Source organism: Alosa pseudoharengus, unplaced genomic scaffold (genome assembly GCF_046254945.1).
Source record: "Alosa pseudoharengus isolate Yale_2024_CS ecotype anadromous, Long Island Sound unplaced genomic scaffold, YU_APseudo_1.1 YU_APseudo_1.1_scf_18, whole genome shotgun sequence".
NCBI lineage: Eukaryota > Metazoa > Chordata > Actinopteri > Clupeiformes > Clupeidae > Alosa > Alosa pseudoharengus.
Window position 1 is genome coordinate 19,145,350 of NW_027468650.1, and position 53,127 is coordinate 19,198,476.

The 53,127-nt window shown below is 42.6% G+C and overlaps 3 protein-coding genes across 5 annotated transcripts; 2 read left to right on the plus strand and 1 right to left on the minus strand.

The window, feature by feature from the left end:
- Positions 1-13,929: 13,929 nt before the first annotated feature.
- On the plus strand, positions 13,930-22,803 carry kbtbd2 (kelch repeat and BTB (POZ) domain containing 2). 2 transcript variants are annotated; one of them, XM_076290428.1, is made up of 4 exons: positions 13,930-14,031; positions 16,747-17,473; positions 18,885-19,050; positions 19,648-22,803. In XM_076290428.1, the coding sequence occupies exons 2-4, from the start codon at positions 17,301-17,303 to the stop codon at positions 21,208-21,210; spliced, it is 1,902 nt and encodes a 633-aa protein (XP_076146543.1). In that variant the 5' UTR covers positions 13,930-14,031; positions 16,747-17,300; the 3' UTR covers positions 21,211-22,803. The 2 variants fall into 2 exon arrangements, with proteins under 2 accessions (XP_076146543.1, XP_076146544.1); XM_076290429.1 differs by lacking the exon at positions 13,930-14,031 and adding an exon at positions 14,240-14,604.
- Positions 22,804-23,382: 579 nt separating this feature from the next.
- avl9 (AVL9 homolog (S. cerevisiase)) lies at positions 23,383-49,911 on the minus strand. Of its 2 annotated transcripts, none has more exons than XM_076290426.1 (16): positions 49,710-49,911; positions 47,177-47,297; positions 45,046-45,131; positions 44,868-44,939; positions 43,520-43,609; positions 43,269-43,335; positions 42,358-42,398; positions 42,146-42,184; positions 41,865-41,934; positions 41,165-41,667; positions 40,727-40,861; positions 40,118-40,337; positions 37,397-37,514; positions 28,215-28,268; positions 25,629-25,717; positions 23,383-25,400 (listed from the first exon to the last, which is right to left on the minus strand). In XM_076290426.1, the coding sequence occupies exons 1-16, from the start codon at positions 49,791-49,793 to the stop codon at positions 25,276-25,278; spliced, it is 1,914 nt and encodes a 637-aa protein (XP_076146541.1). In that variant the 5' UTR covers positions 49,794-49,911; the 3' UTR covers positions 23,383-25,275. The 2 variants fall into 2 exon arrangements, with proteins under 2 accessions (XP_076146541.1, XP_076146542.1); XM_076290427.1 differs by lacking the exon at positions 49,710-49,911 and adding an exon at positions 47,583-49,685.
- Positions 49,912-50,193: 282 nt separating this feature from the next.
- On the plus strand, positions 50,194-52,219 carry lsm5 (LSM5 homolog, U6 small nuclear RNA and mRNA degradation associated). The gene is made up of 5 exons (XM_076291282.1): positions 50,194-50,500; positions 51,250-51,345; positions 51,489-51,516; positions 51,614-51,686; positions 51,942-52,219. The coding sequence occupies exons 1-5, from the start codon at positions 50,455-50,457 to the stop codon at positions 51,972-51,974; spliced, it is 276 nt and encodes a 91-aa protein (XP_076147397.1). The 5' UTR covers positions 50,194-50,454; the 3' UTR covers positions 51,975-52,219.
- Positions 52,220-53,127: the final 908 nt, after the last annotated feature.

The following is a 53,127-nucleotide window of genomic DNA, read 5'->3' on the forward strand; positions in this document are numbered from 1 at the left end:
AACAAAAAAAAAGATTAGACCTACTTCAACAGTATATTAGCCTACACAATTATATAGGCCTACTCACTGAACCACCTTGCTTATTGCCTTTGCACTTTGCTTATTATGTCAGAGGATTCATATGATTTAAACTGGCATATCTTAGTGTTGCAGAACTGTTTGGATTTACATACAAGTTGGTTCAATATTGCAAACAACTCATCTATATTATATTTTACCAGGTCTGCTCGCGGACCACTTGGGATAGCTTGCAGACCACCAGTGGTCCCCAGACCACACTTTGAGAAACACTGCTCTAGACCATAGTCTCAATCTGATAAACAGACAATGAATCAATTAAGTCCTAAGCAATTTATGTGTGAATCTCAAACCTAACAAGAACCTCTCAGCAAGGCAATGTTTTTCCCCTAATTTGTCCTCCAGTGTCTATAGAGCCACTGCTGCTGCTGTATGCAGGTTATATGAGGAGTCAATATATTGTGGGTACATGGTCCCTGAGGCAATGAGGGGGTTTAACTGCCCTGCTGAGATTTCACCAGTATATCATCAGTGAAAGCAGCTAAAGCATATTAGCTATATATGTGTATTTTCACACCAGCTTTACGATGCCAGCATCCAGACTCACTGCACCACTCTCTCTCTCACTTTAATCTTTTCTTTCTCTCTTCTCTTCTCTCTCTCTCTCTCTCATACACACACACATACGCTGTCTGTTTCTAGCTCTATCTCTCTCAAACTGCACACCAATTCAATTGAAAGTCGTTTCTGAGATCCGCTAATCCCAGATAGAGCTGCAAGGTCTGTGGAAATCACTGAGGCTGAGAGGCAGCCAGAGGACAGATTTAAAAAAGTCAGGGACTATCTGGGTAGCAACAGAGAAAGAGTGTACTCATTTTTTTTTTCTTGGATATGAACCATCTTTATTTAATTAAACTAAATCACCAATTCAAACAAATATTATGCAAGGAAACAGAAATGCAGTAGACCCTGCAAGGCATACTGCCACTGCTGATAACTCTCCACAGTGAGGCCCCTCCAGCATCACATCCCTGTTTACTTCTAAAAGGTGCCTCACTAAATAGTTTCCATAATGAAGGCAGCCTTCGCCACTCCTCCACCTTTCCTGCATTTTCCCACTGCACTCTTCTCTCAAAAACAGGCCACTAGATGTTGAGTGCAGAATGAATGTGTTTGTTACAAGTTTGGGTAGGCCTAATGGATAAACATACTGCATACTCTCCTCAAGGTATCAACATGCAGAAGTCATACATTGATCCATTAAGTAGATAGCAAAGGTAATGGCCATAATAAAAAAAGGTAATTATTCATAAAAGGCAATTATTGGTTTAATTAGCTTTTGGCAACACATGCAGTTTGTACAATGTGTATAAAATGTGAAAGAGTTTTTTAAAGAATCTGGCCTCTTTTGTAGTAGTGGAAAAGTCTCCTGATCCAAACACACATGCAGACTCAATATCGCCCTTGTAAGATGAGGGGAGGAGAGGCCATGTACATGTGGTAGCAATCATGGTTTCCAGGCCTGTTCTTTGTAAGGTTTGTTTACTGAGTTTACATGAACAGTATGTGTGTGTGTGTGTGTGTGTGTGTGTGTGTGTGTGTGTGTGTGTGTGTGTGTGTGTGTGTGTGTGTGTGTGTGTGTGTGCGTGCGTGCATGTGTGTGCGTGCGTGCGTGCATGTTTGTGCGTGTGTGTGCGTGTGTGTGTCTGTGGGGGGAGTTGGCAAAGATCCAGTTTCAGACCACAACACTGTTACACTAATTTAGCTAGAGAGCTGAAAATGTATCTTTTGGAGGGGGTGTGTATGACCACTTGTTTACTGAGTTTACATGAACAGTATGTGTGTGTGTGTGTGTGTGTGTGTGTGTGTGTGTGTGTGTGTGTGTGTGTGTGTGTGTGTGAGTGTGTGTGTGTGTGTGCGTGCGTGCGTGCATGTGTGTGCGTGCGTGCGTGCATGTGTGTGCGTGTGTGTGCGTGTGTGGGTCTGTGGGGGGAGCTGGCAAAGATCTAGTTTCAGACCACAACACTGTTACACTAATTTAGCTAGAGAGCTGAAAATGTATCTTTTGGAGGGGGTGTGTATGACCACTTGTTATGTAATATTGAAAATTTGAAAGAGCAAAAGTCGATTAGTCCCCATTCATTTTTCTCCTGTCTTCTTTAGTCCTCCACTTGTTTTTGTCCATGTCTTTATTTTAGATTTATTCTACTTCTCTGAGACAGAGTTACATTCCACATCTGGAACCAGAAACCTGAGCCCTACAGTACTGCAGCAGTATTTACATTCATTCACCACATTCCTTCCAAATTGCCTGCCCTTGATTTTGATGAAACTGCTGTCACATTCATGTTTCACAAGAGATGTCCTTTTATTTGAAAGAGAAACACACATACCAAATTACAAGCATTTTAATGTCCCTGGACATTCAGGCAGCAAGTTTATTTTTTTCTACAGCTGCAAAGACATAAAACAGTTGTCACAATGTGAAAGCTTCTTATGAAATAATACATTGGTTAGTAATGTATAAAGAGATTAATCAAATGAGGTGATATGATAATTTAAGGATAAGGTTGCTGTTATTGTGACCTTTCTGACACTGCTGTTGCCTTTCTGGCACTGTTTGGATTTGCTTTTCAAGGATGTAGAGATATAGCTATACTCATCTGACCCTGTGACATCCTTGGCATTTGAAAGAGGGACTCGTAGTTTCATCTTCTGTCTCTCTTTTGAATCCTGACCTTCTCAGGCAGCAAGCAGAATTTGTTCAAAAATGATTTCACTAGAAGGTAGAGACATCCTTGTGGTTTTGAGCATAAGAATGAAAAATCAACCATCTATGGTGGCCTCTCTTAAAGATAGAAATTCAATCAATAACAAGGAAAAGTCAGTGTATGTTGGCCTCACTTAGAGAAGGATATCGAGGACATACAGTTCATGTTGAAAGTTACCAAGGCAGGAACCAGTTGAAATGTTCTCCTTGCTGCCCAAAAATGCACAAACCAACTTGTTTTTTTAATACGACATCAGTTCCAGATGCTTTAATAGTGTGGCCATTTGTACAATAGTGAAGAGATGATGTCAGCAGACAAGCAGCCTGCAGGGCAGTGTTGTGGGGAGATGACAGCAGGGGATTGTACTGATTGGGGAATATTATCCCTCAGGCGATGGAGGGAGGTCAGAAAATTTGCTGCCAACTGGACGGTGTTTGCATCCTCTTCCAAACTGATAGAGCTTGTCCTGCTGATATCTCAGTGGTGAAATGCTTCCTTTGCTCAATATGGAAACTCTTTCTTTTCCCAGTCTCCTGAAAAGAGTTCAGGCATGTTAAAAACATTGAATGAAACTGCTCACATGGTTAAACTAGTCCTGCTAAGAGTTCAGATGGCAGATTGAGATGTATATAATACATATTTGAAAATAATAGCTAACATGCAGAGTAATGTGAAGTGCTGTTTTGATGTAAGGTTTACTCTCATTTTCTTTCCATGGACAGAAATTGACTCCATTTTCCATTTCTCCACACAGTCTGAGAGGAGATGCAGGTGTGCATATGCATGAGACTCACTGAAGAGCTTCTCTCGCAGGCCACATCCTGTGTTGTTTTGTAAAAGCGGGGGAATTCCAAGACATTGTCTGGGCATGATTTAATCACAGGCTAACCCAAACATAGATGTGTTCCCTCCTTAATCTCATCCTAGTGTATTCTGCAGAGCAATCTTCATCTAGATTTTTACATTGATTTACATAAACACTGCTTAGAATAATTCATTCAAATCTGTGTTTGCAGTAAAAACTTTGGAACACATGATCAGTTAAATACAACTGATTTAAATTCTAAAGTAATTTAGCACATCATTAGTATGTAAAGCATAAATTGGTCAATAAATAGGGGAAAATCAGGATCCCACCTTTCATATGCTTTTGAAAATGCGTGTCCTTGAGTGTATTTCCTATCATCTGCCCTTTGCATGAGCATTGTTATTTACTTATACATTGTTGTTTTGCAATGAGCAATATCATGTACTGTACAGAGCCCTACCAGTGGACATTCATAACAGTCTGCGTCTTAACATTCACAATGTTGATTTGAAACATTTATGTTTTCATGCTTAGTTTTTCCAGGGCTCCTTCCTCCTCCCAGTCATGGACACGGTGTGATGATTTGTCCCCGCTATTTGATGCAGTGTTTGACATGTGCATGGCTCTCTCTTTGGATATGCAGTTGACAGCTTGACAGAGGTGCAGGAGATTTCTAAAGCGTGTGAAGAGATGCTCTTAACCTCCTGTGGATCGCTTCACTCCACCACCCACACATCAGCAGCATCCCACTCATATACAAGTGCATATACTCAGACTCGGCAAAACATAGCATGCCTGTGAGACAAATACGCACCGAAGTAGAAATGCACAAGGCCATAAGCCCAAAAGAACCCAGCAGATACTTATTTTTCTGAAACTTTCCACAACTAATACAAGCTGTTGTCTTTCTCTCTCCCTCTCAGGACCCGTCTGAATGAAGCCCTGCGGGTCACAGCAGTGCATCCAGCAAACGAGAGTTGACAAATCTACAAACAGGAATCATGATAGTCACAAGGAGCAGTCATCCCCTCCTTCAGTAAAAGACAAACAACTCAGAGGGGAAATCATAAGAGCTGGCTGATCAGTCGGCTATCCTACAGCTGTCTTCACCCTGCTCTTCCATCTCCCAATGCTCGTTTTCAAAGCATTGTTATCATTCAGAAATACATTGCTCTTCATTACCCCAGAATAACACAAGAGTACAGAGAAGGAGAGAATATGCCATCTTAGGCCTGAGTGGAAACTCTTCTGTGGTTCAGAGGGTGCAAAAAACTGAACTGAAGGCAATATGTAGCTGACAATGTAGTTTCACTTCATTCGTCCTTGTCTGGTCATTTCAATTCAAACTGTACAAACACAGCATACCAATGTATATCCAAAACAAAATATTGTACTTATTACCAAGGACATGATGTCTAAAAAGGATTGGAGTCATTGCTTCTCAGCAGTGAATATCCATTACCAACACTGAAGGATGAAGGATAGGCATGGCATTCACCATAATTAGAGGTCTTATCATACAACTGTATGCCAGGACAACTATGTAAAGATACGTGAAATAAAAAAAGCTTCAAATCCCTTGTTGGTATACACATTTATTAAACTACTGACAGTTTGAAGATTAGGGTTTGAGGGGATGTGGGAACACACGCCAGTTCACCCACGGTTTAACAAGAGGAGCGTTTTTGTGCATATTTGGCAAAACAGTACAGATCCAATGGATTTTTTTTATAGACATAAACAAGTGCACCAGGAAAATGTACACAGCAATATAAATGATATAATACTGACCGCTGTAGCTACAGTTCCACCTGCTGTTTAAAACTGGTAATGGATGCCACCAGCCAGTACTATGGTCCACTCCAAACCATCCAAGATCACACCAATAAAGGACCAGTCCACCTTATCAGTACTAAATGACCTTCATCTCCAGTAAGGTCAAATGATCTAAAGAACATTGCAGCCACAAAAGAAGCAAAGACCATAATTTGTATATAAAAGTGCTTAATTTATTCATTGTAAAATGTGAGTGAAATTGTCGTGAATAATAAGATTCTTTTCAAAGAGATTAAATTAAATATGAACACTTGTGATTAAAATGTGCCTTCACTCCATTTGATGTGGTATAGTGTTGATCAACATCGTGTGAATTTTCTGTGACCACCTAGAGAGAACAAAGTCAAACTGATTAAACGGATACATTATTTTAGATTCATCCCTCTCCTCCATGTTCAAATTACTAACTCATTACAATTCACTAGAAAATTAAACAAACAAACAAAAAAGGACCATACCTTGTGACTGTGAATGTGTTTTTTTCTGATTGTTAAAACCCTTGGAGGATTCTGGGTCAAAGACCAAAGGTCTTCTCCATGTTCTCTCTATGGGATGGAAAAAAAGGGTCAACACCATTTATCCCGTCTTAAGACCAATTACAAAATAGAAACTGCAGTTTTCCATACCAGGCTGACATTTCTGCATTACTCCTCTCTGCTCTGCAACCCTGTGTCGCTCTGCACTGGACATCACAGGGTCCACCACGCCTCGCCGCCACGCAGATTCTTTTTGTTGATTAGGTCCACTGCCCTCCCTCGATCCAGAGAAAAGGTGGGTGCATTTGGGCATGTCACATGAGCAGTTCTGTTCCCGGAGTTTGGGTCGCTGAGCCACAGGGCACGTCTCAGAGTGGCGGCTGATGTGCTGGGCCTTCCTAGCCTCGGAGGACCTCTTGGACCCTGCGAGAGGACGCAGACTATTCTCAGAGGCCTCTCCCTCAGTCGTGTCATCTTCCTCATTAAGGCGTCCAGAGACATCGGCGCCAGATCCTTTGGTTGAGAACTTTGACCTACCAGGCAAACACTTGCAAGTTGCAAAGCCTGGGGATTTGACAGTGTCTCGCTGGGGGTGAGGATGCTTCTGGCGCTTCATACTGGGCGTGGGACTTGGGGTGGCTGCTCCACGTTTGGTGAGAGATCGGTTACAGACACACTGACCCTGGTGAGGGGGAGATAGCAAGCAATCTCCATGGGACGACATGGCTTGGCACTCGTGGTCAGACGCGTCACTGGCCGCTCCAGTCTTCCCTTTGTGCCTGCTGCAGTCCTCTCTGCGTCTGGAGGGAGGACCTGAGGAGCTCTGGGATACGTGCTGCCAAACTTTGAGGTCCTGACTAGGCTCGTCTGGGGAGACATTCCCATGAAGGCCAAGCTGCTGCCGATCATTGGGTTGCATCTTGTGGTAGAGGTACACATTCCCGAAGTCTGCCAGCCAACTAGCAGATGGGAGATAGGGTGGTAGGGACTCCAAGGAAGTCATGGAGTCATGTGGATCAGGTTCAGCTTCAGCCATGGTCTGCTGCCTCTCTTGCAGGGAATCGACAGCTGCTAGGGTCGGACTAATGGGGTCTTCCATCAGAGGGCTCAGGGGCTCCTTCTGAGGAGTCATCAGGCCGTTCTGGATCAGCCACTCGCTGTTGGGCACATAAGGCATCAAGGATTCGACAGACCACACAGACGTCTCCAGGTGCTGCATTTCCCCAAACTGCAGATCAAATGGCAGGTGCAGAATCTTGAACTGGGAGTTCTTGCTGCTGGGGAAGAGGTCGTAGTCATCCTTGTTGAGCTCGGCTTTGTTGAGCTCATTTTTTGACGCCATTTTGAAGTCTCCACAGGCCACCACAGAGGAGCCCATATCAGCGGTGATCGTTTTTGTTTGATCAGTCAAGGCGGTGTTCACAGCATCTGTATTTGGAACATTTGGCTTTTCTGCAGACCCTTCCGCTGGAGGCAATGACTCCGTAGATGGCGAGGCTCCAGTCAGGAGAATGTCTGGGCAGGGTGGTAGACAGGGCTCCTCAGAGGAAGCTGCCTCACATGAAGCAGGGCCCCTCATCTCGACGCCTTTCTTGAGCTCTTCAGGATTTTTGGTTGTTCCACCCTCTGATAAGCATGGTGCCCCAGTATTACGGTGTAGCAACCCACCATTCAGGTCAGACACCAGTTTTGTGGTCTCTTCACAGTGGGCGATCTTTAAGTCTGCTACAGTCCCATTGCACTTGATCTGCACCTCCTCAGCCTGGAACAGAACATGGTCTTGGATAACCGTGGTTCTTGGAGTTGCAGAGCCAACAAAGGTGCTGCTGGTTGGTGGCTGTGACATGGCCATGACCACAGGCTCCGTGCGCTCAGGGGTCCTCTCCTCAGTAGATATAGCAGAGGAAGTAGAGGTCGAGGTTGAGGTCGAGGTGGAGCCAGTGTAGCACGTGTCCCTGCCGGACTCACAATTAGTTGGGCCATTAGGGCCACCATTAGAGGTGCTTCGGATCGGGCTCTGGCCAAGAGTCGGGTCTGTTTGGACTTCTGAGCTAATCATCACCCGTGGGTTGGTGGTGTGTTGATAGCGGAAGCGCCGGGCCTGGTAGGCCACTGTTGGTGCCATATGAGGGTTCATCATACGTCTGTAGTCCACCAGGTGTAACTGGGAGTGAGGCATGATGTAGCCTGGGGCGTCAACATATGGAGAAGGAGGAAAAGGGGGGAACCCCATGGGGGGATAACCTGCATGTGCACAAATTATATGACATGCTTCACATGCTTAAAAGTTCATTCAGGACAGTTTGGCAATACTTATAAACTGAATACATTTAAAGTACCTACCCATCCCAGGAAACCCACAGTAGGGGTTGTAGGGTATTGGCCATTGGTAAGGCATATAAGGCTGTGCCGGCTGCACATAGAAAAAAGGCCGCGTGCGCTGGTGTGGATCCTCAGGATGAGGTCCTCCATACGGCCCAGGGGCAGGGTGCCGAGGTGCTTGAGCAGGCTGAGCTGTCGCTGCCATGTCTCTGTAGGGAGAGAAGCACAGCATAGTTTAAATATGACTGCCCAACATCAAATTCAGAACACAATAGGAATACCACACAAAACGACAAAAAGAGCATGAGGAAATGTGAAAGTGTAGCTAATAAGGTCACAAACATTTGACATTAAGTTTCATGATACTGAAAGACATTACAGACCACGTGCCCTTTTTTAAAGGCAACAAATTAGTGAAGCAATACCATGTTAGAAGAAACCAAACCTACTTGCAATGCAAATATCAGCAGTTACAGAGACAAACGACAGTGCTGCTGTATTCCTCTGGTTTTAAACATTTGGGAAATGTGTTTGAAGAAGCTGACTGGCTACCAAAACTATGGAAATTAGGACCCTGGCAAATCACACCAATCTGGAGGCGGGCAGGACTCAGCCTCTCTGACAGCCAATTAGTGGCCAATTGGTTAACACAAATGGATGCTGTGGTCATTTGCCAATTTCGCTATTTCTCATCTCTGACAAACAACCCTGTGTATTTATCTAAACTATTTGGTTCAGTTATTAGTAGCTGGAGCCAGAGTTGCTAATAAGCACAAATAAATTATGATAAAATACAAATGAATAATGATTTTATAATACACTCAGCATAAATATTGAATAATAAATAAACTCCCATTGACAACAGTCCTGCACATTAAACATATATTCATCTCTGTCTGCTCCTCGTGTGACATCATGTTCATCACTAATATGGAGCATCTTCTGAAATGTATAAATGTCACACATATCATTTTGTAACTACTTCTGCAATATAGATTTAGCATTTCAGCATAAACCCACACATTATTGACACCTACAGATGTGTTCAAATCAATCATTTATTTCATTGCATTCTGAGTCGTGGTCCTGGAGAGCCCCCTACTTTGCATACATTATTATTGTATTTCATCCTACAGCAAGCACACCTGATTGATATCAGTGTCACCACAATGACCTTGATGACCTATATCAGGTGTGTTCAGCAGATCAAGAATGCTAATCAGTTTAGCTAGGTAGGCGTGGCAGGAACAGGATTGAGAATGACTATTTAACCAACTACCTTTGGCGCATGTTGTCACTGTCATTTTTTAAATGTAGTTGCCTGGATTTTGCACTTACAAGATAGGGGATTCTACACACTTTGGAAACCCCAGTATGTTTAGAGAAAATTCATCAACCTTTGTTACTTAGCCATTAAAGATCTTAAATAATTGAATGGCGCAATTCAAGAACAAAGGATAAATACCACAAGTGATAAATGTAATGGCAGTCACACATACACAATCATGTTTGTTATAGCTAAAATGGCCTCATCACTCAGGGACAGAGGGTTTGATTCATGTCTTCTTTAGGATGTAAAGAATAGTATAGTAAACCGTATAATAGCAAACATTATTTTGAAATTACGCATAATTAACATACAAAGGGGGAGCAGTGTTCAACAAAAAACATTGGATTCAAATCTGTGAGAATTGCAAATATTTTAATGCCATCTTCACTGCAAAGCATTACAGCCAGGGAAACTAAATGTTCAAAGAGCAAGATGATAACAAAACATTTTATTCATAAGTGCCATAATAACCTTACACCAAAATGAAAGTATTGTAACTAGCATAGTGCAAATTATTTTACAAAATTTGTGAGATGAATATCAAACTCAAAGATTATGGTATTCTGTGCATTTTTCAGTGACTACTGTGACCCTCTCTGTAAATTCATCCATTACCGCAAAACCCTTTGTGAATTTATGTGGACATCATGTTCTTCCATTTTGTGCTCCCTAAAAGGATGAGAGAGAATAGAGTTAGTCACATTTTACTGGCTTCTCACATATTAAAATCAAGTTCTCTCTACAGTGTATTTTACCAATTCCGACGTGAAACTAAGGCAGCTCTATTTCCTCTCCCTCATCTTCCTCCTCTTCTTTGTCGTTCTCTGGGTTTTGGTTTTTTGAGTTCTGACACAGTTGTGGCTTAGCCACAGATCTCCTCTGGACCCTCCTTGCTGAAATTAATTGAATTATTCATAAGATTGAGTGAAAAAAAAAAAAAAAATTCCTAGAGGAATGATTTCAGTCGATACCTTTGTTCCTCAGTCAGTTGTAGCCTAACTGAAGTAATTACATGAACAAAGGAGGCTGCCGGCTGGGTTTGTAAAAGGTCTGACTCAAAGCTAAATGAGAGGGTACAACATAGACCAGGAGTTACACATGGGCCCTGAGGCAATGCAACTTCAAGGAATCACTTCATCCACAGATGGAGTGCTGAAGGAGAGCAAAAATGGGGAAGGTTTCCCCACACAGAGGATTAAGCCTAGTTCTAGACTAAAAGATTTTTCATTGTGTTAGGCTAGATTTATATACTGGAACCTGGCCAATTCACCTAAAGTAGCCCACATTCATTTCAATCCTATAGCCATGCTGCCACAGTTGGGTTCTTAGAATAACATTGACAAAAGAATTTTGTAGATCATACTTTATGAAAATGGAAAATCAAAGAAACAAATCTATAATCATATCAGCACTTTAGTAACCAATTCGGGGGGAAAAACAAAGTAAAAACTGTACCTTGTTTCTGTGGCAAAGGTTGAACTTTTGGGGGTTTAACTGAACCCTTTCCACCTCCAATCTCTCGACAGTCCTGGTGCCGACCCTCACCTTCTCTCCACTGTTTCTCTGAGGGAGAGGCCAGAAACAAAGTATACAGAACTTTCTGACTACACTTCTCTCAAACTATTTCAATGTTTGAAAGTGAGAATATACGCCACTGATGCAAAGATCGAAGACTACCTACTACCATTTCATATGACAGAATAATTCAAACATGAGAGCTTAAAAAAAAGGTGGCATTCACTTAATAATTATGAAATAATAATAAATTCACAATAATGACAAGTCATTGATAAAATGGTTACCCCTGCATGGTCTATGTTGCTCCTCTCTTGGCTCATGTCTATAGCTCCTCTCCGTCATAGCAGCCAATTCTTCACAGCACTTGTGCTTTGGATAGTCCCAAGCCTTACATTCTGACTGTCCTTGGTGATCAGTTTTCTCTCTGCAGTACAACCTCCTAGAACTAGGTTTTGTTCGGTGTTGGATACATTTGGACTTTAAGGTTCGACAGGTGGGGGCCTTCTTTCTAATATTCCTTGAACAGGACTTTATACTTTCTACTTTATCAGCTTCACATAAGGCACCTTCATCGGAGTCACCCTGGTCATCGCAGCAATAAGCTCCAGAGATGTGCGCTTCTGCTGTGACCATCCTCTTGGGCACCCGAAGGCCACACGAGGCACATGTATACTTCCTGAGGCGCATGGTGGCGCACTCAGTCAGCGCTGGCTTTTGCACTTCCATGGCAGTCAATTCAGGCAGTCTTCCCCCAGTGTACACGTGACCTGGAAACAGATCCATGTCGTCAAGGTCAGTGGAAAACATCTCATCCCTCGAGGACAGCTCGTCCAGAGAGGGGCTAAGGACACTCAAGCGCTCATGGGCCAGCTGTGGGGGACAATAGCTATAATAGAAGGGATTGCCAAGGGAGAGTGGAGGGACAGCAGAGGGAGCCTTGACAGGAAGGTTCTTCTGAATGACTCCAGCAGAAAGCACCCTGCCAAAAGGCAGATGGACAATTCGGTATGGCAGGTCAAGGTCATCACCATCATCCATGTCAGACTCCTTGGTTGCCGTTCTTGCTTCACTCTGAGGGACTACCCTGTTGATCTCCTCTGTGCCTTGCGTCATGCCATCTTCAGGCCCTTGACTGGAGTCAATGTGGGAATGAAACCCTTCAAATGAGGAGTTCTTGGTTTCTCCACAGCAAACAGGATGATCTTGTGGATGGTCAGATGTCAAGACTTGCTTTTCAGTATGACAAAAATGAAAATGTACATCATTGTCATTCTCTTCCTCATCCTCCTCCTCCTCCTCAAGCTCATGTTTCTCACGAACAGATGAAGTGTCCAGAGGTGGCTCACCATCTGAATCCATTGACCAGCCCTCCCGCTGTCTCTGACTGGTATTTGATTCGCACGCAGATGTGGTCGCATTGCTGAACAAAGCCCCAGCAGATGCTGGGGGAATCTGGGTGCGTATTGGCTCTTGCTTATTACCCTCTTCTGGCTCCTCTTTTTTCAACTCATCTCTCGATGAACAGACTCCAGATGTCGGAGAGATGACGCCTGAGTCTAGCTCTCGTTCAGAGGAGGTCTCGCTTGCACGGAGTTTATCCAGGCACTCAATCAGTTTGTTCAAAGCATCACTGGGGTCTGTCTGGGCACCAGAGCAGGTGGTCTCCCTCGACACATTGCTATGGTGGTGGTGGCGACGAACAGTGTCATATGCTGCAGGGTTGAAGTGAGGGTCATACATTCTTCTGTAGTCAAGGAGATGCACTGGAGCATGAGGCATGACATATCCTGGATACTGCATATAAGAGTAGGGAGAGAAGCATGTACGTCCGAAAGGTAAACCTGGTGAAAGCAATAGCAACATTAGTGCCAAATTTAAATGCAAAATGAGTACATTAACATTAGAGTTGACATGCCACTGGTCTTTTTTGCAGTAGGCTAACAATGTTAAGCTTCAGTAGTGATAACCAAACCTGATCCGGGGAAGTTGTAGTGGTTGTATGGGTTGTTTGTATGCCACTGGTACGAGTTATAAGGTTGAGAGGGTGGCTGTACATAGCAAAATGGTCGTGGATGACTGACAGGCCGTTGCTGCGACTGACCGCTTGCCACTGATTGTGAAGATTGATTCGCCTCTGCAAGAAGAAATTATTTTGTAACAATTTACATAAACCTAACCTGCCTATTCAGATTCCCACCGTGAAACACATTCGAAATGTGTCCACTGTGCTTTAAGGGCTAGAAACTGATTTACACTTGGATTTCACTTGCAGACACACGAAATAATATCTGATGTTTTACATTTACTTGAATCATAACCAATTGTGCAAAGCATTACCGTCCATGTTTTAATTTAGCCGCAAGAAGACACTGGAGTCTTCCAAGTTAGGATAAAGCGGAAAGGAATTGCGAGTTTTTTATATATATATAATTAATTAATTAAAACATACATAAATATTATTATTTTGCCACCTTGTCGTGGTTAGTACAAGGACCTCTGTTAGCTAAATAATTCTCGCAGTTTCACAGCAATTAGTGCCTTTTATAACATACACCTGTTTCCTGATTGTTCCCTGATTGATATGTCAGTCTTTAAGCGAATTTCTAATAGCACGAACGTACAAAAACGATATAGTGTTAATATGATCTCCACAGAAATAAGACGAACACGCATGTTTATAAATATTTAATTTCAGTTGTAGGCCTAAATAAAATGACAGAAGTATTTTCCAGCAGAGGGCAGACAATCCTTGCTGATGTGCTACAAATCTTGGGCGCATGCCCAGTATCCTCGTTTAGCCCCTGTTGTCTTGTAAGGCGCTTGCGCGGTTAATAGAGGCTTCCTGCTAGTCGCCTCTCGCCGTAATTGTGTAAATTCGGCTTCCGGAGCTCATACTTTGTTTAACGGCTGGAAGAAAGCAGATAACCTACATTTATGGAAACATCTCTTACAGTAAGAAAAATGCCTTTTCAGATCATCAAAGAAGCAGGGTAGCGTTACGCTAGGTTTATGGCCATGGTAGCTTGAATCACTTGCAAACCATCAATGTAACGGTTTCCACCTAGCTTGGGTGCATATCAAGGTAGCTATCGATCTCCAGCGGTATCGTCGTAAGTGTAGACAGCTGGCTAGTAACAGCGTAATGCTAATGCATAATCTTATCCCACTCCATGCAAGTTAACGTTAGCTTTTGAGTTAGCACGACTGCTAACAGACGGTTACGTTGTGATCAATATAACAAATAGGTAAAATGTAACTATAAGCAGGTTGTCTGAATTGAATTAGCTTATTATTTGATGTAACATTAACGTTAGCTGGCTAGGTGTATGCGTGGGTGTATTAAGTCTTGACTGCCCGAGAAGGGGGACCCGGAAGGGAAGAGCAGCAGCCGCATCTGCTGATCATTCTCTGTAGCACTAGCTCCTATTGAAATATAACTGGACACTTGTTTTGGTGGAAATACAGTGGCCGACACCCGGCAAAACCCATCAAAGAATTTGGATATCTAAAGATTACTCGCGAAAGGTAACGATGTAGTTAATATATTTAATTATACATTGCTAGCCAGCTGGCTAAGGCCTTTCCGATAATCCATGTTTGGGGGAAGGGGTGTGGGTACTGGATGTTTTTGGTGGTGGGTGAAAATGGGGCAGTGACCAGCTAACGTTAAGTGTTAGCTAGCTAGCTACTTAGCAGATGAAGCGCACACACTGACGTTAGATGGCTAGCTAGAAGGCTAACTAGCGGTATGGGGACGAGCGTTTTTTAGGAAACCTGACGTATACTTAGCTAGCTTGATTCTCGGTCATGTTAATCTTGGGTACATTGTGTTCTTTTAAACACAATGTGCACAAAAGTAGCTAGATATGTATTAAATGTGTGGTAGTATTAACTAACATTGGATTCCTGGACAAGGTGGCATCCTTGGCAATGTTTGCTAACTAGGTAACGTTAATGCTAACGTTACCTCATTTTGATTTCAGCTAGCTATGATATGCTGGTCATTTTAGTTACTCAGCTAATGCAATCCAGCTGTCTGAATAGCCTACATCAGTTGGGTACATATTAAGACACTCTGAATAGTCCACACCCTGCTATAATAATAACGTAAAATAATCTCACGTTAGACTGATAACGTTAGGTCGGTCGGTAGAGAGAGAGAAATGGAGTCGTCTCGTCGGTAACATAATGCATCATACTCGCCTGATCCTCAAATGTGTCTGATCATAAACATAGCAACTATGGATATTCAGATATGTCGCGACTGACTTTGTAACCTTTATTCTTTATAATGGTAATTACCTATCACTTTCATTGTGAGAAATCCTTTGACATTTCATCAGTCGTGATTCAAGTTTATTTAGCCATCGTAGTCAGCTAACGTTAACGGTCTACCCGCTTTCTTGGGTTGATATTGCTGATACTAGTCGCAAATATGATATGATGTTAATCACCTAGCGGGAAACAATGCTGTATCCAACAATTGCCCTACCGTACAATGCAGTGACCATTGGTGATTCATTGCATAGTAATAATTCAGTTTTGCTACTTGTAGTATTTGGCGCATGGTGTATGCGGATAGACGCATAGACTCGTGGCGGTCGTTAGTTAACGTTCTAACCGGAAGCCTGCGAATGATGCCTGCTGGCTTTCAGTAAAGCTGTGGTCAAGCGAGGTGTTTGTAGCCTAGTTTGTTTTAGCTACAAAACCCATCAGTAAGTGCCCCCCCCCCCCCCCCCATCCGTTCTCTTATTGTCTTTATTATATACTTGAATATGTAGCAATATAAACATTAAATGTTTGAATACTGAAATGAAAACCTTGGAATGAAGGGCATATGGCCTATTTCATATTACTGTGTCTCATTTAGTATAACTGAAGAAAACGGTAGTTTTGCAGTGATCAAACAGTTGGCTGCACCACTGTCTTGTAGTATCCAACCAAGTGAAGAGGGTTGGGCTGGGATGCCAGTATTGGGTTCAGAAAAATTGACAGTGGCTAGACCATATGCCAAAAATACCCATCATGGTGGGTTGCAAAATGGGCAAAGGAGGATGCATCCCTTTTTGCACTCTTTCAAACTTGGTTGATTAATAACATGACGTAGACTAGTAGCGTTTTCCTAATGGTCTGCGTTAGTGCGCCTTGTTCTATTACACACCCACAGTTATGCTGGCTAGCTGGCAGGGTGGACCGGCTGAAGGCTCAGCCAGCAAGATACAGTGATGTAGGGGCTGCGAGGCTAGCAGATGACCTGCCAACAGCCGAGGACTGTTGACTGTGCATTTTTCTTATGCGGAAGGGATCCTGGATATGTGCTGAGTTGACAGTGAGAAAGAGATAGGAACAGAAAGGCAGCCTGAGGGCAGTGGGAAAGGAGGAGGGTGGCAGTGCTATATGTCTACGCAAACATCGTGTCAGGTTAATGTTGAGAATTGGTGTTTTTTTTTTTTTTAAATGAGTTTCATGCTGTGTGATATTAAATGTGTCCAGTAGAATTGAAATAAATACCATGCCACTTTTCAGACATTAATCATAAATTGCCTTGATCTATTTACATAGAAGCAGAAAAACAGTTATATTCAGGAGACTGTTGCATGTTTGTATGATGCCCAGTCGTGTCCAGTTTTCTGATTGTCATCTGTGCTTGTCCTTTGTCCTACACAGGATCCTGAATGTGGAGACGCACTGATGTAGCGGCATCCCTTTGCTTCCTCTCTACCTCCAGGTCCTTTGCCCCCCCCTCACCTTCAAGGCAGACAGCAGGCCAGCCAGTCCAGACGGTTCGTCCTGACTGAGGGAATTACTGCATCGATTAGCACTGACCTAACCTCTCTGCTCTCTGGCCAAACTGCGTCGGAGCTGACACGGCAACTGAAGAGGACTTTTTTTTCTGTTCTCTCTCTGTTCTTTTTTTTTTCTGGAGAGAGAACAGAACTCTGTGGTCTGCTGTACACCTTCACTTTCTGTATTCCTGTAGAATTTCTAGTGGACACTTGATATCCTGCATAGTTTTTCTTTTTTACCTACTGGATCTGGATCAACTGAGGCTGTGCTGGGGATCACCATAGAGTTGGAGTGTTTTCTTCCCCCCACCCCCCAAACGTGATTCCGATTTCCCAATTTTTAAAATCTTTTTGTTTCCTGTTGGGCTTGGGGTCCGGTTAGGTCCGGCACACGCTAGACTCCTGAAGCTGGGGCGCGACTCATGGGACGCAAGCATGTCGGATCTGGGAGAGCGCCGGCCGGTAAACACAGACTACGCTGTCTCCGTGCTGGAGCAGCTCAAGTTCTTCTACGAGCACAAGCTCCTCACTGACATCACACTACTGGTGGAGGACAATGAGTTCCCCTGCCACAAAATGGTGCTGGCCACCTGTAGTTCCTACTTCAGGTAAGATTCTGTTGTAGAACTGTTTTGTTTGTGTATGTTGGTGCATTTAGTGCATGTTGTCTGTCTATGATGCGTTATTCAGAATAATCTGTTGTTTCTGAGATGCATGATCATCCATCTTCTGATTTACCTTCTTTAATTTGAGCAGACCTAATGAAAAATAGTGACCATAGTGCAGTTGACCTTACTTTTGACACTTACAAGTCAGTTTTGTCAATGCGTCAGTTTGCAATAGGTCATCTTGGTGCGATACCATTTTGCCTACACATGATCTAACAAGGGATATCATTCCTCTTGTAGCTGGTGTCCGTAACAGCTGCTGATTAGTGAACTCCTTTTCCTTTCAATCTCCAGACACACACAAAATTTAATCAAGCAGGCTTTTTATGACCTGTGTCAGTTTTACATGCTCATAGGTGCAGGCCCGGCCTTACTTGCCCCACACTTTCCCAGCTCAGCCTTGACACATTTACTGCTTGCATGCTGCTTGCTTGCTGCTCGTTCCCACTCCCACTCCTACCAGCACCACTTCCCATCGCTTCTTTCCTGCTGTTGCTCTCAACTCTTATCCTCTCTTTCCTCTCCTTCTTCTGTCATTCCACCTCCTCCCCGTTTCCTTTCATCGCCTCTTTTTGTCTCAACCCATGGGCCATCGGTGCCAATACCCTGCCCTGTTTGTGTGTGATTGGTGTAGTTAGTTGATTACTTTCAATTCCAAGACTTGAATAGAATTTTGAGACTATATACAATTAAAGTAACACCAAAGAGTTTTTTGTACCTTAAAATAATGTTTTCAAAATTGGAATGAGACATAAGAAACTGCAAATTTGACTTGCATGATGTCGCAATAAATCGTATTTTTATAAAATCATGCAACATATTCTACCTTGTCTGTGGACATCTTTATTTGCAAAGCCGGTGCTGGATAAACAAATAGTGTGTGTGCGACAGAGGAAAAGTTCTTTGGTGTTGCTTTAACAATTAATGTAACAATATACATTTCTCGGAATGGGCTACAGCGAATTTAAAAATGGTCCTCTTTTTAACTACAGATGTAGAATTTTTTTAATAATACAATTTTTATGATCAACTGGACTGATGTCGTGTCAGGCCCCCTGATGTTAGTCATGTTGGGGTACTTGAAGTTACTGTGGTATTGTGATATCACTGCATTATCTATCTACGCAGTTTTCCTATTGGCACAAATGTGAATGATTGAAATCACTACAGTAGGTTTCTATGTAATATAGCTAGTAATGTGATGCTTTTCCTCTAAACAGGATACATGTATTTTATGTAGTCCTATGTGAGCTGAGTATTGACATTTTAAACATTAATGTTTATATGCATGTGTACTTTCTTCCTATGGTAATTGGTTTTGATTTTGGATTTGATTTTTTTCCCTCTTCAGAGCCATGTTCATGAGTGGCCTGAGTGAAAGCAAACAGACTCATGTTCACCTGCGCAATGTGGACCCTGGCACACTGCAGACGATCATCACCTACGCTTACACGGGCAACCTGGCCGTCAATGACAGCACGGTGGAGCCGCTCTACGAGACGGCGTGCTTCCTCCAGGTTAGTAGCCACCTCCAGCGGATCACGCTCTCCACATCTCCAACAGAACCCCACAGTAATCATTTCCCCCCCCCTAGGTCAGCACTGGCAAAGTCAAAGCTTGCAATCCCTACACATACTATTGGACACCAGCTGCATGTGCCATGTGCAGTGATATTGACCTGGCCCAACAGGTTATTGCATGTCAAAGATTCTCAGATAAAGACACCGACTAACTGATTTAATAGGAATGATAATGGCCCTAATCCACCTCATGGGGTTTATGGGGAAGCATATCTTTAGACACTAGTTAGGATTCGGCTTCTCCTGGTTTTCCAGAGAGAATATTTGTGAGTGTGTTAAGGCACATCCAAATGGTTATTGTGTGTGCCTATATTTCAAAGGTCATTTCAGTAGAAAGAAAAGTCTAGCTGGAGATTTCTCTCAACCAAACCTCTACTCGCACTCAGCTGACCTTGAGACGTCCCGACACATTGATGTGAATGCCAGGGGCTCCCATGTGAATCAATGTGATGCATCAATTTCTAACAGTGCTCAGCAAACCTGATGTGTTTTTTTTTTTTTTTTTTTTTTGTCCTTCTCTCTGCGGTCTCTCAGGTGGAGGACGTTCTGCTGCAGTGTCGTGACTATCTGGTCAAGAAGATCAATGCCGATAACTGTGTGCGCATGCTGAGCATCGGCGACCTGTTCAGCTGCAGCGAGCTGAAGCAGAGCGCCAAGCGCATGGTGGAGCACAAGTTCCCCGTGGTCTATCGGCAGGAGGCCTTCCTGCAGCTGTCGCACGAGCTGCTGCTGGACGTGCTGAGCAGCGACAACCTCAACGTGGAGAAGGAGGAGACGGTGCGGGAGGCCGCCATGCTGTGGCTGGAATACAACATGGAGACGCGCTCGCAGCACCTGTCGTCCGTGCTCAGTCAGATCCGCATCGACGCGCTGTCCGAGGTGACGCAGCGCGCCTGGTTCCAGGGCCTGCCGCCCAACGACAAGTCGGTGGTGGTCCAGGGCCTCTACAAGTCCATGCCCAAGTTTTTCAAGCCCCGCCTGGGCATGACCAAGGAGGAGATGCTGATCTTCATGGAGGCCGAGCATCCGAACAGCAGCGAGGTGATGGTGGGCTCCCAGTATGCCGTGGTGTGCTACAGCCCACAGGCCGAGAAGGTGTACAAGCTGCGCAGTCCGCCAGGCGACCTGCAGAAAGTGGGCACACTGGTCACCACGGACAACGACGTCTACATCGCCGGGGGTCAGGTGCCGCTGAAAAGCCCGCTGGCAGCGGCGGGGAGTGGCCACGGCAAGGCGGGCAAACTGCAGGCCGCCTACCGCGCCACCGACAGCTTCTTCTGGTTCGACGCGCAGCAGAACGCCTGGGTGGTCAAGACGCCCATGCTGTGCGCGCGGACGCGGCCCGCCCTGGTCTACTGCGAGGGCCACATCTACGCCATCGGCGGCGACAGCGTGGGCGGCGAGCTGAACCGGCGCACGGTGGAGCGCTACGACCGCGAGCGCGACGAGTGGACCATGGTGAGCCCGCTGCCGTGCGCCTGGAGCTGGAGCGCGGCAGTGGCGGCTCGCGAGCGCATCTACGTCATGAGCCACGACCTCACCTACTGCTACTTCCCGCGCGCCGACGCCTGGGCCGAGATGGCCTCGCGCCGCACCAGCCGCTGCTTCGCCTCGGCCGCCGCCCTGGGCGACCAGATCTTCTACGTGGGCGGCCTGCACGTGGTGAGCAACTCGGGCACGCGGCCGCAGGCTAGCACGCTAGACGGCTCGGCCGTCACCGTGGAGGTGTACGACGTCGGCAAGAACGAGTGGCACGCGGCGGCTAGCATCCCGGCGCGGCGCTACTCGGACCCGTGCGTGCGCGCCGTGGTGCTCTTCAACCAGCTGTGCATCTTCATGCGCGAGACGCACCTCAACGACCGCGCCAAGTACGCACTCTACCAGTACGACGGCGAGAGGGACTGCTGGTGCCTGCGGCAGCCGGTGTCGGAACGCGTGCTCTGGGACCTGGGCAAGGACTTCCGTTGCGCCGTGGGCAAGCTCTACCCGTCCTGCCTGGAGGAGTCGCCGTGGAAGCCTCCGACGTACCTGTTCTCGAATGATGGTGCGGAGGAGATCGAGATCGACGGGGAGATCGTCTCGCTGCCGCACGTATAGCTCCATCTTACACCTCCCCTGATCAATGTGCTTCCCAACAGACACCAAACCCAAGTCTCTCCTCAACCGTGATCGATGCGTTGGACTGTGCCTCAGGTTGAGGAGTGAGTGGATGGACAGAAAAACAGGCGAATGCATAAATGGATTTTGGGGAGGCGCTTGGAACAAAACAAGTGCGAAAGGGAGGCTCCGTTTCATCCGATAACCAGGGTGCATTTTCCGTCTTAGCTGTGCTCTATAAGGAAACTTCTTTGGTGACATGCATACCAAAATGGGGTCTTGCCCCCTGAATCAGCCCCAAGTATGCAGCCCTCCCACCCCACACCCCTGGACCCACCAGCTCAACCCAGCCCAACTGAGCACCTCAAAGCTCTGGTAAACCTTCTCCAGTATCACACCACTTAAACCTGTTTCATCATCCAAACTATGCCTCGAGTCAACAAAGAGAAAAAGAAAACAAAACTTGTAATCCCTTAAAGTACTAGTCGTCTCAAAGATAGAAAATGAAACATTTTTTTTTTTCTATGTCAATTGCTACTTCAAGTATTATTACATGTCTGATACTCTCTTTTCATGATGTGATAATCTAAAGACAATGATGACGATTATGATAATGACAATGATGCACTTAGTGGCAAACCTCCTTTGAATGACCCTTATGGCAACTGTACCAAAACCTCTCCTCCCTCTCTTCTCTCTCTCCTACTCCACTGAGCTGCAGATGATTTGCTCCTATGCTAACCATGTGCAAGAACAGGGTGCGTGTGTCTGTGTGTGTGTGTGTGTGCGCGTGCGTGGTGCATGGTAAGGGGGATGTAGTATGCCTGGGGTGGGGTGTTGAAAGGTGGCTGCTGGTCCAGTCACCCTACTGTCTTTCCCACTCCCAGCCCACACTCTTCACACCTTGCTGTCCGTAGTCTCTTCCCTTTGCTTTCTCGTCTTCTCTCCGGTTTGTTCCCCCAAAAACGTATTGCTGGAATTCTATGTATTTTTTTTTATTTTTTTTTTCACTTTTTTTCCTCTCTGGGGGAAAAAGTGCGGGTCTCTTCCACACAAACATGCACCTCTCTGCTCTTCTCAGTTGAACAGCCAAAAATACATTTGGGCTCATGCATTTTTATTTCCAAGCTGCTGAAATATATATATATAAATATTAAAAATATATATATTTTTCATATGTTACAAAAAAGAAAAACTGTTTTAGTGTGGGGAAAGTAACCAGGTCTATTTTGTATTAGTGTCTTTTTTTATTATTTAATATCTGATATTACTGTAGTGTGATTGTGTATAGACATCCATTTCCCTGTTTTTTTTTCTTTTTTTTTTTTTTTCTGAGTGAAAATATTGAGGAATCTTGCTGCTGATTGGGTCATGAAGAGGGAATGCCCAAAAGCTGTTGCTACGGAGATCGTCCCAGCAACCACTAACAGTAGCGGGAGAGGTCAGGGGAGGAGAGGAGCTTCCTCTTATCTTTATAGAACAGGAGCACAGGTGCTTCATGTCAAACCTTACTAGCATGTTCAGCTGCATCATGTTCCTTTGGCACTGTATTTTGAATGAACATTAATTTATTAAAAAACATGCATAAATATGGTCCTGTTCATGCCTTCTTTTGTGAGTGTGGTTGTGATTTCATGGATATTTGACATCTTCAGTAGTAATATTTTGATAAATGATAAATCTCACCATCACATAATCAGGCAGCTATGCCGATTATACTTAATGGCTGGTACAAATTGAAGGGCCAAAGGCACTGCCATTGAAAGCCATGTGCCTGGTAAACACGCAGTGTTTTTGCTATTCAGTGAGTGCAGCAATACAAACAGCCGCTCAATAAAGCCAGCCAGCCACCCCCCTCCTGCCCATTAATCTCAAAGTCATGGGTAAGGTCACTTGGTTCATCTGGTCTGATGATGGTGGCACGGCATTGTTGTTGAGTGGCACGTGGGCGAGATGTTTTTGTCTGGTCATGCCTCTGTGTCCCACCAGCCCCCCTCTGCCCGGCTTTTGTTAGGAAGACCTATATCTGAATAGAGACAAGCAGGCCTAGCACCAGGCTAGATTCAAGGAGGAGCTGTGGCAAAAGATGGAGTGAAGAGGGTTGTTTTCTTCAGATTTATTTTTAAATGTAAAACTGTATGTCCCTGTATACTGAAAAATAAGGGCGTGTCACCAGATGAATAGATTTATTCATGTTTATTACATCAATATTATTGTCTTAATTCTAAGTTTTCTCTTGACTTTAAAAGCATTTATCAGGAAAATAGGTTGATAATTATACAGCTCTCGTTGGAAAAGGAATACATTCATATTTTATACATACACACGTAAATACTTTTATCAGATAAAACAGCTAATGCAGCTTTGTGTGCAATAGTGATATTGGGGAAAACATGATAAAAAGGAGAGCATTGGATGTCCTCAATTAAATTAATAGAAAATACATAAACCTAAGACATCCTCAATTTCAGTTAATTTAGGTCTATTCAGCATTCTCACCAAAACAATTTACAGTTTAAATGGGTGTATTGCAAAACACCCATGCAAATAAAAAGCAAATATAATAATAGGTCAACGCATTACATAGTCTGCACTCTCAGTCTAAGACGTCCATTGTTTTACATTTAGTCCTTCATTAAAGTATAAGATTTCGTACAGTCTCAAAAATACAGTAGGCAATGGAGGACATGGGGAAGGGTTGACCCTCAGGCACATGCTAATGCATACATTTGAATGTTATCCAATCTACCTCTGATGCCAAAGGTCAAACCTGAACATCAACAGAGTAGAAAACCTCCGATAGGACAGTCTATATCAGGGCAGACTGCAAGTAATACCTATAATACAGTAGACTGAGATCTCATCAAATTGATGTGACAGCTCAAAGACTGGCAGCATTATCATGAAGAGGTCCAGGTAAATAACCCTTAAACTAGAATGAAATCAACCACTTCACTGCTGAGAGGATCCATAAACGCTGTGGATGTCCTGTGATCATCCCCTTTTAGAGGGATATTGGGCTACCCAGAGATAAATGTAACTGCAACAGTTAATAATGGGCCATGGGTCATTTAGTCCGATGCCATACTAGACGGTCTTGATGATATCACCCAGTTTGACATCTCTCCCAATGGCCTCTTTTTGGACAGCAACCTCGTAAAAGCTACTATATACGGTCAATGCCATAAGAGGCCGTTCTATAGTGATATAAGACCCCAGCTAGCAGCTATAGCAGGATCTATTACATGGGAAAGGGAATCTCTTAGTTGAAACTCACATAACCACCAAATCTTCAGCAGCAGAAAAAATCCTGTTCGGTTCATAAGATACTAAAATAAAGCCAGCTATTCTGGCCTACAGCAGTGTTCACGTGGATGTTTCACTCCCTGCAGCGACAGCTTTGACACACAAGCATCCACCACACTCTTAACACACACAAACAAACACACACACATACACATACAAACATATACATGTATACACACACAGAGATACATAAACAAACATACTGTACTCCCAGAACACCTGGACTTGGATCCTTCATGATCACCCTCCAATCGAGTCCATTCAGATTATGTTCAGGAAATATTAATGGATAAGGGATTAAAAGATAATAACGGAATTCTCAGGGCCAAGGGTTAGTGTCTGCAGTGTTTGATCAAAAGAAACAACTAAGACACTGGGAAGGTTGGTGTAAGATGCTTGGCCAGTTCTGGTCAGTGGTAATGAATGAAGATAAGAGATCTAAATGTACGCTAGTGTGGAGATGGCATTTTGCTGTCTTGACCGTGAAGTCCATGGTTGACAGTGCCTGATGTATCAAGTTCATCCTGAAGCTGAAGTTCAAGTGAGCCATGGATAGCATGGAGGCAAACGATGGTTGGAATACCAAGAATCCAATCGTGGTAGAACATCAGTGCTACCTGAACCATGAACCAACGTTAAGTTATCTTAAACAATCCAAGGATATGTGGCAGGAGGAGTGATCAGTGTCCCTGGATTGCCTCTGTATCTGGTTTGCTTACATGCTGAAGGTTTATCATAGTTCATGAGGAGGTGTGGGTGTCACTCATCGGGTACATGGGTCTCAGGACAGGTTGGGGAGGTCACAGCAGCTGGCTGGGCCAAGGTGGAGAACCATGATGACATGGCTGACTTTGCACTGGTCAGGGCATCCCCTACAGACTGACCTGAGGGAGAGGATAAAATAATCAGCTGTATCCTCATAAAATGACTCAAAATAGTTGGAAAACTGTTGATAATAGAAGAATTTAAACATACAGTTTAAACATACACTCAAAATGTGCACAGTTACTAATCAATGAAATAATGCATCCAATCAATCTCCAGCAAGGAGGGATGTTGGCATCACAATACGACATAAAAATGGGAATGCTTCTCATTTCCCTTCCACTCACCTACAGCCTTCCCCGTTTGAACCACACTCCGGCTGGTGGTCATCACAGCATTGCCAATCTTTTTCCCGCGCTCACTATTTTGCACAGAGCTGGAATAGCACAGAGGACAGAAAATAAACAACCATTGCCAAGTGTCCAAAAATACATCCACTCTCACACACAGTTGCATATCTAAATGCTCTCTTCCTGGTATTAAGTTCCCTTGTCATTAATTGCAGTTTGAAATATTAGGTAACTACATGGGCACTTGAAGAGTACAGACCTCTGCAAGGCCAAATACTATAAGGCCTATACAGCAGCTTTAGTGAAAGTAAAACTAAATTCACAGATCTGACCAGTGATTTGGACCTGGTCCAAAAACTTAATGGCTTCTTAATTAGTTCATCTTAGGTTTAATTAAAATCAGGCCAGTTGTTTCTGCCAAATCCAGCCTACAGACAAACCACACTAAAACTATAATCTCATTGACCAAGGTAATACAATTGTTCACAGGCCAGGTCTCAGGTAGCTAAGTATTGCACATATTTTCTATTTATTTTTAAAACAAATTTGTATACCGGTAATAAAATTGAGAGATCATATAATTTAGACATATAATCACCTAATGTATAAGTAGCCAACATCAGACCAAAGAGTGAATGTGTAAACTATCACATGACAAAACAAACTTGTGATTGATTTTAAGAAATAAAAAAATCCTCATTCAATTTATTCATTATATTATGGATTTCCCTGAATGCTCCAAATAAACAGCTCACAATACAATTTTAAAAAAGAGTTTTTTATCCAAACAAAATGTTGTCCCTGTTTCCTAGGGACCCACAAGAGCCCAATTGCTACAGCACACCACTGCGCCACCACTACTGATGTCCTGACTACAGGTAGAGCTCCCAGTCTCTCATTTTAACAGTCTTTTGAATACCAAGACTAGAAAAGCCCTGGTCTCTAGGTCTGGTCTCTAGCAGTGGCTGAGGAGCCATGCCTATGAAATGTGATCTGAGGGCCCTTTGTAACAGAATTACCCTTCTCTGTTTTGACACTCAATACCAGCATTGTTGGCCTCATATTCAATGCTACACACTTTCCACTGAGGGCAACCCAGTGCTGCTGACTGTGGCCATTAAAATTCAAAGAAAGCCCGACTGCCCTTTTCCTGTCTTTTTTTCTTTTTTCCTTTCCACTTGCCTTGTGAAGGGATAGAGGAAGTGACTAGGAGTGAGTGCAGGCCAACACAAAGGATGCAAAAACACACCACCCGCACAAAAAAAAACACTCGTTTTCTCATTCACTCGTTTTCTCACTGTCAGTCATCAACCTGCTCAAGATTGAATTTACTGATGAAGGAGGGGACAAAGGACGAGGCAAAACAAAGTGTGCTTCACAGGAAATGTGACTTCTTGTGCTAGTTCAAATACAGAATAGTATATTTGATCTATTTGAGCACTAGATAGCGTAACCATGTCTGTTTATTTGTTTACCAAGGCATTACGACAACGTTCACAGGGTGCCTGACACCCTACCCTGAACAGGAAGTGAGAGGCCAATATATCAACAGCAAGTGGCCCTGCTGGGGTTCTCACCATAAAGCTATCAATAGATGAGGGCGGATGAAGACACCCTTACATGAACACCCATTAGCACACACACACACACACACACACACACACACACACACACACACACACACACGCACGCACACACACGCACACACGCACACACACGCACACACGCACACACACACACACACACACACACACACACACACGCACACACACGCACACACGCACAAGGGGCGCAAATATGCCCTGTGTAATCCTAGAGGCTTTCATTTTAAGGATGGGGCACAGGGAGAAACCCTATACTAGCCCAGATCACCTTCCCACTCTGAACTTCCTGGAACCAAACCAAGCACACACACACACACAAAAATGCACAAACAGGGACACCGATATGCTAGATTGTTTTTTGACTGAGCTCTTTAGTATTTATCTAACTATGAACATAAGGAGGCTTAGGTTTATTCCTTCTCCATCATGACAAGCAGCACCTCAGCACTCCATACAGGCCAGGAAAGGACGAAATGAAGAGCTGCTGTGCTACCTAATGTGTGTGAATAGCCGGCAGACATTTTAGATGGACTATGCTGACACAGAAGGAGGCACACAGCAGGTTACAGTGTTAGAATCCTTTGAGAGCATTTTAGAAAGATGGATGAGAGACGATGACATGTTTCATAATTGCATCAAATCAAGAGAGTTTTTCAGAACACTGCCAAGTTAACTCCTGTGCCTGATGGCAAGACAGATATTTTCTACTTCCTCTGACTACCACAGGGTGGCAGCATGTTGTTGGCTTTCCTCTTCCAACAGACAAATTAATATGGTGCCTCTGGCAACGTTTCTTAACGTATCACATGAACTCATCAAAGTGCTCGTTTGAAGGATCTAGATTTCCTATTTCCTTGTAACATGGTGTTCATTTCACATCTGCTCTCCAACGAATAGCCAACAAGTACACAGACATCTGCGAGATCAGAATGTGTCAGATAGCTAAAGGTACAAGCCATAGAAAAGCAGCAGTACTCACTGTGAGAGACGCAGCTTCATGTCCGCCACACCGTACTGACCAAGGAAAGGATGGCTGTGGCGAGGGGACACAAATACAGACAGTGGTAAGGACACCGTAAGGCTAAACAGGCACAAAAAACAGATGATTCTTTTTGCACAACATTGGTCTCTGGCTGGGGTACAACTTGTTAGGGCCCGAGCACCGAAGGGCGCAAGGCCCTATTGTTTTTGTAAGGATTATTATTATTAGGGCCCGAGCACCGAAGGGCGCAAGGCCCTATTGTTTTTGTAAGGATTATTATTATTAGGGCCCGAGCACCCGAAGGGCGCAAGGCCCTATTGTTTTTGTAAGGATTATTATTAGGGCCCGAGCACCCGAAGGGCGCAAGGCCCTATTGTTTTTGTAAGGATTATTATTATTATTATTATTGTTATTTCACTTTTTTGCTTTCCTGTTTTTGAGGTGGTTAACATGGTCGAAACCTCTTGAAATTTGGCACACACGTCAGGTGTCATGCATCGCAGTTAGGTACAAGAGCTTGACCCCGGGCGTGGCCCAGGGACTCGCTAGCGCCTCCTTAGGTGACTGATCTCGTGGTTGGCAAATATTTTGAGGTGGTTAACATAGTCGAAAACGCATGAAATTTAGCACACACATCAAGTGGTACAGTGAATAGACAGGGATAAAAGCTTGGCACCGGGCGTTGCCCAGGAACTCCATAGCGCCCCCTTACGTCACAGTGACTTGTGGTTGGCATATAGTTTTAGATACACACACCAAATTTGGTGGGTGTATGTAACTCCCAAAAACAAACAACTTTTGTATTAACATGCCATTAGCCACGCCCACAGGAAGTGAGGTAATTGAGATTTTGTGCGTTGTGGACATGATCAATTTTAACGTACTCCTCCTAGACGGTTGATCCGATTCATGTCAAAGTTGGTATACATGATGCCGAGATGTTCCTGATTACAAATTGTGAAGTTTTTTTTTGATATGTTGTAATTTGACGAAATGGCGAAATTATTAATTTTAATACCCTTCCACATAAACAATAAATGTGTCATAATTCATCATGCATGGCTTGAAATGTTTTAAATTTCACAGGTCATTGAAGACCATGTTAATGATAATATTCACATGCCCATAATGCATGTTTGGCATAGGGCCACCAACTGGCAACAGAAAGAATGACAATTATACTGATGTCACATGATCAATTTGAACATACTCCTCCTAGACGGTTTGTCAGATTCATTTGAAATTTGGCAAACATTATGCCAAGATGTCGCTGATGTTAAATTGTGAATGGATTTTGGAATGTTGTAATATATTTGATATGATTTTAATATCTCACCACATAAACAGGAAATGTGTCATAAATCACAGTGCATTGAATGAATGGTCTGAAACTTCTCAGGTTAATAGATATCATGATTATGATGATATCCAGACACCCAATGGGCCTGCCTGGCATAGCGCCACCACCTGGCCAAGCAGGAAATGTGCCAGAAATGGACAATGCCTTAAGTGATTGATCTGAAACTTTATAAAATATTGGATATCATTATTGTGATGATATTCACGTGCGTAATTCACAGGCCTAGCATAGCGCCACCTTCTGGCCAAGCAGGAAATGTGCCAGAAATGCTCTATGCTTTGAATAAATGGTCTGAAACTTTTCAGGTTAATAGATATTATGATTATGATGATATCCAGACACCCAATGGGCCTGCCTGGCATAGCGCCACCACCTGGTCAAGCAGGAAATGTGCCAGAAATGGACAATGCCTTAAGTGATTGATCTGAAAGTGTACAAACATTTTGGATATCATTATTGTGATGATATTCACATGTGTAATTTCAATGCCTAACACAGCGCCACCATCTGGCCAACCAAAAAGTGTATCAGAAATGTTCTTTGCTTAAAATGAATGGTCTGAAATTTCTCAGGTTAATGTATATTATGATTATGATGACACCCAATAGACCTGCCTGGCATTACGCCCCCACCTGGCCAAACGAGTAAATGTGGCAGAAAATAAAATACAAAAACAAATAGCACACAAATCAAATATGTACATTTCACAAACGCACCACGTCGGTGCTTTGTTGGATTCTGACATGTCACGGGTTGCGGCCCGCAGGTGCTCGGGCCCGCCATTGCCGCTTGCGGCTATATTTATTATTATTATTGTTATTCCACTTTTTTGCTTTCCTGTTTTTGAGGTGGTTAACATGGTCGAAACCTATTGAAATTTGGCACACACGTCAGGTATCATGCATCGCAGTTAGGTACAAGAGCTTGACCCCGGGCGTGGCCCAGGGACTCGCTAGCGCCCCCTTAGGTGACTGATCCCGTGGTTGGCAAATATTTTGAGGTGGTTAACATAGTCGAAAACGCATGAAATTTAGCACACACATCAAGTGGTACAGTGAATAGACAGGGATAAAAGCTTGGCACCGGGCGTTGCCCAGGAACTCCATAGCGCCCCCTTACGTCACAGTGACTTGTGGTTGGCATATAGTTTTAGATACACACACCAAATTTGGTGGGTGTATGTAACTCCCAAAAACAAACAACTTTTGTATTAACATGCCATTAGCCACGCCCACAGGAAGTGAGGTAATTGAGATTTTGTGCGTTGTGGACATGATTCATTTTAACGTACTCCTCCTAGACAGTTGATCCGATTCATGTCAAAGTTGGTATACATGACGCCGAGATGTTCCTGATTCTAAATTGTGAAGCCTTTTTTTGATATGTTGTAATTTGACGAAATGGCGAAATTGTTAATTTTAATACCGTTCCACACAAACAATAAATGTGTCATAATTCACCATGCATGGCTTGAAATGTTTTAAATTTCACAGGTCATTAAAGACCATGTTAATGATAATATTCACATGCCCATAATGCATGTTTGGCATAGCGCCACCAACTGGCAACAGAAAGAATGGCAATTATGCTGATTTCACATGATCAATTTGAACATACTCCTCCTAGACGGTTTGTCAGATTCATTTGAAATTTGGCAAACATTATGCCAAGATGTCGCTGATGTTAAATTGTGAATGGATTTTTGAATGTTGTAATATATTTGATATGATTTTAATATCTCACCACATAAACAGGAAATGTGTCATAAATCACAGTGCATTGAATGAATGGTCTGAAACTTCTCAGGTTAATAGATATCATGATTATGATGATATCCAGACACCCAATGGGCCTGCCTGGCATAGCGCCACCACCTGGCCAAGCAGGAAATGTGCCAGAAATGGAAAATGCCTTAAGTGATTGATCTGAAACTTTATTAAATATTGGATATCATTACTGTGAGAATATTCACATGCGTAATTCACAGGCCTAGCATAGCGCCACCATCTGGCCAAGCAGGAAATGTGCCAGAAATGCTCTATGCTTTGAATAAATGGTCTGAAACTTCTCAGTGATAATATTCACATGCCCATAATGCATGTTTGGCATAGCGCCACCAACTGGCAACAGAAAGAATGGCAATTATGCTGATTTCACATGATCAATTTGAACATACTCCTCCTAGACGGTTTGTCAGATTCATTTGAAATTTGGCAAACATTATGCCAAGATGTTGCTGATGTTAAATTGTGAATGGATTTTTGAATGTTGTAATATATTTGATATGATTTTAATATCTCACCACATAAACAGGAAATGTGTCATAAATCACAGTGCATTGAATGAATGGTCTGAAACTTCTCAGGTTAATAGATATCATGATTATGATGATATCCAGACACCCAATGGGCCTGCCTGGCATAGCGCCACCACCTGGCCAAGCAGGAAATGTGCCAGAAATGGAAAATGCCTTAAGTGATTGATCTGAAACTTTATTAAATATTGGATATCATTACTGTGAGAATATTCACATGCGTAATTCACAGGCCTAGCATAGCGCCACCATCTGGCCAAGCAGGAAATGTGCCAGAAATGCTCTATGCTTTGAATAAATGGTCTGAAACTTCTCAGTGATAATATTCACATGCCCATAATGCATGTTTGGCATAGCGCCACCAACTGGCAACAGAAAGAATGGCAATTATGCTGATTTCACATGATCAATTTGAACATACTCCTCCTAGACGGTTTGTCAGATTCATTTGAAATTTGGCAAACATTATGCCAAGATGTTGCTGATGTTAAATTGTGAATGGATTTTTGAATGTTGTAATATATTTGATATGATTTTAATATCTCACCACATAAACAGGAAATGTGTCATAAATCACAGTGCATTGAATGAATGGTCTGAAACTTCTCAGGTTAATAGATATCATGATTATGATGATATCCAGACACCCAATGGGCCTGCCTGGCATAGCGCCACCACCTGGCCAAGCAGGAAATGTGCCAGAAATGGAAAATGCCTTAAGTGATTGATCTGAAACTTTATTAAATATTGGATATCATTACTGTGAGAATATTCACATGCGTAATTCACAGGCCTAGCATAGCGCCACCATCTGGCCAAGCAGGAAATGTGCCAGAAATGCTCTATGCTTTGAATAAATGGTCTGAAACTTCTCAGGTTAATAGATATTATGATTATGATGATATCCAGACACCCAATGGGCCTGCCTGGCATAGCGCCACCACCTGGTCAAGCAGGAAATCTGCCAGAAATGGACAATGCCGTAAGTGATTGGTCTGAAAGTTTACAAACATTTTGGATATCATTATTGTGATGATATTCACATGGGTAATTTCAATGCCTAACATAGCGCCACCATCTGGCCAACCAACAAGTGTATCAGAAATGTCCTTTGCTTAAAATGAATGGTCTGAAATTTCTCAGGTTAATATATATTATGATGACACCCAATGGGCCTGCCTGTCATAGCGCCACCACCTGGCCAAGCAAGTACTTGTGGCAGAAAATAAAATACAAAAACAAGTAGCACACGCATCAAATATTTACATTTCACAAATGCACCATGTCGGTGCTTTGTTGGATTCCGACATGTAACGGGTTGCGGCCCGCAGGTGCTCGGGCCCGCCATTGCCGCTTGCGGCTATATTTATTATTATATTAACTTTGTCTCAGAGCGTTTTCCTTATTTGAGGTGGTTAACATGGTCGAAAACTCTTGAAATTTGGCACACATATCAGGTGTCACGCAAAGCAGTTAGGTACAAGAGCTTGGCCCTGGGCGTGGCCCAGGGACTCAGTAGCGCCCCCTTAGGTGATTGAGGCAGTGGTTGGCACATACTTTCAGCTAGACGCATCAAATTCGGTAGGTATGTGTATCTCCCGAAGATGAACAACTTTCGTATGTACAATGCATTAGCCACGCCCAACAGGAAGTGAGGTATTTGGCATTTTGTGTGGACTAAAATGTGATGAATTGTGATGCCAGAAGACGTTCTTCCCATCGGTGAAAACGCATGAAATTTGGCACACACGTCAAGAGGTACCATGAATACACAGGGGAAAAGCCTTGGCACTGGGCTTGGCCCAGGAACTCCATAGCGCCCCCTTATGTCACTGTGACTTGTGGTTGGCATATAGTTTTAGATACACACACCAAATTTGGTGGGTGTGTGTAACTCCCAAAAACAATCAACTTTTCTATTAACATGCCATTAGCCACGCCCACAGGAAGTGAGGTAATTGGGATTTTGTGCATTGTGGACATGATCAATTTTAACGTATTCCTCCTAGACGATTGATCCGAATCATGTGAAAGTTGGTATACATGATGCCAATATGCTTCTGATTCTAAATTGTGAAGCTTTTTTTGATATGTTGTAATTTGACGAAATGGCGAAACTATGAATTTTAATACCCTTCCACGTTAACAATAAAGGTGTCTTAATTCACCATGCATGGCTTGAAATGTTTTAAATTTCACAGGTCTTTGAATACCATGGTAGTGATGATATTCACATGCCCATAATGTATATTTGGCATAGCGCCACCACCTGGCAACAGAAAGAATGGCAATTACATTGATGTTACATGATCGATCAATTTTAACATACTCCTCCTAGACGGTTTGTCGGATTCATGTGAAATTTGGCTAACATTATGCCAAGATGTTGCTGATGTTAAATTGCGAAGGGATTTTTTATATGTTGTAATATGTCATGATTTTAATATCTCACCACATAAAGAGGAAATGTGTCATAAATCACAGTTCATTGAATGAATGGTCTGAAACTTCTGAGGTTAATAGATATCATGTTTATGATGATATTCAGACACCCAATGGACCTGCCTGGCATAGCGCCACCACCTGGCCAAGCAGGAAATGTGCCAGAAATGGACAATGCCTTAAGTGATTGATCTGAAACTTTATAAAATATTGGATATCATTATTGTGATGATATTCACACATACTGTATAATTCACATGCCTAGCATAGCGCCACCATCTGGTCTAACAGGAAATATGCCAGAAATGCTCTATGCTTTGAATGAATGATCTGAAACTTCTCAGGTTAATAGAAATTATAATTATGATGATATCCAGAGACCCTATGGGCCTGCCTGGCATAGCGCCACCACCTGGCCAAGCAGGAAAATGTGCCAGAAATTGGTAATGCCTATATTGGTTTATCTGAAACTTTGCAAAATATTGGATATCATTATTGTGATGATATTCACGTGTAATTCAAATGCCTAATATAGCGCCACCATCTGGCCAAAAAGTGTATCAGAAATGTTCTTTGCTTAAAATTAATAATCTGAAATTTCTCAGGTTAACTTATATTATGATGACACACAATGGGCCTGCCTTGCATTGCGCCCCCACCTGGCCAAGCAAGTAAATGTGCCAGAAAATAACATGCAAAAACAAATAGCACACACATCAAATATGTACATTTTACAAATGCACCACGTCGGTGTTTTGTTGGATTCTGAAATGTCACGGGTTGCGGCCCGCAGGTGCTCGGGCCCGCCATTGCCGCTTGCGGCTATATTTAGGGCCCGAGCACCGAAGGGCGCAAGGCCCTATTGTTTTTGTAAGGATTATTATTATTATTATTATTGTTATTCCACTTTTTTGCTTTCCTGTTTTTGAGGTGGTTAACATGGTCGAAAACTCTTGAAATTTGGCACACACGTCAGGTGTCATGCATCGCAGTTAGGTACAAGAGCTTGACCCCGGGCGTGGCCCAGGGACTCGCTAGCGCCCCCTTAGGTGACTGATCCCGTGGTTGGCAAATATTTTGAGGTGGTTAACATAATCGAAAACGCATTAAAATTTAGCACACACATCAAGTGGTACAGTGAATAGACAGGGATAAAAGCTTGGCACCGGGCGTTGCCCAGGAACTCCATAGCGCCCCCTTACGTCACAGTGACTTGTGGTTGGCATATAGTTTTAGATACACACACCAAATTTGGTGGGTGTATGTAACTCCCAAAAACAAACAACTTTTGTATTAACATGCCATTAGCCACGCCCACAGGAAGTGAGGTAATTGAGATTTTGTGCGTTGTGGACATGATCAATTTTAACGTACTCCTCCTAGACGGTTGATCCGATTCATGTCAAAGTTGGTATACATGACGCCGAGATGTTCCTGATTATAAATTGTGAAGCTTTTTTTTGATATGTTGTAATTTGCCGAAATGGCGAAATTATTAATTTTAATACCCTTCCACATAAACAATAAATGTGTCATAATTCACCATGCATGGCTTGAAATGTTTTAAATTTCACAGGTCATTGAAGACCATGTTAATGATAATATTCACATGCCCATAATGCATGTTTGGCATAGCGCCACCAACTGGCAACAGAAAGAATGACAATTATACTGATGTCACATGATCCATTTGAACATACTCCTCCTAGACGGTTTGTCAGATTCATTTGAAATTTGGCAAACGTTATGCCAAGATGTCGCTGATGTTAAATTGTGAATGGATTTTTGAATGTTGTAATATATTTGATATGATTTTAATATCTCACCACATAAACAGGAAATGTGTCATAAATCACAGTGCATTGAATGAATGGTCTGAAACTTCTCAGGTTAAAAGATATCATGATTATGATGATATCCAGACACCCAATGGGCCTGCCTGACATAGCGCCACCACCTGACCAAGCAGGAAATGTGCCAGAAATGGACAATGCCTTAAGTGATTGATCTGAAACTTTATAAAATATCAGATATCATTATTGTGATGATATTCACATTCGTAATTCACAGGCCTAGCATAGCGCCACCATCTGGCCAAGCAGGAAATGTGCCAGAAATGCTCTATGCTTTGAATAAATGGTCTGAAACTTCTCATGTTAATAGATATTATAATTATGATGATATCCAGACACCCAATGGGCCTGCCTGGCATAGCGCCACCACCTGGTCAAGCAGGAAATGTGCCAGAAAATGGACAATGCCTTAAGTGATTGATCTGAAAGTTTACAAAAAATGTGGATATCATTATTGTGATGCTATTCACATGTGTAATTTCCATGCCTAACATAGCGCCATCATCTGGCCAACCAAAAAGTGTATCAGAAATGTTCTTTGCTTAAAATGAATGGTCTGAAATTTCTCAGGTTAATATATATTATGATTATGATGACACCCAATGGGCCTGCCTTGTATTGCGCCCCCACCTGGCCAGGCAATTACATGTGGCAGAAAATAAAATGCAAAAACAAATAGCACACGCATCAAATATGTACATTTCACAAACGCACCACGTCGGTGCTTTGTTGGATTCCGACATGTCACAGGTTGCGGCCCGCAGGTGCTCGGGCCCGCCATTGCCGCTTGCGGCTATATTTTTGTTATTGTTATTTGTATTACTACCCTGGGAATCCAGAGTTCTCGCAGGAGCACAATATCAATTTGCTCAGCAAGAGACTCTGGCAATGAGTAATGATGCATGTTACTTTTGCCCCTTGCATCGCGGGGAACCAATCACATCTGTGTATCTGATATCGGCAGGCCAGAGGCAAGCTAAACAGATGACAATTGTAGTGTTATCCAATTGCGTCGAAGTCCAGAATCAGTCAGTAAACATTGGTCATATAGTGTTATCCAATTGTGTGCAGTGAGATTTTCAAATGCATGCTTGGTGACGCCCCTCGAGTTGGGCCATTACAATATTCGTGGCCAGACCCTTAATCTTTCGGATTTGGGTCTGGAATCTAAGGGCTATGTCATTACCACCACCCATTCCCAATATCTTACCCAGGTGTAATCTCAGTCATGGCTGGGTGCTTGTTGCTGTACCACACTCTGAAGTTGTGTGTGATCCTCCAGGCTGAGACGAATGGAGCTCCATAATCAGCCAACAGCTTCTCATTATCTGGATGGAGCAGAGGGCCAAGCTTCATTACACACATGAATTAATTAAGATGAACTAATATCAGTGAAACATGCATCTCAATGGCATTGGCAAAAACAGCGAACGGCTAGGTCAGTGTGAGCCATGACAGTACATCTGTGTGTGTGTTTGTGTGTTTGTGTGTGTGTTTGTTTACACGTTATCATTATTCTGAAGTGTGGGGAAGAAGAGTGAATAGGTGTGTTGAAGACTATTTTTGTCGTCCCTCTACTTTATTGATGTTCATAAATTTGGGCAGGATTCTCCCATTTGCCCTTAAGTCTTTTGTATGTGCACCTCCAGTTATGTAACTTCAAAGTGAAGGCAGCCCAATGGAAGAGGAATGATTTAGAATGGATGGATGAAGGGCTGAACAGACAGACAGACAGACAGAGATACAGACAGACAGACAGACAGAGATACAGACAGACAGACAGACAGATAGTCTCAACGAGGACTCTGACTTTTCACCTTTCTTATAACTAGTAACTTCTTTAACTACAATTCCTCAAGATTGTGTTTCCCTTCTGAGAGTTCTAAAACAATGTCCAAGGAATTTAGCATAAATTGTGGCTGTTGCTCGTGAATGTAAATGTTCTATTTGTGGCTGTTGCTTGTCCATTAAGTAAGTCATGTTGATCTAAATTATTCATTAATTAGGAACTTGAGAATGTGCAACTGATGTGTTGTATTGTCCCTTTCTTCTACAGAGACAAGTTACATAACATCATTTCATACAGGTGTGTGAATGTGTTATAATATACACAAATATACTGCAGCAACTGTAGCAAAAATGTGTGTTTAAATGTATGATGTGTAGCATTAGGCTAGTGTAGCATAGAATTTGTGCACCTTTAATGAAGAATTAGAGAAGTTCTAACTTGGCTTTGTGGTGCTTCTTCCTTTTGGTATTTTGGCCCAAGTGTGACTGATGTTTCATTGAGACCTCAAGAAATTATTTAAAATTGTGGCAAAAGAGGTACAGTATGTGATCTCCAACTAAAATGTTATTTATAGACTGTGAAAAAGACAGAAAGTGGACAAACCTTCTGTGACGTCACCCATAGATTTTCTGAAAAGCAGATTTGAAGCTCAACATGTGTTGGCTTGGAATTTCCTGACTAGGACCAACTCTCAGCCAATTCATATTCCATTCATAATTTTATGGCTTTATATAATTTAAAATAAATTATGAAAAAGTGGAACGAAGCTGTAAACATATTTATTACTGCAGTAAAATTTTACATTTTTACCAAAGAGGTCTATGGGTATTGGGGACTGACTCCCTTCTGAAGCCAGCCTCGGGTGGCCATTTGAGGAACTGCAGGTTTTGGCACTTCCGTGTTGGATTCATATTTCAACATTGGAGGTTTCCGCTTGCATACAGTACATACAACTTGAGGCTTTACACTGACACTTAGTGGTATGGTTGCCAAACACATTAAGAAAGAAAGACAGGACACAACAATGTCAACCATGTGCTGAAACTAAACTAACCAGCTCCAAGGACCAACAGAATTGAACACAATTTGGAAGAAAACTGAAAGAGAATGTGGATGATTACTGTAGCTTGCAAGTTGTTTGCCCAGGAATCTGCACAAAATTAGTGGATGATGGGTGGATGCAGAAGTAACATTCTGTTCCATCTTAACAAATAAATTGGAGTTTAATATGCTATCTTGAATTTCCCCTGGGGATCAATAAAGTATCTATCTATCTATCTACCTATTTTCCTTGTATGCCCTACATTATTACATTATATGTTCCTAACTTCCTACTACCCAATAGTTCTACTTCTAGTGTGCATACGTGTGCACATGTGTGTGCGTGTGTACATATATATATTTATATTAGGGCTGTCAATCGATTAAAAAAAATTAATCTAATTAATTACATACTCTGTGATTAATTAATCTAAATTAATTGCATATATAATTTTTGCTGTGAAAGTATTGAAAATATTTAAATTCAAATGAATCATTGAATAATCAGCATTAGTGACATTAAAGTTCAAAGACTCTTTTATTATTATTTTCATTGTTCAAATAATTGCCATAATAATCTATGATATGACCTAATATGCTGAGGAAATAAATTCAAAAGTGCTTCGGGAAGAAGTTTTTTTTCACATACAAGGCATTTCAGGCCACAGATATAACCTAGGGGACACAATGAAAATAAATTAACACTCCCCTCAATGTCAACACTTATTTCTTTGCATTGATGTGCGACTATAGAGTTGATGAACTCCAGTGATATGCAACTTCCTTGCTGCAGACATTGCAGAGGACTTTATTTTCAACACTTTATTTGTTTATCAACACCATCAGGCCGTTTTTTAAAAGTAAATGTTCCAACCAATGATTCAGGCAGCACGTTTTCTTCTCTCTCCTTCATTTTACAGTCTAATTTTTGCTGACTAGAACGGCTCGGGGTCAAAGGTCATACGGAATCGATTAATCTGCACTCATTTTTTTAATCAGTTATTTTTTCTGAAATTAATTAATCGAAATGAATCAGTTATTTTGACAGCCCTAATATATATATATATATATATATGTGTGTGTGTGTGTGTGTGTCATTACCTTGCTGTAGTGTGGAGGAAAGCAGAGAGAGCACATAAAGGTTGAACTGCGCTCTGATCCACTCATCGCCTCCCTCCCAGCCGGTCCCATCCAGGAAGACGTCCTCGCGGTTCTCGGTCACATGCTTGACCAGGTAGTCTGCAAAGCGCAAGTCAGCTGTGGTCAGACTCAGTAGCCGCCTCAGCTCCGGGTCCTGGATCTGGATCCGGGCCTCCTCCACCTAAACACATCGTCATGGGCTCAAATCAATGGGTCAAAGTGCCACAGTTAAACAAAAACTGTGTCTTGTGCATTACAATAAAACAGCTGAAACTGGGAAACACAATTTCAGCACTGATAGTTTTGAATGGCTTGATGACCATGACAAGCAGTCTCTGTGAAGAGGAGGGAAGAAGACAAGAGAGGAGGAGAGGAGAAGACAATAGAAGAAGAGAGAGGAGAAGACAAGAGAGGAGAAGAGAAGACAAGAGAAGAGAGGAGAAGACAAGAGAAGAGGAGAGGAAAAGAGAAGAGAAGAGAAGAGAGGAGAAGACAAGAGAAGAGGAGAGGAAAAGAGAACAGAAGAGGAGAGAGGAGAAGACAAGAGAAGAGGAGAAAAGGATGACTCACATCTACTATGGCGTCACTCAGGTGCCTCTGCTGACGAAAGAGGATATTGGTTGCCCCAGCAACAAAGCCCCGCACCGTCACATCTGAGAGCAGATGGTGCTGCTGTAGGGCCATGTACGGCAAGCACAGGTAACCCTGGCAACGCATATCAAAGTTAACACAGTGCAATATGATCTGAGATGGGAGACACTAGAGACTTGCTGTGTAACTTCTCTAAATGTGAGTCAAGTTTAGCTGTACATGTTAATAGATTATAAGCCATTTTCAAACAGTTTCAATGTTATACAAAACATTGATACACTTCTTGAATTTATTTCACAATATCTCAAATACCTTTTCATAAATGCCATGGATGTTTGAATTTCATTGCATACCTGAGCCATGTGAGTGGTTGATTTTGATTGTGTGCACATGCAAATGTGCATGTCCCTCACTTACCTTAGTAAATATGGCGAGAGGCAGGCCATGCTGGTCCTCTTCCAAACCAGACAGCAGCCCCTGGGTGATCACGCCCTGCCCGCCTGCATTCGACTGTGGCTGCACCGTGATGGGCAAGCTGGGCTCAAAGGCCTCAGAGTCCTTCTCCCTGATGTCTGGCCCCGACCCCCCACCGGCCTCCTCCTCTTCCTCCTTCTGCTGCGCCTCCTCCAGCACGCTGGGGTCCAGCGTCTCCCAGTCGCTCTCGGACGAGTCCGGCGAGGTGCGCTGGGGCGGTTTCAGGAGATGGGGGTCCTCCCTGACGGGGCTGCCAGGAGAGGGTGTGGCTTTCGGGGTGTCTGTGGCCCCCTCCAGCTCGCGTGTGGCATTGGCGATATCTGTGACCGACACAGACACAAACTCCTCAGCGCCTGGTACTACCTCGATGACCGGGGGCAGCTCTTCAGACACGCTGCTCTTCGGCCTGTAGTGGGAGGAGTCGGCCAGGCCATGCTCAATCATGCCTAAAGGAAAACACAAAGGAGCACAGACTGTGATTGAGAAAAAAAGCACATTACTGTACCGTTTCCTTTCCTCCACTTTAAAATAAGAACAAATCTTCTCCAAGCTACAGACTTTAATGTAATCCCACCACAATCATTCATTTTTTGGCTATTTGGTCTGCTGTGCCATCTTTATTACAGAGTGTCTAGCAGCTTACCAGGGAAAAGGGACAGCACAGTCATTAGGGCGCCAACAAGTCTGTTCACTGGAGACACATAGAATAGGACCTGCAGGATGAGATAATAAGTCATTAATTACCAGCCTGATTGAACTCCATGAGAAATCTGCACTAATTCAGAGCCTGGTAATTGCTTTCTTTTAGAAAAAGGAAAGATTTCTATCAAGCGCATCCAAAAGGAATCTAATTCTACACGGCAAGGAATATTCTTGAAGTAATACATCAAACTCAAGTATATACATATAACTAGGAGGTCTTACCTTCTTCTCTAAGAGAATGAGTTTAAAAAGAATTAGGACCTGGGGGACAGAGTAAGAGAAAGGGCATTACAGAGACTCTTATGGAATTAACACAACTCAGAAAGCCCTGGACTGAACAACCGGTTGCACGACTGTAAAGTACTTTGTGGCAGAAAAAAAAAATCTGTCAGGGATGAAGCAGAAGCATGGGTTTGAAGAAATGGGAGGATTACCTTGTGTCGAAAGTGCAATATTAAATCTCTTGGAGACAGTCCTGTAGCAACATGGGGGGAGAACAGACATGAGACATTATTTCACCTGACAGAACTGTCAAACCTGTGCTTCTAAACTTCTAAATCTAACTGAATGATGAGATGTGTTTTTTGTTTTCTTTCCAATAACTAGCTTAGCTTTGCTAATCAAGGAACAAATGCCATTGTTTTAGACATGATGTATCAAGGTTAATTACTGTTATAACACTGAGAATTTACAATGAGAACTTGCAGGCTTTACAGACAACCAACAGGGTTTAAAGCAATAAAAATGGCTGTGCCTGAAGTTATCAGACATTTATGAGGACGTCATATATACTGTAGTCTCATTGCCTATTTTCAAATCTTAAGCATACCAGCTCACGCCTGAATTCAGGCACGGTGCCTGAACACTTTAAGCCCTGCAACAATTAAACAGAGAGAGGGGCTTGAATGTCTGAACCCTTCTCAACACTTCTCAATTGTGCTGTTAGAGTGATGGCAGACTGTGCACACACATAAAAGCCACCCAGCAGCACCTGCTCACCTCGTCCTTCCCCCTGAATGTTTTATAACAAACGCCTCTGGCCCTGAAACCCTGATCTGCAGACTCTCTGCCCTTTCTGGCAACCCCCACCCTCAACCAAATCTCACATAGCACCCTGGCAAGGACCCAATTGCAGGTAAAGATCTTTATCGCTCATTTAGTTGTTCATAGCTCAGAGCAACTGAGAGTAACTCAGAGTAACTTTGTTGCTTATCTGGACTGGGAAATGACTTTAACACAGCTCTTAAATGGTCTACCAGCAGTTAACAGGCTCTCCTCCCCAGGCTCTCATGGATTGTTGTGTGATGGTGTTTTGTGTCAAATGAGGACGGTGAAATAGATTTACCCAAGTACACCTGTGATCCATCCAGGGACGAGCCTCGTAAAGAGCCATTCATGTGTTCATACAGTTCCTGCACAGACAGAGACAGAGTGAGAGGGAGTGAGGGTGTGAGTGAGGGAGAGCAAGAAAGAGAGATGCAGAGTAGAAAATACTTGTAAAACAAGTTTTTTACTTGGTAAAAATCAATAATCACAACAACAACAGTTGTAAGATATTTTACATGTGCACCAACTGGATGTACAGTATATGCATACCTTTAAAATGGATATCTGGGAGAAATCTTTTTCCTCGAAGTAAGCGTGAGTAATGAGCTGTAACTTGGCCTGGAGGAGGCCATACAAAGGCTGGGAGAGAGAGAGGAACAACACAACAGTGACTTCCCTGTAAAAAGATGATGTCGTAGTAGCTAACATATTGTTGCTGATAATGTTGCTGATAGTCGCTGTTGTCCATGCACCACATCCCACTTTACACACATGGATACACTCGGTAACCACACACACAGTGACTCAGCCCTGACCATAATGCTCCCTTCAACATGCTTCCTGAACTTTTGATGTGCAGGTAGTTTCTTCCTCATATACCATGCCAAACAGTTCAACAAGTTCAACACACCATATTTACTAATAAATTAGTGGAAAAATCAGGTAAAACAGGTAAAGTAGGGTTGTCAACATACTTCCAGGGGCTATGCATTGTTAGTCGCTTTAAGCAAAAGCCTCTGCTAAATATCATGACATAAACATATTGATCTACATTTGAGGAAGGCATGTGTGAGTAAGGGAACACAAAATCAGAGCTTGAGCTGAAAACTCAGCAACTTGCAAGCAACAGGATCCCTCAAACAGATCTCTCAACCACTCGTTGGCAGCTGTTCCTGCACTGTACATTTTGAGCATTCCTTCTGGACGAGACTTTTCTCGCATCCATGTCCCAATAAACTCATCCACACAACAGCCTGGCCGGTATTTCACGACAAGCAACTTCATATTTATGGAATAAGATTAAATCTTTCTATGAGCTCCATAAAATGGCAGAGCAACAAAGTTGTAATACAGTGTTATTAGGTTGTTAATAAGCTGACTTTTTTCTACCTTTAGCAGATGCCAACAGCCGTGCATAGTACACCCATACATTAATATGCCTTTGAAACACCCTGAATATATGTTGTTAAATCTCCCCTAAACTCAAAACTGAAAGTGATTCATGAAGATTATTAGTTTGGCTATGACATCTACAGTATTTTTTATTTATTTATTACCAACAAGCATGGGATTTGTTGTGAAGGACATGGCCATGAGAAGGCCTGCCACCGCATGGTGACCTATGATGATTCACAGGCCTAAAGTAAAAAAAAAGCCTTTATTATGAATGAAAATTATAAATATAAAAATGGCTAGGTAGCTACACAAACCACACATTACTTCTATCTGTGTGGTCTGAACCCTCTCACGCATGCATGCACGCACGCACACACAAGCGCACACACACACGCATGCACGCACACAAACACACACAACACACACACACACACACGCACGCGCACACATGCACACGTACAGAGAGACCAATTGTCATAAGGCTGTCTGTCAGCTGACTCACCACTCGACTGAGGACACACACACTCTTCTGCACCGTTTCCCTGGTAACATCTGCCAGCCGCACCTTAAGAGCCTGGAACAAGAGGGAGCTTTTTAAGAACATGTGAATGGAACATGAACATGTGAATGGAATTGAAATACTAGTACCTCTTAAGAGTTGTGCTGTATAGCACATTTACCTTGGCCTCTATCTGTCTGTAACAGGAAACACCATAGACACATTTCATCTCTCCATCCAGGGGTGGTAAATGAAAGTAAACGGTGTCTGAAACAAACAAAACCCAGTGGAATGTATCATTCAGCACCATAACAATAAGACAACTAAGCTCAAAAGAGAACTTTAGTCAGGTCATTAAACTTGAGTTTCTTGTTTGACCTTTATGGCATCAACAAAAGCATGACTCAAAACAGCTTAAAGGAAAAGGATCGGTGTTTAGGAGTCAGGAGCACATACTGTAGGTCAAACTATGTTGTTAACCAATCAGACTAGATTGGTCAGTGAACACCTTTCGGGCCAACATGTGAGTGTCAACAACAAAAGAAAATCTCTGAAAGGAAGATTCTGTTACACACAGATCCAACAGCAGATTGTACTGTGTAGAACAGCTGTCCTGACACAGTACAGCACCAGGAAGACATTTTTTAAAAATTGGTAAAAACACAGATTGTAAGGCAGACAATTAAAGGTTGTATCAGCGATTGTGGGGTAACATCACTTCTGTTGATGGTCAAACAAAACAGAGAGCTAGCTTGCTACTCCTTCCCCCTGTCTCCCGTGCAATTGAAACTCTCCTAAATGTGCATCTCGTCAGTTATTGGTTGGAACACTTTATTTTGCCTTTAAGTGGTTGCCAACACTTGTTGGTAGCAATTGTTTTTGTGTACAGATCTCGGAGCCTAGGCTGCCTCCAGAGACGCGTTTTACTGACGTCCTGCTTATGGGGCAGCCAGCTAGCGAATCGTTAGGAAAGATTAGACGAATGTGGTCATTTATGTTTGGGCCTTTTTTGGGCCTGAAATCGCTGATACAACCTTTAAAATAAAAAAAAATAGTGATAAAAAATAAAACAGGAACAAACAAGATAGTCAGTAGAAGAGAGGAGACTCAGATGTCAGGGAAATGGGCAAATGTACTTTGGAGTGTTTCATGTGTGCTCATTCACTCATGTTTTCATTTCCATCTTTTTCCAAATCACTGAACAGAGTCTTAATTTCAGTAGGGAAAACAAACCCATGACACAGGGACAGCTGAGGTCAGAACACAGTTAGGAAGACCTTGCACAAGAGGCAGCATCACTCAGGAACCACTACTGAGTGCATATAACCTATGTGTGTAAAACCATGCTCCTATACATCAATAAGTTCAACTAACATCTTCTACAGCGTGTGTGGGCAGAGTGGTAGAGAACCTTCTGCTTCATTCATGAGTGAATAGGCCTCTGTCCTCAAAGCCACAAATTCCTGCATCCTTATTTAGTCTTGTGAGAAACTCATGTTTTTTTTAGATTCTAGTTCCTCAGCCTGCCCACAGCTCAATGCATCACTCACAGCAGAGAGCTTCTCTGCTAAGCTATCTCCTCATCATGGGACCTAGCCTACAGCTTTGTTCCTTTTAGTTATTAAACAACTGAGAGGACACCTCTTAATATAGCCATCATCTGGTCATGTTTCACCATAGAACAGTCTATTAAAACAACCAGAAACAACAATATGTTTTGGTTTTAAACCAGCACACTATCTATGCAAGCCTTGCAAGGATCAACAACAAAAACAACAACACAGTTGGCACAAATAAAAGCATGCTAAAATGCTAACAGGTGCTATCATGCTGCAAAAGGGGTGAACCAATCTCAAACCACAGAACATCTTAGGCTAGTGCATATCCTGGGCAGCTATGGGAGAGTGACAGGTGTGTTTGTCTGTCCTTCACATGACCATATACCCTCAAACTGACATGCAACATCCATCATTTAAACCCGCCTCTCCCAAATACCAAGCTTTTGGTGAGCCTCAACATAGACCGATGAAGTCAAACATACAGAGATTTGTGGCATTGTGGCATTGGAGTGAATATTCTCTGACACATCCCAACAACAGGAACAGAGGAAGCACCATGAGCAAGTAGCAGTGTGGAGGTTCTGAGTAATCTACAGTCAACAGTTACTTGCAAACCACTATTTATATAAGCCTGATGTCTGTTAAATAGTCTATTAAAAGCATCTAGGCTTTCAGATGAAAAAAAAAAACACATTCACAGATGACCTAATCTACTAATCTTCTATTTTTCCTCTGATTCTGGTCCAAACTCACCTTCTTGGAAGTTGTGTGCCCCATCCGGAAGGCAGAGGAAGGGGAGGTACTTCCACTCCTCGGGAAGGAGACTGCTGTCATGGCCCTCATCAGGGATGATGGGAGGATACGAATACTCCACCTGGCCAAAACAAAATCACAACGAGAGAGGTTCTATATTTTTGAATAGCTTGTCCTGTTACTATGTGTGGATTGGTTAAAGAAAGAAACATAGATCAGAATGCCTTTTTGCAGTTCTCAGTCACATGTTAGTAAGGTTCTTAAGTTTTTAATTATTTTATTCACTACTTTGAAGTTGAACAATTCACACTGAACAATGAAGATGCTCATTTTGATGGCTCTTGGGTGGGAGTAAAATAATGCTAAAATAAGGTTGTTTGTGGCCAACACAATAAAGCTCACCAACCCATTATAGACGAGGTGTCCAGTTTCCAATGTGTTGGCCATCATAGACATCGGGGACTTATCACTCACTAAATAGAAAACATCTCAGGACAAGTTTGGTCACTAACTCACTCACTCACTCCCACTTTACAGACAGTAGTCTACAGACAGGTATCAACAATGCAAGAACGTTATAGCTGCTGCCTCACATTGCACTTGGATTCTTTTTATTTTGACCTCTTCTGAAAGAGACCACTGGACAGATGTCAATAATACATGAGTTGGAATTGGCTCTCTGTCTCTAACACACACAAACACACGCACACGCACACACACACACGTACAGCATGTATGATGTGTGTGTGCGAACTGTGCGTCTTTTGCTGCCTCTGATAGGAAATATGATCATACACCCGTGTACCAAAGACAGAGTCTAGTGGCCTGTACGGTTGATCAGCTGGAGTAATAGAAAGACCATGCTAGCCTCAGCCTAAACTCTACCTCAGATAGTGAGATAGCGAGAGAGAGAGAGAGAGAGAGAGAGAGAGAGAGAGAGAGAGAGAGAGAGAGAGAGGACTGATAAAAGAAAGTGGTAGAGCGAGCAAAACAGGCCGAAAAAATGGAATAGATACAGACTGTTAGATTGAAAAGGATCGGGAGGGAGAAGAGTCTAACCGGGAGACAAACCTAATCTCTTGATACTCTGAGGGAGGCCCGTAACCCCTATCAGGTGGAAGCTAATACCTCCCTCTCCCTCTATCTCTCTCCCTCTCTGAAACGAGGCCAGATTAAACAATGCAGTCCCTCCACTCAGCAGGTCTAATCACATACAATAGAGGGTGTAGATGATCAGCAGGGGGTCAGACCATCTCCAGGGCAGGACTTTATTAAGGTAAGTGGCCAACAGCTGTGCTGCCCCCCATGACCAAACCTAAAACACACCCAGTGCAAACCTAGCCTAAGACCCATTTACAAAAGAAAGGCACAGATGGCAAATAACAGCTGAGAACACTATCATTCTCTCTCTCTCTCTCTCCTTCTCTCTCTCTCTCTCTCTCTCTCTCTCTCTCTCTCACACACACACACACACACTCACACAATTATATATGTATTTATCCTAAAATTGCATGCATTTGTAGCTTCCCAATAATGAAAAGTCAAATGTCTATGCCTATGACAATGTCCAGGCCCAGGCATCTCCTCTTGATGGGTTGATTCTACAGTGGAGCATTACTGAACTTTACAATACACACGTTTACTAATGATCTGCCTTCTTACTGCGTCGCTACAATAAAGTTTACAGTGGATGTTTAAGTCAGTTTCTAGACAAACTAGTTGCACGAATTAGCCTGATAAATATTATGAGCAACGTCACGATAGACACGTTGATCAATGTCTACATTTGATAAGCTGCGTGTTTACCGATACATGACTGTAACTGTAGTGCTAGGGCCAGTCTCGTTAATAACAAGTAACTTCACTGCTCTTGGTTCCTTGTCCTTACGCTGTCATGACTTGTATTTACAATGAATGGCTATAGTGACATATTTATTCCATTACATAATCCAGAGTGCAAATCTTGCCAAAGGGCGAAAGAGCGACGGACCACCATCCCTGGTTACTGTGTGATATGGAGTAAATTAGGATTTTAAATATTTCCATCAATGGACACTTTATGCAATTATGTGATAGAGGACTGTAATAGCTGTATTTCCATCCTGCACTGTTGCAAAACCCACGTGATCTCAATTACATGCTAGAATGTAACACACCACTAAAACCAGTTGCTGCAGTTTAATGTTTACCCCACTAAAAACTGTGTCGACAAACACCAAGGAAGTACGCTATTTTGAAGGATGCATAACATTGTACATAGATCCAGATTATCATCTTATGGTATCATTCATTCCCTAAACTGCTAACCAACCAACATAGCAGTCGCTAGTTCTATGGATTGCTATTTGTTTACTTTTTCATTTCAACGATGGTGTTACACAACATGGCCAAACTCTTTTCCAACAACAGCGTAAAATGAACACCCTTATACTCAATTTTGATAATCTGACCAAAAGTTTTAAAGTCAGCTACCTACTGTAGACAAGCTAATGATGAGCCTAGTGACATGCCGCGAGTCTAACGTAACCCATACCTGACAACCCTTCTTGTGATGAAATCCAACCACCACGATATGTAGCACGGGCCCTTTCAGCTCATCCTTGCCATGTGATTCCATGGCCCTTGTTACGTTAGCTGTCTTTATCTTGTTATTCTGTAAAGTACCAAGTGTGCACAGAAAACAGTGACAGTCCTCTGCGATACTCGATGGCTGTTTTCAAGCTCGCAGTCACAAGAAACAGGTTTGCGCTTCCGCTTCGTGTGACTGATGGGGTTTGCATGACGTCACCCATTATTTTTCTCTTCCGTGCAGCGCCATCCTTCGAACATGATGTGCAATGCAAGGTTTGCAACCAGAGCCCGTCTACTTATTAGACATTCTCTGCTTGCAACTAAGGGAAAATACTGAACTGATTAATAGTTAATAGTTAATAGTTAATTAATTGTGTATTAATAGTGTAATAGCGTTTACGGATTCTCTGGTGTATTAAGAAACCGAACCGTGTACAGGCAATGTCAGACTGTCACCTTTCCCTGTCAGATTGATCCCCTGTCTGATCAGCACTGAATGTTCAGACTACTTCAGTGGTTAAGGAGACGGGTTGTTATTTTTGACCCCAATTTTCTCTGGTTATATTGGAAACATTTATCAGATCTACTGTCGGCCTACAGAGAGAGTTTCCGCCTTTGAATCGATTATATCAGTTACCGTTTAGTATCCCTACCGTTCGACAGAGTTAGATCTTTGATTGATTATACAGTCTTGAACACTTTCCATCATGGCGGCAACACCTGCAACCAATCCTTCTCAACTGCTTCCACTAGGTACGTTTGCTTTCCTCCGTGAATCGAGGGGAAATGGCTTGCTATATGTTCGTATGAAGAGTTAAACAGCTCCGTCAAACTTCTATGTTATTCTGGTGTAAAGCAAGTTATTGAGAATAGTGTTCTCAGAGCCCCCGGTTAGCTAGCAAAGTTAGCGAAACCAATGTGAGATACCGATAACGTTAGGTGTGCGGCGAAGACTCTTTGATTGCAGCCTATGAAGCTGCGCATTGACGTGAACTTCTAGTCTAGAGTACTTCATCCAAATGAAATAAGCGTGGAAATGTAAATGTTTGTCATTTACTTCAAGTGAATCCAACCAATGAATATAGCCTAACTTGCAGCTCGCCGAAGAGCTACTAACGTCGCATTTGTCAGGCTTTGTAAAGTTGAGCTACAGTACACGCAACACGCTTTGAGCTGTATAAATAACGTTTTTTTATACCTATATACCTAGGCCAATAAGTTGTAGAGCTATGATTTCTCTATGAGGAGAAGGGCAGAGAAATACATTACCCCAAGATTGGATGGGACCCTTGGCTTGACTGTGCCATGTTATCTAATACCCACCCCAATCGCATTGCTACACAACCCACTAGCTATGTGGAGCAGCGGCAATCATATGTTCAAATGCTGAAGCAAAAGTAACCAGCAATGCAAATAAATAAAAAATCTCAAGCTTCATCAGACATTCCATTACACCAAGCAGAGAACACGATAGGTATTTTCCTTTTCTCTTGTCTCAACAGAACTTGTGGACAAATGTATTGGTTCCAGAATTCACATCGTCATGAAGAATGACAAAGAGATTGTCGGCACCTTATTGGGTTTTGATGATTTTGTCAGTATCCTTTTATGTAATTTGTATTTTATGTATGGATGTTTTGAATGGAGATTGACTTGCAGGTAGGTAGGCACTTGAGTAGGGCAAAGATAAAACAGAATCTGTTACAATACTTCCAAAATGTTCCTTGACAATCACTCTTAGACATGGTGCTGGAGGATGTTACAGAATTGTAAGTATAATTTATAGATTACATTTGCAGTCATAAAACAGAAAATAAATGTCCCTTTTATATGACTTATTTCAAATTACAACCATCTTTTCTTCAGTGAGATCACACCAGAAGGTAGGAGGATAACCAAACTGGACCAGATTCTGCTAAATGGCAACAACATTACAATGGTAAGTTTGAAAAATATGTAAATCACAAAGTTTCATTATTTTACAATGTATAGCGGTTAAGGATGCTGTAGCCTGAAAAGTTGTGGGTTCAATTCCCAGCTTCCACCGTTGTGCACTTAACCCCGAGTTGGGACAATAATAATGACCTTGCAATATAATACTTAACATGTAAGTCGCTTCGGTAAAATGTAATGTAAACGTAATGTAAATGTCTGTGTTGGCCTTTTTCAATACTGATTATTTTTCATTTTGTAGCTTATTCCAGGAGGTGAAGGCCCAGACGTTTGATGTGCGCCTTTTTTTTAAAAGAAATTGTACTTGCTTTTTCCCTCATTCATTTATACTTGTTTTTATTTTCATTTATGTTTTTTTGTAATTTGTAATTTTTTTCTAGTGGAGCCTTGGAATTTTAATTTGGACTGATTCATAATTTGTAAATAGGCTGGATTATGTGTCAGATTATGGAGAGGCTCCTTTCACCGCTGAGAGTCTTGGTTTTGTTATGAATAAATTCATTTGTGCCCAATGTGGAACCAGACTGATTGTTTTTACTTGCCCTGGTTTCATATAGGTATTATTCTCAATCTTTTTACCAGAAGGGGCTTGCTTGATCATTTCCCACAATATGAATTAAGGGCTGTTCACACCAGGAACAGTCACTATAAGCCTAACTGTGACTATGACAATATGACTCCACAAGCATCCACACTGATCAACAACAAGGAAAGTCTCTCCTCATGTTGATAAATCGGTCTTTAAAATTGTTTAAGATTTAAGGGGGGGGGGGGAATCGCTCTGAAAGTGACATTCATGTCGTTGTTACAGTATTCGGTGTGTTCATGGCCATTCATATGAACTAGAGTAATACTTTAACAATAACAGCAAAATTAAGTTTTTAGTTACCGGTCCTGTGGGGTATACTACGAATCTCGATTAGCGAGGTATGTTGCCCTCAAAGCCAGGGTATGCTGTGACACAAAAGTGGATCTGTTTTAGTGTCGCTATATCACCATGGTATCTTATGCTCGCAACTAAACCTGGTCGCGTTATGAGTTATAGCTTATAAGTTATAGCTCAAATCGTGTAATCTACCACCCACTGACTAATCAATTGTCTTGAAAAACGAAGTTCTCACGTGTAGGATTCTGTCATATATCTTACAGGTGGAGCTCCGCCTCTACAAACATTTTGGATCTCCAATGCGCTTTAATTGTGTTGTGCGTGCAAATATGCCACTATGGACGTGCATACCATACAACATCTGATGACAATCAATTTATTTGATGTTATAGGTTAGACACTAAAAATGACCACAGTTAGTACAGCTGTGTTTGGAAATAGGGTCCCGCTGGATTTTCATGTAAAAATTGATTTTTTTGCATATTTTGCTAATATAGAGTCTAAGGAACAAGATTTTTTGTCTTCAAATGTTCACGATCCA

Coding starts and splice junctions, on each gene's coding strand:
- kbtbd2 (XM_076290428.1), top strand. CDS start 17,301: ATGTCGGATCTGGGAGAGCGCCGGCCGGTAAACACAGACTACGCTGTC. Junction 17,474..18,884: donor ACCTGTAGTTCCTACTTCAG/GTAAGATTCTGT, acceptor TTCCCTCTTCAG/AGCCATGTTCATGAGTGGCC. Junction 19,051..19,647: donor AGACGGCGTGCTTCCTCCAG/GTTAGTAGCCAC, acceptor GCGGTCTCTCAG/GTGGAGGACGTTCTGCTGCA.
- lsm5 (XM_076291282.1), top strand. CDS start 50,455: ATGGCGGCAACACCTGCAACCAATCCTTCTCAACTGCTTCCACTAG. Junction 51,346..51,488: donor GGGTTTTGATGATTTTGTCA/GTATCCTTTTAT, acceptor AATCACTCTTAG/ACATGGTGCTGGAGGATGTT. Junction 51,517..51,613: donor CTGGAGGATGTTACAGAATT/GTAAGTATAATT, acceptor TCTTTTCTTCAG/TGAGATCACACCAGAAGGTA.
- avl9 (XM_076290426.1), bottom strand. CDS start 49,793: ATGGAATCACATGGCAAGGATGAGCTGAAAGGGCCCGTGCTACATATC. Junction 43,610..44,867: donor TGTGTGTCCTCAGTCGAGTG/GTGAGTCAGCTG, acceptor TCTCTCTCCCAG/CCTTTGTATGGCCTCCTCCA. Junction 40,862..41,164: donor CTCTCGCCATATTTACTAAG/GTAAGTGAGGGA, acceptor ATGCGTTGCCAG/GGTTACCTGTGCTTGCCGTA.